A 55,793-nucleotide genomic window follows, 5' to 3' on the forward strand; every position below is an offset into this window, starting at 1 on the left:
CAAACCCCCCCCCCCCCCCTCCCTTTTTTATAGAAGAAGAATAGAATTCAAATACCTAATGAAGAAGACACAGTGTATGTGTATCTCTCCAATAATATATGGAAATGTAAGAGAGAAGTGGTCAAAGAGGTAGTCAAAAGAGCCCACGTGACTAGGGGGTACAGTCTTCCATGGATCTGCCGTCTCCGATCACGAGGTGGCCAGTAGTGTCTCAAACCCAATACTACATCTAAACTTCTGTCGTTTCCCTGCTCTTCTCTCTCCTCTATCCCTGCGCCCTCCCAACGTAACTGGAATTGCGCCAACTCACGCCGCCGGCGAGCTAAAACACGCCATTCTTTCCGATCAGTGCATGAAATGGATACACGTACCGCCATGCACGAAATGAAGATGAGACAATATATTTTCAACGTTAGAATGAGGAGAGCTAGTAGTAGTAGTAGTATGGCGGGCATGGGGGTAGACGACGGTAGTGGTTTAAGGCAGTCCAATCCATCACGAGCTGAGAGTACGATAGATATGAAATGAAATTGATGGATAGATGACATGCTACGCTAACACCCAGTCTCAGTCTCAGGCTTACCCTCAATCAGTGGCCGTACTTACCCCTTGTTTTAGTTTCACGTGAACTCTAAACCAAAAATTTTGCCTCATTATTCTCCACTCTTCTTCATCATCATCACCTCCCTACCTTCACACTCTTCCCAATTTGATGTCGGTCCAATTAAGAGGTAAAATGTTTGTCAGTTTGAATTTTTTAAAGAGAAGGGAGTACTATTGGTTCTGTTACAATATAGTATCTGAGAGTGGAAGTCACCTTATTCTAGATAACGCTGTAATTGAGTGTCACTAGACCACAAGATTAATAATTATATATATATAGGGTATAGTTCAAGTGTGAACGCGTCTTAACGTGTGAACAGTGCAGCCTCACTACTATGTATACAGATATACACTACTCAGTGTTAGAAAATGCACCACACAAATATGCAGTAGATACACATCACCAAAAAACACACCACTAAGTATGGAAGTATACACTACACAATGTTTGGAAATGCACAATTAGGGGCAGGGGAGTTATGGTGCATTATTTTGGGTGTGTGGTGTATTTTTTGGTGTTTTTGTGTATTTTCATGTGGTGCGTTTTTTAACATTGAGTGGTGCATTTTATAACATTGAGTGTAGGGATGTCAATTGTACTCATACCCGACGGAGAACCCGATTCCCCGCCTCTACGGGACGGGGATGGGGACAAAAATAAGGGATCGGGGATGGGGATGGGGGCAATTTTGAATTCCCCTCCGGGGACGGGGGGGCGGGGATGGAGAGTACTCTCCCCGCCCCCCTGTCCCCGAAATATGTATGTATATATGTATGTACGTATGTATGTATGTATGTATAGCCACACAACACACACACATATGTATTACTTTGTATATAATATATATAATTTTAGAAGCTTTCTTGTCATTGTATGTTATGCTTATGAAATGCATATTTAGGTAACATGTTTAATTGTAAAATATTGAATACTACTTTAAGTTGGAGATGAATATATATGCGATATTTATTTAAATATTTTTACTATTTAATTTTAATTTTTTTATAACTTATAAACGGGGTGGGGATTCCCCGTCTCCGAATAATCCCCGTGGGGATGGGGATGAGGGGATTTTTCCCTTCCCCAGCGGGGATGGGGACGGGGAATGGGAAAGAAAGTCGGGGGCGGGGATTGGGGTATGTCCCCCGCCCCCACCCCGCCCCGTTGACATCCCTAATTGAGTGGTGTGAACCGCACTGTTCACACGTTAAGACGCGTCCACACTTGAGCAGATTTATATATATATATACAAATATTTGAAGGACAACGATAAATAATACCGTACATATATATTTTTAATTTCTTGTGCCAAAACATAGTGTTATTAGCAAATATTTAATTATGAGGTTAATGAGCAAATTGGTTTTGCTTAATTCACATTAAATATGAGATTTAGCAAATTGGTTTTTAATACATATAGTGGGAAATAGGAATGAGATATTCAAATTTAAAGTTATTGGCATTTGAAGTGCATCTTTAAGTTGTATAGTATTTGGAATAATGTAGGGTTTAAATTAAAATGTTGATTAAGTGGGAATTCAAAGAGGGTTGGTTTTACTTAGTGGACAAGTAAAAAGGTTGTACAATCATTAATTAAATAAGATAATATAAGCAGACAAGATGTAGATCAAGAGGGTATGGGTCATTGGAAAGAAGAAAAGAGGCAATCAAAAGGGAAAGCTAAGAAGAATGGAATCATCAAAATCGGATACTCTGCAATCATCAAAGCAGCATTTGGTTGTTGTGGCCTTATAGAGCCCTATCTTTGACCCATATGGTAACTTGGAATGCAAAAGTGAACAAAGTTATTCCTCCCTCCACATTGTTTAAGCATTTCCTCCTTGTTATAAAATAAAATATTTTGTCCCGAAATAGGTGGCTGAGAGCAGGTAAAGCATGATTCTCGTATCAAAAAAGTCATGAATTCAATTTTTACTAGCATCCTATTAGTTGAGACTGTTGTACAAGATCTTCACAGTACAATTTACTTCTCATGTTTGATCTATAGGCTATTACACATGGATGGAGTTTTTAATTGACCAAATGTGTTGCAAATGGGGTCTCTGGCCTCGGCAACCATGGTTACCGACAAATTTAGATCGTTGAATTATTTGAAGTTATGATTGATTGTCAAAGGTGTCTCGTAACTTTTTGACGTTTATTATAACACGTGTCGGCACTTATGTGGGAGAGTTTCATCAGTCTTCGTCAATGGTGAGTGTTATTTTCAACGTACACGTATGTCGATGATTTTGAAAATTAAATTTATCATCATTCAAAAATTGACGTTTAAATCTTATTAGAATTTTTCAAATTTTAAGAGTGAATGACACATAACAAAAAATAGTAATTAAAATTTTAATAGTGTAAATTAATACTATATCTTATACGGTTATTCCACGCATTACAAATCAAAATTTACTCGCATTAACACTATACTAATTCACATTATAAACTTGTAACTACTTACAAATCAAAGCTAACCCACATTGAAATGGGTTAGAGTGGAATAAATAATCCTTAGCTTAATCCAAATCTTGTCCATTAGCACATTGGATATCTAAAAACATAATAAATGTGAATGGAGGTTATAACTCCCATTTATGTCCGTTTTTTCCGTTAAAATTTTTTGTACATTATGTTATAAAAGTTGTACTACATAATATTTTGGACAAATATACCCCTACCGTTATAACTTCCGTTATCTTTTTCACCATTGTTACTATGCACATGCATCCACCATATATTTTCTTATCTTCTTCTTCAATAATAATAATAATAATATATACTCATTAAATATTAGAGTTGTAGGTTAGTTATTTTTTTTAAATATAAATATCTAATTATACATAATTTATTATTATTATTATTATTATTATTATTATTTACTATATTAAAATTTAAATAAATTTAAAATTTAATCCAAAATACTAATATTGGGCACATATTTTTTTGCGCATCGCGCATAAGAAAAACTAGTAATATAGATAAACGGTGTAAAATGTTGTGTGAGATGAGCAAAGACAAATTATACCATGGATCAAAGTTTATATTGCATTGTATTCTGGTCCAAAAACAAGTTTTAGACTCTGTATCTGTAGTTTACGCATTCTGTACTTATAGTTGACAGTTTCTGTACATGTAGCTATCAAATTATTTATTTACATGTACAGAAAAGATTAATTATTGTAAGTACAAAATGTGTTAACTAAATGCACAAAATTTTTGTATCAAAATTTACAATGTAATATGAATCTTCGTACATTATATAACAATTGATGAACAAAGGAGCAAAAACACTACCTCTGAAATATCAATGGATTCGATTAAAAGATTGAAACACAAAAAGAACATACCCACAGAGAGAGAATTAGATCGCCTTGAGATTGGTGTCACCATCAGTTGGACAAACGGGACGACCAAACCCTCCGCTTTCCAAAAGATGCTCTCTATCAACAATATTTGATTATGAATCTTACCTAGCTTCAGTTTACCCAAACCTCCCCTACCCACCCCACCTAAATTAGTTTAGTTAATAAATTGACACAATAATATAATATAGGTACAATATATAAGATTAAACACAATCATTAAAATTAACCAATTAAAATTTTGAATACGAATATGGATATGATATTTGAACAGATTATTGACATGATAAATAGACAAGATAACATGTTTAAATGAGATTTTCTGAAAAATTCTTTGAAAAAGTTACACTTTAATCCCATAAAATAGAATAAATATTCAACTCATAACATACCATGATATTCATAAAAGTATAAATTAACATCCAAAAATCATAGTTAACACGTTAATCTTTACAAGTAGTTAAATTGATTTCTAACAAGTACAACAAGTTGACCCTTAAGACACAAAAGTTAACGAGTTTTAATGTGTCAAATATTAAATGATATGGAATATATTAAAGCTAAATATGAACGCTCTTTTATTCTTATCATGTATGTTATTATACACTATATATATAAGACTCTAAACCTACACATCACCAGTAAAGAGATTGTAGTATTGATTATTGAACATGTTCAATTCAATTATATAGATTTAGATTTTTAATTACTTACAATGAAACACATCTTTGAATTGTAATAACGGGCTGTTGGTGTATTAATTAGATGGTCCGTTAAACAACACGTACGAGAAAGGCCAAGTGAAGAAGATATTTGGGAGTCAACTCAAACAAGTTTTAAGTTCAACTCTCCGTGAAAGTTATCTAATAGTCGTTCTTCTTAGTTTGAAATCTTCTTATTATCTTTTATCAATTAAGGTGACAATGTAAATTAATAGCTGTGATTATTTTTTCCTTTTGTAAATAAAAGAAATTTGGAGTGGCCTAATGAATTGAAATTGTACCTAAGCAATAAATGAAGAGCTGTAATGGATTTGTTTTATTATAAAGTAGAAGAGTCTGGGATTTGATTAATCATGGAAACAAGGCTTGACCTACTTACCCCCACTGCACTGCACGTACGCAAAAAATTAATTAATCACAGCCTTTTAGAGACAAGAACATTTGCACTACTCCCGGCCATCATCTTCCTCCTATTCACGCTTGTCCTCGTACTACTAATATCATATCATTTCAATGATGATGTTAATGCGGCTCCTTGGATTTGGTGGGACCCTTAGCTCCCACTTGTTGACCAGTTTAATTTCCAAACATTACTATACAGTATACACTCTCATTTGCTTCATCATATCATTCATGCTAACTATCAATAATGACTAATATAATCTTATATATAGTACGTAAATTTGATTGTCATTAATTATAACACTGTGAAACGTATTTTAGAATATTTTTAAAACTAGCCAGCATGAGCAACTTAGTTGATCACAAGAGTAAAATTTTGAAACAATGACTCAGAATCGAGTCTCACTAACAACACCGTAGGAGCAACTTCACGTGAGGAGTTGGGGATTCAACGTTTTTGGAACAACAACAATGTTTTTAAAACTAAAACTAGTATAAAAATCTAGCTAGTCATTAAATTTTATCAACGTATTGTGTTTATATATTTCTGTTTCTGCATATTTAGTGAAAGATATATGATAAAATATTGAGAATGGGGTTAGCCTAACCTAGAGTAAGGAAGAAGACCATGGTCAATAATAACTTTGGGCTGGTGAAAGGCCACACACGCTGTTTCATATTTGGACAAAAATCAGCTGGTAAGAGTGAAAGTTGGCAAATTATGGTTCACTCATAGTGCCATGTGCAGTGTAACATAATAAAAAGTATATTTCTAATAGAGTAAACGTACATTATTTGTTACGGAAGGTACATTATACAAAATAACATACTTTTAATACTTAAGTATTTTTTTTGAATAAAATATACATTTTTAATATACTAAAGTATATATTATTTGTGTATTAAATGTACATTATTTGACAATATAGTCTATGGACCATGATTGGTGAAAGTTGAAGTGCCTATTAAATATTATATTCTCTCACTTTTAAAGGTGAATCATATCATCATTTAATTTAATCACCTTTTCAATTCAACATTTGTCACCCTCTCATATCATATAAAAATTATTCTTTTAATTAATAAAAATAATAAACATAAAAACATAAAACTACATAAAATTATTTTTTTTTAAATTAAAAAAAAATTTAAATATATATTTTAAAATATTTAAATATATTTTTAAAATTAAATAATAATTTATTTTGAATTTATACCATACAAATAATAATACATTTACGTATACTATTAAAAGAAAAGTGGGCCACATGATAAGGCTAACCCCATCTATGTAAGTTTCTCAAGTGAGGTGAAAAAATATCATTTAATTTTTTTGATTGATGATATGAATTGCAAGCTTGCAACCGTACAAAAGGTTGTCGCATGCATAAGCCTTTTGTGCTTTTTTTAAAAAAAATAATTTTATTTTTGTTTGTTGGCTGTTTTTTTTTTTTTAATGTGATGTGAAAGTGAAACTACATTTGAAAGTGAGAGAATATTGTATAGATGTATAGAAAATAGTGAATGAATTGCAAAGTTGATGATATGGATCGGAAGTAGAGTTTGCTTTTAAAACTGAGAGAGTATTGTAGTGGTAAAGATTTTTTTAGAGGTATATGTCACATATATATGATTGAAATCCTACCCATATCAAGGGTGGGTATAGCCTTATTACCTAACAAGGGTGAAATCCCACCAAAGAATAGATGATACCCGTGAATATATGTCTGTGTATGTATATAATGTTATTGTATGTAATGGTAGTAAGAACATCCTTATCAATTGAGTTATTTCACGGATTTTTAGGAGTTATTGTAAGTGTGATTAGGAAAGAGAAAATTGGATGAGAGGAAAAAATAAATAAAATAAATATAATTTTAAAAAAAAATAAATAAATAAAGTAGTGTGACCAATCATTAAATTTCTTTTTTCTTGGAAATCTTAAATAACCTCATTCTTGCAAGGAGCACCCCAATCTTCTCTCTCTTATCTTCTCTCCCCTCCATGTGGCTTTCATTCCCTAAAATACTGTGAAATAACCACTGATGTGGTTGCTCTAACGTCAAGTACGTGGATTTATTGAGGCCAACCTAACATTGTAGTTGGCTAGGATAACCCACTGGTTTGATCTAATGGACCTAGTTTATTAAAATTTTAAATTAATATATTTTTAAGTTTTTTATTTTTTTTTTAAAAATATTGTATACTTTTAAAATTTTCAAATTGTACTATGTTATTTGTATATTTATAAAATTAAAATTTATACGTTTAAAACTAAAAAATTACAATTTTAAAAATTAAAAGTTAAAAAAGTAGAACTAGACTAATCAGTAATCAGGATTACATGGATGGATTACCTATTAAGAGTCCACAACCACATTTTACAACTAGCATATATAGATCATGTTCCACCTACATTGTCATATATGTCTATTACGGTGTTTTCAACGGATATAATCATTAATAAATATAATGTTAATGATTGTACATGAATCCACGTGCCTTGCATGGAAATGAGTTAAGCAAGTAGGCAAACAGCGCATAGAGATTTGAAAAATAAAGGGGAATTTGGGATTAAATTAACACGCTTTGAACTCTACAAATGAACACACAGCAACACAGTCGTCTGGACTTCTATAAAACAATAAAACATTCCTAAAAAGCAACAATAATTCACCAACAACTGCAATGCCACCGGTACTGAATCTTACCTCCTCTATCATCGATGATTCATCGTATATATGTCTCTATAACTTTTTTACTTTTTTTTTTCCTAATTTAAAGGAATCTCCACAATAGAAATCTAAATATGCATTTTGAGTGAAATTAACCTTGTGATCTTAGTCAGTAAACGACTTTGTGATAAAATCTGCCTATCATATCAATTGTAGGATTAAACGTTTACTAGCTAGCTACTATTTGTCTATTTTCTTATACTTAAGTAGTAGTCAGCACCATGGTCCAATTGTATGATTCGAAATTCAGCTCTTCGACCCGTAGTTCAACACAAATATTATTTATAAACAACACTAGATAGACCATGCGTCATATAGATCCGAACGGAAAATGTATTAGACAAGAATCAAACTACTTATAATTTTCAACTAGAATAATCATGCTCCATCTCACTCAACTACCTCTTTTGCGACTATTAATTTTCTTTTTTTGTTTTCTTTAGTACCGGATTTAATTTATTAATTAATTTATTACTGTAGTTTTGAAAACTGATGGATATATATTGTCCCGAGGCGACAATTGGCATTTAGCAGAAGTATTTAATCTGATATATATAAAAAAAAATTGACAGGTGACGATCACAATGAAAATCCTTTGGAACGCAAAATCCCCAGACTGTACGTATACTTGAAGGTGCAGTATATACGTATAGTCTGTTCTTATTACATGTGATTATTTGTAGGGTTTGATCTGTGATTTGTGAAGTGTGAAGCACTGCGAATATTTAAATTGGATCGCTTATAAGTTGTGATTTGTGAAGTGTGAAGCACTGCGAATATTTAAATTGGATCGCTTATAAGTTGTCGTCCTGTGCCCCGTTTCCAATAACCCATTAAACAATACTGAATCCTATCAAAATCTCAACCTTTGCTCTATTCGGGATCGTCTGCTGTAATTTTAATTACTCCCTACATTTTTATCGAAATCAAATCAAATACATATAATAGAGCAGTTGATATATAGTATTGCATCGATTGCATTGCTATTTAGCTTAGGTTGAAATTTTAGGTGTTTAATGTGAATATTTAGTTTCTAAGATATTATCCGTCAGATCGTGATTAATTCCATTGTTGATGATAGAATTAAATTAATCCGGTGACTTGAATTAACAACACTCGATAATTAAAGGAATAATAAGTAAGCTGATAAAGACAAAGCAATAAGGTGGAAAAGACAGGAATATTGTATTAATCAATGTGTAATGGAATTACATACAAAGAGATTGTGATATCCTAACATAGACAAACTATCCAATTTGTATGCCAAGGAAGCCCCTTAACTGCCCCGAGCGGCACCACGCAAATAGGGCAGGCAATTACAGTTGACCAAGTCGCACAGCGGAGGTCATGGTCTTGGGGCGTTGTGCACCGTACCCAAGGCCTAGACCGAGGCCACGACCTTGGCTTTTTTGCCTTTTCTAAAATAAAGTTTTATCGGAATGACCAAAAGTATATAAAAATATAATAGTTTGGGCATAGGGGTGTTAAATGATAAAAATTAAACAATGATTTGTCACTAAATTTGGAATTGTCACAAGCTACAACAATGGACCTCCGCAAGCATTAACTCATTGGTAAATTAATTAAAAAAAATAATTAAAAAGATAAAAATGCCCTTGCCTAAAATAACTTTTTACTGAAAATATAAGATTTTTTTTTTATTTTACGGTTTCGGTACCGGTTGTTGGGCTGGAGAATGTTTAGAAGAAGAAAAAAAATCAAAAAAAAAGTCCAAGTCATCATAGATTACCTATAACTTGTAGTTAACCTGTAAAAATTGCTAGATGAAAAAAAACTAATGGTTTGTGTATCGAAATAGACCTTATGAAAGTTCAAGATACGGCATGAATAATCCAATATAGTTCATGGTGCGGGATGACACTTTAGCCAAAAAAAATTTATAAAAAAAAACACACACACACAAAATCAAGTACTATACTCATTTATACTAATTTCAAAAATATGAACTTCAAAATAAGACACATATTCCAATCAAACATTGCAAACATTTATTTTATTGACAATTATAATCAACCTCTCATATATTATCTTTCATTCATATACTTTGAATTACCGATTTAAATAAACAAATTCAATATTTAATTACATATGCATGAACGTCTCCTACATAATTTTGTATTGATATACTTGAAATAGTTATTTAATAATAAACATTGGGCATTATCTCATTCGCGCAATGGGCGTGAACAACTAGTAATAATATACGAGCCAAAGTTTGGGCCTAGGTCCAGGCCTAAGTCGTGTCTGGACCGGTTAGGGAAATGGGTTGTGCATGAACCTGGTTTTGATCCGATTTTGGATTGGGTCACAGTATTTTTTTTTAATATGAGCTGGATTAGCCCTGTACAAGTTGATCCTGGTCCAAGCTAAGCCCAACCTAGATCCGGTGAAACTCAAGCCCATTTTTTTTGATTGATTCTGGACTAGATCGGTCCTAAAGCGGCCCAGGACCACCTCTAACTTTTACCCTTTTCAAAAAGTATTTAAAAAACACACAATAATTTTTGTTTTTGTTGTTTTTTTTTTTTTATAAAGTTTTTTTTTTGTTGTTTAAAAAAAAAACACAATAATTAAGGAAGTAAAATTGATAGACCCATTCAAATTCAATTGATTAGGCCCAGTCAATTGCCAGATTTTACAAAGTCCATATAGTAAGGATTTTCTGCCCACGTAAGCCCAATATTGGGAGGTTTTTAAGGAAAACCCGGCCCAAGTAAGAAATAAGAAATCTTCGGAATGACAAAAGATATGGGACAAATTATTATGAGTAAAAATAATGTACATTATGGGTTAGAATAATGTATATTACGTTTTAGAATAATATATAATACGTGTTAGGATAATGTATATTATATGTTAAAATAACTAAACATCTGGGGAAATATAATGTACATTATGTTTTAAAATAATGTACATTATGAGTTATTGTTGCAGCTGAGCACATGAAAAAATAAAATTAAGCAAAACGACGTTGTTTTGAGACCGCGATCAACGCAATAACCGTTGAGGATACGTGCAATGATGGATGTTTTATGTTTAATTTGCATGTGGATTACAATTATACATGCAATTTGAGTACTACTGACTCTATTACAATGTAGTATCTGTTTATAACTACTAAACCGGGTGCCACTAGACCACAAGATCTTCTATGTGGGAACTCATCTTATTTAATTGACTTGAATGATGTGATTCATAACTCCTTACACGGATGGAGCTACAGTGGGGGCAGCTCCCCCACTCACCCCACCCCTACTCCATATGTAGCGTTATATGTATACATGTATATATATAGTACATGTTTTAGATATAAATATATAAAAATAAATATAAAAAACAATGGGTTAGCTAGACAATGTGACAGATTCATGTATCTCTTTGTGAAAAGTTGTGAGTTTGACTCTCAAAAGTAACATAGTTTCTTAATTGTGCAAGTTGACTCCACTGAACCTCAAACCCACTCCCATCATCCATATGAGAGTGTTAATAGGGACACCGGATGCCACTAAACCACAAGGTCTTTGACAGAGGTTAGGTTGATTAGTTGGTAGATGTGTGTTTGTGGCTTTGTGCTAAGAAATATTAGAAGTTTAATTCCCTTTATTACTTCAATAATATTTATGATTATATTTCTAAAGTGTTTTTTTAACTATCTCTTTTATTTTAATATTTCGTGCCCACTAAAAGAAATTTTTGGCTCCGTCCCGAACTCATGATTATAAATCATTAATGAGTTGGAGATGATTTGTTCTACTAATGTGTGACTGATTGATAACATGATGATTGATATGCCATTATTAGACAAATGTAAAAATTAAGTGAATTAGTGAATGGTTTGATGCGTAACTTGACAATGAACAATGTTGTCTGCACACATCTTAAAAGCCTCTAAAAAGGAGTTGTGCTTTTTTTTGAGCCTTGGAGCCTGGTCTCAATTCCAAGGGAGTTGAACAAAGTAGCAGATGAGTTAGCTAGAATGTCCAAGAATTATTCCAGAGGCATTCACATCTTGCCTGAACCACCCGAACACCTATGTACTTGGCTAGAAAATGATAGGAGTGGCTGTCCATTGTGGCGTTTTGTGTATAACTCCAATTAGATTTCGTTCTACCATGCGGGTTTCCCCTTCCTAAATAAATAAATAAAAATCAAAAGTTTAACTTAATTATCATTTTGATTATCAAACTAAGTCATGATATTTATTATATAACTATAATTAACAAATTGTATTTTCTTGTGACAAAAGGTGGAATCGCTCATTCCAAGTACCTTCACACCCCAGTCTGACAATTTATGATTGGATAGATTATAGTAACTCAACTGACCAACATAAGCTAAACTTTTGCCTACTATACACAAGGAGCTTCTTTATTTTGAGAAGTTGCTCTCACACTATCATTGGTAAAGACTGAGCCTTAGTTTTTGTGACAAATTTCACCTCTACAACCAATTGAGTTATCCAAACAAATTGTATTTCTTCATTCTCAAATTACAGAAAATTATGAATAATTGAGAGGAGGACCTCTAATTTTTCATGAATAACACCTGTATGAGATCATCTCACGGTCTCAATTCGTGAGACGGATGAAATATTTGATTAATATGTCAAATTTTTAATTAATGGGTCTGATCTTTGACATTACTAATTAAAGATTCAATACGTCTCACGAATTGAAACTTGTGTGACGGTCTTACGCAAGTTTTTTAGATCTTCCATGTTGATGTAATTACTTGGCACTTGTGCAGTAATTAAAATAAATTAGTGCTAAGATAGTTAGTTGTACTAACAATGGCGCGGGCAAAAGCCAAGAGTGTAGCAACAGAAAACGTCCCTGCTTCCTGTTCTTAGACCGACGTCGTTTCGTTGAGGACACCTTTGCCAGTTTGGCAACTTTTTCGTCTGAGAAAGCTCAGCGATCGACAGGGGAGAGAGCAACAATGGTGCATAGCGCTTACGACTCATTCGTGCTTCTCAATGATTGCCCCACGAAGATCGACGCCGTCGCATCGTACGGCTCAAACTTACTCATCGTCTGCTCGGATGGATCGCTCCGCGTGTACGTACCCGAATCCACCGGCCCCGACCGGTCGACCTCAGAGCTTCGCAAGGAACGCTACGTCCTGGAACGGACTGTGAAAGGATTCTCCAAGAAGGCTATGCTGGCAATGGAGGTGATCGGGTCGCGGGAGCTGCTTGTATCGCTCTCCGAGTCCATCGCGTTCCATCGGTTGCCCAATTTGGAGACCCTGGCCGTGATTACGAAGGCAAAAGGGGCGAATGTGTACTCGTGGGACGATAGGAGAGGGTATCTTTGCTTCGCGAGGCAAAAGAGAGTTTGTATTTTCAGACATGACGGTAAAATTGATGCTTCCCGTGAAATTTTAGTGTTTTCATTAACATAAGAAAGTAGCATTTGTCTTTGTAATGTTGAAAATTGCATACTTCAGATATCCTTGAATTCTATAAACAGAAGCTCCCCGAAATTGAAGTCTTATTTCTTCGTTTTATAACGTATTTAGGAGGAAGGGGTTTCGTAGAGGTTAAAGAATTTGGAGTACCAGATACGGTTAAGTCAATGGCTTGGTGCGGTGATAATATTTGCTTGGGAATTAGAAGAGAATACATGATATTGAATACCACAAATGGGGCAATGTCTGAGGTGTTTCCTTCAGGGAGGAGTGCCCCCCCTCTTGTGGTGTCACTTCCATCTGGAGAACTTCTTTTGGGGAAGGTAATTCTTGTTGTTATTACTTCATTTGATACCCCGCCATTTGTGTAGTGATGTGTTGCTTTATTAGTTCTCTGCACATCTATATAAGTATTATAAGTATTACTCTCTAACTTGGAGAGAAATATAAGAAGAGGAAGTACAACAAATGCTTATCCATTAAGATGCTGATTGGTGGAATGATAGGGATGGGGATTATTCTTGTATAAACTGAGATTATATTCCTAACAAATTAGCCTTGCGTGAGAGGCTGTGCTTTTATAGTATTCTATTGCTTAATGTGGTTCTGGTTGTATAATTAATACTTTAACTCAAATTTCAAGCTATATTTAAGTAACATCTTAGTGCCAAATTTCTATGCATGTTTAACATTTTTTGTTTTTACATGTAGATGTAACTGTTACTGCTTTCTTTCTGTAGGATAATATTGGAGTATTTGTTGACCAAAACGGTAAGCTACTTCAGGAAGGCAGGATTTGTTGGTCTGAAGCTCCTGCTGTTGTTGTTATTCAAAAGCCATATGCAATAGGTCTTCAACCAAGACATGTTGAGGTAGCTTGACTTTTAGCCTAGCAAGCACATGCTTTTCTCATTTTAAGTATGGCTAGTAAGTGGAATGCATGCACTTATGCACTTTGATATCTATGTGGATCACAGATACGTTCTCTTCGTGCTCCTTACCCATTGATACAGACAGCTGTCCTCCGAAATGTTCGTCGTCTTGTTCAAAGCAACAATGCTGTAATTGTTGCTCTAGAGAACTCTATTTTTGGACTCTTTCCTGTTCCTTTAGGTGCACAGGTATTTCTCAATCTCTAAATCATTGACATTTGACATGAACTTAACAACTGTTTCTCTCGGTGCAAAGGTGTAAATAATAATGCCTTCATATTCACTTGAGGTTGTATTACATTGCAACTTGTATTTGTGGCTTGGAGTGAGAAACTTCATATCAGGTGGAACTGATTGTAATTAGCCTTGAAAATTGCATTCTGGGAATGTTTCTACTCTTCACTTTTCTTTATTTGGAGGAATATTTTACTAAAATGCACCACAAGGTTAAATATTTAGTAGTCCAACTTTTCTTTGGTAGAGTAACTTTAGCTGGTTATAGTTTCTGTACAACACTTGTGAATCTGATTTCATATTGATGTGAAGACTTCCTCTATCTTTGCTAAATTATGTTCTTTTCTGTTGTTAAATAGAAGGTTCTGAAAATTTTTGTTGCTTTTAGCACATTGAATGTTGTGGTTGAACATGTAAAAGTAGATGTCAAGTATTACTTGAAAAACATGTTATAGGACAGGAAATTTCTAACTAACAGATCCTGGAGGTTGTATGCAATATTGAAGTTGTGAACTGCTTCCTCTTAGAGAGACTAATGAGGCTTTGGAAATCCAGTAATTTTATATTTCATGTGCAGATTGTACAACTAACTGCATCTGGCAACTTTGAGGAGGCCTTGGCTTTGTGCAAATTGCTTCCACCAGAAGATTCCAGCCTTAGAGCTGCAAAGGAACAGTCAATTCATATAAGGTAATTTGCCCTCTTCTTCACTTCTAATTTCCATCCTTCTGCCAGTTTTATTTTTAATTTTCTAGTTTTAACTTTTGGCATTATGCTTATTGACACTTTAGTTTAAGGCTTCAGAACATACAAAAAATCTACATTTCAAATGCTTTTTCAAATTGAAGTAATTTGTACTTTTGTACTCTATTGTACCTGTTTTGTTTTGCTTTCAATTTAAGATGAGTGATAGTAAGCGATCTTCATTACAGATATGCACACTATTTATTTGAAAATGGGAGCTATGAGGAGGCCATGGAACATTTTCTGGCATCTCAAGTAGAAATTACTTATGTTCTTTCTTTATACCCATCCATCATTTTTCCCAAATCTGCAGTAATTCCTGAACCAGAGAAATTTGTGGATATTACTGGGGATTATCCAAACCTTTCCAGAGGTTCCTCTGGCTTGTCGGATGATATGGAATCAAATACTCATGTATTGGAGTCTGTTGAGACAGATATTGAATCCAAAAAAACGAGCCACAATACTTTGATGGCTCTTATTAAGTTTCTGCAGAAAAAAAGATATGGTATTATTGAAAAAGCTACTGCCGAGGGAACTGAAGAGGTTGTTTCAGATGCTGTAGGAGATAGTTTTGTTTCGTATGGGACTAGTCGGTCCAAGAAAACAATCAAGGTAGCTTTTAATTTTATCCTCTTGGGAATTTTGTAATCAACAGTTATTGATATAGTGAATGTATTTGACTCTATATAATGCATGTGTATTACAGCCAAATGAATTTGGTTAAATTTACTATACATTTGTCTCATGAAGGGGTTAATGGCACAGGAACATATTTGCTAACATTTGCCAAAAGATTTAATGGTTTTTTTCCCTCTAGGTTCTAAATACTATAGTTTATTATTATTTTTTTTCCAGATGATTTTGTGCTTATTACATATAGATGCTTATTTTATAGAGTTGGAGCTTATCTGTCATCTGAATCTTATTTAAAAAAGGGAGAATAGGTGTGTATATTTATCAATTTCAGCACCTCTAATGTACTCACCAAGGTTCAGTAGTTTGCCTAATATTTCACATATAATACTAAATTTGGTCTTTTGCTTTAGGGTCTTATTCTAATATCTTTATTGGCTTGTATATTGATATAATGATTGTTAGATTTGACCAATTCCCTTATTGTTTTTTATGTATGTTAATTATAGTATCATTCTTAGTGAGTTATCAATGTATCTAGAAAAGTAATTGATAGTTTACAACAATTAATATATTTTAGTTTTAGTTTGCATCTGTTTGAAATTCTTATACAGTTCCATCTCTTAGGGCCGTACAAATACTCCTATCGGCTCAGTTGCTCGGGATATGGCAGCTATACTGGACACTGCACTTCTACAAGCACTGATTTTAACTGGACAGGCTTCAGCTGCTCTGGATTTGCTGAGAGGTGTCAACTATTGTGATGTAAAGATCTGTGAGGAATTCCTGCTGAAAAGGAGTCAGTATTTCTGTTTGATAGAACTTTACAAAACCAGTGGAATGCATCGTGAAGCACTCAAACTTCTTCATCAATTGGTGGAAGAGTCAACGTCAGACCAAGCACCTGCTGAGCTGTCACAGAAATTCAAGCCTGAGTTGATCATTGAATACCTAAAAGTATGCGTCTCTTTGTGATTGAGATTTTATTTGCTTACTTAAATTTTTTGTTTTCAAATATGGACTCATTTTTAGGTTTTATGAAGCTGCTGGATTGTAGACTCATTAACTTGATGTGTGTTTTTTTTAAAAAAATAATTTTTAATGACTTCATTTTACACTCTTGAGGGATGGAAAAGAGGATTATCCTAGAAGGTGCACAGGATTTCAAGATTATGACGTCTGCTTTATCTGCCTGCGCATCTACTTATTTTTATAAGTGCTTACTTGATCTCCTTGATGTATATGGATTTTCCGTACATGCAAAAATTTAATCTGATTAATCTTTTGGCAGCCTCTGTGTGAGACTGATCCCATGCTTGTTTTGGAGTTCTCAATGGTCGTCCTCGAAAGTTGTCCGATGCAAACTATTGAGCTGTTCTTATCTGGGAACATTCCGGCAGACCTGGTCAATTCATACTTAAAGCAGAATGCTCCTAATTTGCAGGCTACATATTTGGAACTGATGCTTGCAATGAATGAAAATAGCATTTCCGGAAATCTTCAGAATGAAATGGTAAAGAATATTGTTGTTTCTTGTGTCCTTGCTTACTGTTCTTTCCTTTGATTTTTATAGAACCCTCAAGTTAGGTTAGAAACTTGGAATTCTCTCCCTATCCCCATGTGGCCATGTCTAATCCAATATGAAGTGGATGGAGGACAAGAGCAAAAGACTATAAATGGTGTGCAGCATGCATTTATGTTGTTGGGTTAGAAGGTACATGTGAATTTGGAGTTATTGCAAACCATTTCACATAAGCTATTGCTGTTGTTCCAAAATTGGTTTGAAATAACAATTACTAAGAAATGATTTAATAAATAATTACACAATTTCCTAACAATACAATTCTTATCCACCACCCTTTACATATCTCCCCTCCTTCCTTTTAAAAACTTCCCTATCCACTGAAAAATGTATCCTGGCATAAAAGGATTCTTTTGCTGTGAAAAGTCTTTTTTGGAGAATTTGATGATAAAATCTGCTTGAATGAGATGCTTTGAATATGTGAGTGGGCATTTTCCTTTATAACTAACTATCTAAAATATGTGCTAATTAACCCATTACAGGTGCAAATATATCTTTCAGAAGTGCTTGATTGGTATAATGAACTTAATTCTCAGAAGAACTGGGATGAGAAAACTTATTCCCCAACAAGAAAAAAGCTACTGTCTGCTCTGGAGAGTGTCTCTGGGTACAATCCAGATATTTTATTGAAGCGACTTCCTCCAGATGCATTGTATGAGGAACATGCTATGATGTTGGGAAAAATGAATCAACATGAGCTTGCCCTATCCATTTATGTACACAAGGTATTTTTTCAAGTTGATGTGTAGGCTCTCTTTGGAGGAACATAAGGTCCATTAAAGACTAATGACTCTGGATCTTCTTTATTGATAAGTAGTTTAGTATTGCTCACCCCTTTATTATCTAAATGTTTGATCATTCTTCTTGAGAAGTTTATATGCTTTAGTTGTTGAGTAGTGCATCTACTGATCTGCCAAGGACTTCTGATTATTTTCTAAATTTGTTACTGTTATTTGCTCCTTTGATTCATCATTTCCCATGTGTACATTGACATGGGAAAAGGGCTCAAATATTCTTGTTACCCCTACTTTTGTCAGTGTTTAGATGTGGTATGCACTTAAGCCCTCAGTTTCTCACTGTAATTCTTGTTTTGTCTATCATCTATTCTAATTTTTTATACTCTAGCCATGATTGAGTCTTTCTTTAAACATTGCCAGCTTCATGTTCCTGATCTTGCTCTCTCCTATTGTGATCGAGTATATGAGTCTGGAGTTCAGCAACATTCAGTAAAATCTCACGGCAATATATACCTCACACTACTGCAAATCTATTTGAACCCTCGGAAGACTACAAAGAACTATGAAAATAGAATCAATAATCTGGTATCATTACAGAGCCCTGGAATGCCTAGGCTTGGCCCAGGACCTACAACTAAACTCATCAGGGGAAACCGCTCTAAGAAAATTGCAGAAATTGAAGGTGCTGAGGACATTCGGATCAGTCCAAGTGGCACAGATAGTAATAAGAGTGATGGTGATGTGGATGATACTGGTGAGGAAGGAGTTTCTACTATTATGCTTGATCAGGTCCTTGATCTGTTGGGACGAAGGTGGGACCGAATCAATGGAGCTCAGGCCTTGAAACTCTTACCACGGGAGACCAAATTGGAGGTACTAACCATTTTTGTTGGACATGCTCTTATTATTACTGTTATTATTTTTTTAAATGTGAATATGACATCACGTAGAAGCAGTTATTATATGAAATTACCAATTCTGATAGAGTAACATTTTTTGTTTGTTTGTTTGTTTGTTTTTTTTTGTTTTTTTTTTGTTTTTTTGTTTTTTTTTAAAATTATATTTTTCCTGTTTTGAAACAACAATAGATGCCAGCATAACAATGCAAGGAAAGATCTGCACACATTTAAAAATTGGAAACAGAAAAATCAAGCCACAATGAAATCCAAATATCCAATAGGAAAAGCATAACTTTTTTTCTTTTAAGTTCTCTAAAAGTCAAATGAAATTATTAGTAACACTTCCTGTAGCATTTGGGTTAATCAACAATAGACAAACTAGTTAGACATTGGCTGGATCTCCATTTAATAAACTGATTATAATCAATTCATCTTAAATGTTCACAATCTGAGATAGACTTCCCAGGGAAACTGTAAAAAATAAACTCTCTTCAACTTTAACCAAATTTTCTTGTTTAACATGCTAGTCCTAATGCCTTTTGACATTGTATCCTATCTTGAATTTCTTTTGGCATTGTTCCAGAACTTGCTTCCGTTTCTTGGACCTCTTCTGAGAAAATCAAGTGAAGCACATCGAAACTTTTCAGTGATCAGGAGTTTGAGGGAGAGTGAAAACCTACAGGTATTGTTTCATATTTGGAATTATCATTATGGACTTGCTTTGCTTGATGCATAGTATGATGCTCTGTCCAGCTCTGTCTTTTCGGTGTCATTAATAGCTGTCTTTACACTTAGCCAACTCAAAAAAACCTCTTCTCAGGGTTCTGGGGTAAATTCCATCTGGCAGTGCGACAAACATTCCCTCCAATATTGATCTTCTAAACAATGCTTTAGTTCTTAGTTAGTATCCATTTTACTATGAGCAGGTGAAAGATAAGCTCTATGCCCAGAGGAAAGCAGTAGTGAAGATCACCGGTGATAGCATGTGCTCTCTTTGCAACAAGAAGATAGGGACGAGTGTTTTTGCTGTGTATCCAAATGGCAAGACAATCGTACACTTCGTTTGCTTTAAAGATTCGCAGAACATGAAAGCTGTTACAAGGGGCTCTCAGTCGCGCAAGAGATGAGTGCAAAATAGCAACCTTGTATGCTTTGTCTGGTTTAGAGATTTGCAGAACATGAAAGATGTTACAAGGGACAATCTCAGTCGTGCCAGAGATGAGTGCAAAATAGCAACCTTGTTCTCATCATTCTCATGTATTACAGTTGCCATAAGTTTTGTGCAATTTAATGTGTGGTGGTGTGTTGTAAGATTATCTGCAAATGCGATTTTAAATTATTTGCGGTTTTGAAAGGTTGAACCCTAATCCCGAGGGTTTCCTATCATCCTATCATCCCATCTCTAAGGTTTTGTGGTGGAGATAAATCTCAGAATATGCTTCATTAGAGACTCAGAGCTTGTTATACTAGTGTGGTTGGGCAATAATACATTAATACCCTTTGTAATGCGCACATTTTTCTGTACCAAGAGAATTAATTCCATTTGTGATTATGGTTATAATTCAAACTCATTTAATTTTCAATTTTGACGTTCACTTATCTTCTTGATTTTGTTTTTGAAAATAAAAACAACTACCATTAATTAGGAAGATAAAAGTAATGAATACAAGGAATAGAATTCTAAATTCTAAATGGTCGGATAGGTGGAGTATTATAATGTAGAAATAAATGAAAATTATTATAAAAAGGATTTTAATTTTGATATAATTTTCAATCTAAAAGAAAATACATTAAAATATTTGATTTATTGTTATACTTTTTGGGAAAAGGATCAATTCTCTTGGATAATGCAATTGAATCTTATCAATTCTCTCCCAAGTCAATGGATAATGCAATTGAATCTTTTAAGTAAAAAAAAAAAAATGCTCTATTCAAATTCGCTAAATGGGCAAAAACATTTGATTGGGTTCTAATGCAACCTTCATGTTAATACTTAAATGGTGACATGTGTCTTTTTGCTTTTTGTTTTTTCTTTTCTTTTGTTGTTTTTAAAAATATTTTTAATACAATCACTGGCGAGATCTCTCCTTTCATGGATAATTTTGGTTATTCAAAAAAAGACGATCATGACCATTTGAGACAACCATAGTTGTCCAACTGAACAATCTAAAAGGAGATGAAGCCTCCATTTGAAACGAATGCAACAGCCATGGTCTCGTTTCAAATGTTTCAGATATGAACCTCATCTTTGAGTTCCATAATTAGATAACAGTCATGATTGTTCTAGACGGTCATAGACACCTTTTTTAGACAATTGCGGTTGTCATTTGATAGCAGGTAACTGTATTAAAAATAAATTTAAAATTTTAAAAATAAAATGTTCAAAAAAAAAAAACAAAATTTCAAAAAAAAAAAAAAAACACACACACACACACGGGCCAATCATATAGCTTTAACATGCTAAACATGTTGCATTAGAATTGAACATTTTCGCCAATTTAAAAAGTTTGAGTTTAGCTTTTTGTCTTTTAAGAGCTCAATTACACAAAAGCCTTTTTGTTTAATCCTAGTAGGCAATGATGCTGAGTTGTAGTGAATGCGAAGACAGGTAAGGTTGACATCCGGCGACTCTCACTGTCCATCGTCTATCTAACGAAAATGATAAAGGCGGTGATGGTGATTAGCACCACCGGCAAGCCTCGCTTTTCCAAATTCTACGAATCTCAGGTTCACTCCCAACTCCTTCGCTTTCTCTCTCTCTTTTTTCTTGATCGATTTGTAAATATCAGCTATCTAATTTTTTTTTTCTTACATCCATATGATGACTGATTCTAGTCTCCGGAAAAGCAGCAAGAGTTCATTCGTCATGTCTATGCAGGTTTGTCAATTCCTTACTTCTCAGCGTCTCTCGATTTTTTTTTAGTTGTTTTATTTGTTTATTTGTTTTACAGTGCTGAGCAACCGGCCTGGAGATGTAAGCAACTTTGTACAGGGAATTGGATCAGTCTTCGGTTCGGTAATTCATTGTTCATTACCTCCTCAGTTCTAAGTAGTTTTTTTGATTTGTTTATGTTCGCTGTGCTATTTTAATTTTAATAGATGTGTTAATCTTCAAATTGGCTTTGATTCCTACTGCATTTTGGTCTAATTCGTACTGTAATTTGGATTTCAGGATACACAGCTTGTATACAAACACTATGCTACCTTATACTTTGTATTACTATTTGATAATTCTGAGAATGAACTTGCTATGCTTGATCTAATACAAGGTAATAGCTTCATCATTGTCATATTCTCGTACTTTAAGCCTGCCTTCAGAAAACAATGTCAATGATTGGTTATAACTGTTCTTGTAGCATTGAATTTGAAGTTTTATCAGTTTATTTGCTTATTGATTGTATATCTTCTTATGGTACTTTATTGGAAGTTATCTCAGCAGAGAGCTAGGAGGTTGTTTTTGGGGTGGGGAGGTTAATGATAAGGATTTTGCACATTTGCTAGCATTTTCCTTTTGGTGCGAATGACCATACTATTGGCTTTACTTAAAGGAATGTGTTATTATTGCACAAAGAAATTTGACTGCCTGAAAATTTCTGGAAAAAGGGAGCATGTTAGCTTCTGACTCCACATTTGTCTTTGGGTTCTGAAATTCAATTTACTCTGTAAAATTTAGTGCAGCTACTTGATATGGTATTCTACTATTTGCTTGAGCTTGGACTAAACAGATGAATGAGGATTAAGAAGATTATTCTTACTTTATCATGCTTTTCAAACTATTTTCCTTCATCATTGACATGAATTACTTCTCTCCTTTATTTTAAATGCTATGGATTTGATCACTTGTTATCTTCAATGTTAAACTTCAGTTCTTGTGGAGACATTGGACAGATGCTTCAAAAATGTTTGTGAGCTTGACATCATATTTAATTATAGCAAGGTTAAGTATTTTCAGTATGTTTTTTATTTCCTAATTTTTAAACTTCATGCCTTCATCCTACTTACATTGGTTCAGACATTGGATATGAAATAATTTTCTTTGTTCCACCTGGAGTAATGTTAGTCAAATTGCTTTATTTGAGGTGATGCCAAAAAGAATCCGTTGTGTTGAGAGTTCTAATCTCTGAATTATCTAGTAACTAGGCTAAAAGTCTTACTACTGTATTAAGAAATGATAATCACTTGTGATACAAATAATTATGTATGGCAAATTGGATATCATTTCTTCCAGCAGACCATTCAAAGCTGCTTAGCCAATCAAATGCTGGGTTCGGAATGTAAAGTAGCAGTACCTGAAAATTCGACTAAGTATTATCATTGCTGACTAATGTGATCCTTTATGTAGTTAAAGGTTCTGCTATTCCTTTTTGTGTGGATAATGCCGTACGATCTGTTATTAGATTTTTGCAAAATACATCCAACAATTTGTGATGCATATAATGTCATTTCATAGAATTGTAATTTCATAGAACTTGTGCATTTGCTGAATTGCACAAATGACGTTAAGATTTTGTGTAATACTGTAATAAGAGTCACAATCACAGAAGTTATCGGTGTTACTATCATAAACAAGCGTTTTGGGAAATGTTGTAAAGTTCGACAGCGGCATGGGACTTTGAAACAATCAAACAATCTGTGTTTCAAGATCCGGTGGAATCAACAACTGACAATTTCACATGATTTCAGTTGAATATAATTTTGTCTGTACACGTTACAAAAATTAAAAGACAGAGGTCTAGGCTAAGTATCTTGTAGTCTAATAGCATCATTGTTATCATTTTAAACCAAAGGTGAGTCTTAGACTCGTAGATAGATACTATGTATATAGGGTGAGCATGTTATTTTAAATTCGGAGTACTTTATGGAGTAATTATTTGGCTAGTTTTTTTTTTTTTTTTTTTTTTTTAATATTTTAATTCAAGATTTTCAATTTTGCTAGACTATATTTTGAAATTGAAATTTGAACTCCATGAACCTACCTTCAGCCTTTAGGCCCATGAAGATATATATTGAGTCTACATAGCTTCAAAGTTCACACTGAAGTGTGTCTTTTATGCACAAAGAGCCCAACTTCAAACTAAATTGATAGAGCTCATCTTGATAATATATTGTTTAAGAAGGAATTTTTTATTGTTATTTTTATGAGCTTTGTGGTTTGTGATAGGAGTGTGAATGAGCAGAGTGTCTCGCGAACTGCTCGGTCAAAGCTCGGCTCGAGCTCGAGCGGCTCGTTTAACAATCGAGCTGAGCTCGAACTCTAATATCGTAGGTTCGTGGCTCGACGAGCAGCTCGCGAGCCATATATATAATAAAATATTATTATTATTATTATTATTATTATTATTATTATTATATATAATAATGGTGGCACCCGGTGTCCCGTTTAACACTCCCACATGGATGATGGGAGTGGGTTCGAGCCTCAGTGGAGGCAACTGTTGACTCTTTGTGCTTCAGTTGGTTGAGAAAGTAGCAATGAACAGATACTACATTATAACAGAGTTAGTAGTACTCAAAAAAAAATATTATTATTATTATATATATAATAAAATATTATATATATATATATATATATATATATATATATATATATATATATATATATATATATATACNGAGTTAGTAGTACTCAAAAAAAAATATTATTATTATTATATATATAATAAAATATTATATATATATATATATATATATATATATATATATATATATATATATATATATATATGTACTCAAAAAAATTATTATTATTATATATATATATAATAAAATATTTTATAGGTCTTGTGTGCGGTCATGTGGCCTGTTCTACACCATTAGATTATTTAATCCAACGCATCAGGTTGATCCAAAATAAAAAAGAGCGCTGAACATTATTAACACGAAAGAGAGGTATACTTGTCAGTTTACTACGATTCAAGACCCCATTGAACTCACCACGACATGCTCGTTCACGATTCCAAGGCGCTCTATTAACCGCGAAGCTTTCCAAGCAAGACACTCCAACAGAGGAACGAGAATGGAGTAATTCGCAATAGTCTGTGCATTATCAACATTAATCTGGTTCATATTTGAGATAATATTGGTATAATTCGCAATAGTTTGTGTATTTGGTGTGTGGTGGTTAAGTGGTGTGTTTTAATCTGAGAACTGGTGCATTTTATAACGTATAATGGTGTGTTTTAATTTTGTTGGTGCATTTGAATTGAGTGGTGTATTTCGGTATGGTGGGAAATGGTGTGTTTTAATTTGTTCAGTGGTGCATTTTATAACGTAGAATGGTGTGTTTTAATACACATGGTGGTGAATTTTACGGGTATTTGCATTTCGTGTGTGGTGGTTAAGTGGTGTGTTTTAATCTGAGAACTGGTGCATTTTATAACGTATAATGGTGTGTTTTAATTTTGTTGGTGCATTTGAATTGAGTGGTGTATTTCGGTATGGTGGGAAATGGTGTGTTTTAATTTGTTCAGTGGTGCATTTTATAACGTAGAATGGTGTGTTTTAATACACATGGTGGTGAATTTTACGGGTATTTGCATTTCGTGTGTGGTGGTTAAGTGGTGTGTTTTAATCTGAGAACTGGTGTATTTTATAACGTATAATGGTGTGTTTTGATTTTGTTGGTGCATTTGAATTGAGTAGTGTATTTCGGTATGGTGGAGAATGGTGTGTTTTAATTTGTTCAGTGGTGCATTTTATAACGTAGAATGGTGTGTTTTAATAATACGTTTGTTGGTGCATTCTGTATCCTAACATTACCTTCCCCACTTACAATTACCATAAATCCCCAACTTAAGTTACGCGAATTAAACTTCCTAAATCCTAATATATCACAACCACCGTCTAATCAACACAATCGAATGGCGCACGCTTGGCCACACGACCGCACCTAACAACACAGCCACATTTGATTAATATTCTATATATATAATATTAAAATTTATAAAATCAAAATTTGAAATACTAAAAATTTAAAATCAAACAAATTAAATTCGAGCTCAAAATTGAACTCGAGCTTGAACAAATTGCTTGCGAGCAGCTCGAAAATTACCGAGCTCGAGCTCAAGCATCAGTTCTCAGGCTCGATCAAGCTCGAGCCACCCAAGACTCGAGCTCGGCTCGTTTACACCCCTAGTTTGTGATTGTCAAAAACTCAGCTGCTCTAATCGGGTTTGATCAAGATTGGATTATTCTCGAGCTATAAGATGTGGTGCAGTATGTAAAAATAATGACAATAACAACAGGAGAAAACAATTCATTAAATATGCTATGTATACAGGTTGTAGACAAGAGGTCCCATGGTCTAGTGGTCAGGACATTGGACTCTGAATCCAGTAACCCGAGTTCAAATCTCGGTGGGACCTTTCTTTTTAATATTTTCGGTTTTCAACCTCTGTTGCCTACGGCCATTTGTTGATCGAGCAAATATTTCTTGTTTTCAGAATTTGATTAGTTTGGATCGATTTTGAACGAGTGCAATCTCAGGGGTAGAAAGAGTTTTAATACAGAGTACAAATCTCAGGGGTTTTCAGAATTTGATTAGTTTGGATCGATTTTGAACGAGTGCAATCTCAGGGGTAGAAAGAGTTTTAATACAGAGTACAAATCTCAGGGGTAGAAAGAGTTTTAATACAGAGTACATTATTATTAGGGAAAATGACACTTTTTCCTCCTATGTTATGTGCATATAGCACTTTTCTCCCCTGTATTATTAAAGTGGCAGTTTTTCCCCCTGAAATGTTAAATTGACATTGTTGCTCTTAAAAATAATTATTTCATTCATTTTTCTTCTCCAACAAATTATTACTTAGATGTAAGGATGATCATGATTCGGTTCGAACCTAACCAAACACTGTAGCAATCATACCGAAATAATATGGACGATTCTGGTTACGATTCAGAACCGAAAAAATAAAATTAAATAATTGTTGAACCGTAAACCGGAACTTAACCACAATCATATATAGTGAAAATGACCAAACACTTATTTTGATAAATCGGTACGGTTCGGTTCCAATTTCGATTTTGAACCGCCAATCAAAATTTATTTATTTATTATTTATTTTTATAATGTTATTACTTATTTAAAAATAGTCTAAATTCAAAAATTATTTTATTTTATTTTTTTCGGTGCTGAATCGTAACCGTAACCGTCTATACTATTTAAGTTCAATTGCTACAGTGTTCGATTAGGTTCATATCGAACCGTGATCTTCCATACATATTAGTAATAATTGGTTGGAGAATAAAAATAAATGAAATAGTTATTTTTAAGGGCAAAAATGTCAATTTAACATTACAGGGGATAAAACTACCACTTTTAAAATAACTGAGGAGAAAAAATTACCACTTTAATAACACAGGGGGAAAAGTGCTATATGCACATAACATAGGGAGAAAAAGTGTTATTTTCCCTTATTATTAATAGTTGTATTGTAATTTTGTTGGTCGAGCAACTCTTTCTTGTTGCTTTGGAGTTTGGATTGATTTTGAATCAGTGCAATATGCAATCTCAGGGGTACAAAGAATTTTAATACGGAGTAAATTATTAGTATTAGTTGTATTGTAATTTTAGTGATTGTCAATCATTTTTATGTAATAATATCAAGAAAAATTATAAATATTCATGATATTCCTCTATTGTCTAAAGAGAGAATATATTGTTGACTATGGTACACTTTATATTGTGGATCTTGTCCAAAATAATATCATTTAACTTTTATTTAAAAAGTTTAATTCTAACATTGTTCTAAGTTCATAATGTGTAAACGATAGATAAATTAACTTAAAAGTTAAGAGCATGTTTGGTTGGATGAAAAGTTTCTAAGGAAAAAATGGAATTTTTCTTTGTTTGATTCATGGAAAACTTTTTCCATAATGTTTTTCTTAGTTTTGAGGAAAAAATTTCCTTGGGTGAGAGTGGTATTTTGTTTTCCATGGAGGTGAGGGTGGTATTTTGTTTTTCATTGAAATTGGAAAGAAAGTATCAGATGGTTGGACTGGCACATTTATTATTCCTTACAACTGGCACATTTATTATTCCTATTATTCCTTACAATTGCGACGCCAACCAAACGGAATCAATATTCCCAGTAATTTTTTCAATTAAATTTCAATTCCATTTTCCATCAAATATTTTCCGCAAACCAAAAGCTAGTGTTTGACATATAATCATAACTATTATATAGTTTTAAGAGATATTTGGTTAAAAATTAATAATTTTTTATTATAAACTTAGTGTATTAATTTTATAAACCTGATTATGTACTTTTAGTACAACGTTGCCACAAAAGACATTATTTAAGTTACAAAATAGCATCGTTCTAAATAAAATCAACCTTGCACGATAGATCTTGGAACAATATAACGATTATAAATATTGATATCAACATGAAATCATGCTTGCTTTTTCATATTTCACCATAGCACAAATAAAACTGTCATTCAACTGTGGTTTCTAACAAATTGTAGGTGCTTGTTTCAATGTAAATAATTACAAATTAATTAGAAAACCATTGACAAGGGAAAAAAATAGAATTCTAGTCATTCTTTAAAAAAACAAAAAAACAAAACAAAAAAAAAACATCTATTGTTCTGTGAGAGAATATAACTTGCAGTTCAATATTGATGAACATGAAAATTTTCATATTTCACCCCCATAGCACAAACCAATCTACCATTCAATTGTGATTTTCTCAATCCCCTAAAATAACATATTCATTTCTATAATTTTGATCATCGATCATTTGTAGAAAATAACTGTCATTCATCAGTCATCAATTTTACAATTTTCTTTTCTTCGATTGACCGGCAGAGTTGAAAAAGCGCACCAGAGATTCTACCATAAGGGAAATATCACATCCAAGCATCCAACCATCTTCTGAAAGTCATAATGTATCATTCTTGCGGTTGAAAATAGCTTTACCAATTGCCATAAGAACATTATTTATTTATATATTTACTTTCGAATAGGATATATATATATATATATATATATATATATATATATATATATATATATATATATATATATATATAGAGAGAGAGAGAGAGAGAGAGAGAGAGAGAGGGGCTTGCGTTCAAGTGAAAAGTGAGAAGGTGCAAACTACTACAGAATGCATACAATTTAATATTTCAGGCACACAATCATCTTGGAGTAGAGTAGATTGTGTGCATTCGTGTAGATTCTCACATTCTCAACTAAGGGGTGGCTCTCATTTGAAAGCAATGTATATATATTGTCTGTTCATGGATATTATGCCCACAACTGAGAGATATCCATCCACGAGGCCACAACCAAAATGTTGGTTTTCCTTGTCAAGATAATGTGCAATCAAACAGTTTGAAATAAATACAACTTCTAAGTTGTTTCAATGTGCTTATGTTTATATCATATTGTCATAGAATGTAGAGGGAGAACACCAAATTCAAGAGCACGGAAACTGTAATACTTCCTTCCAAAGCAAACATATTGCATGACAATATCTAGAAGGGAATCAGAGTGCTATAATCTCATCAATGGAATGAAGGTTTTTGATCCCTCCAGCACATACAGTGTTTCAGCAGAGAAATTGAACGAGAAAGGTGCAAAGAAATGAAACCTGGGAGCTCATTTCGATTTTTTCCCCTGCTTCTTCTTGATCACTTCATCAATGTACATTATTCCTTTCCCTTTGTACACTTCAGGGGGCTTACAGCTTCTAATTGCTGCAGCAAACTGATGCGTTCGTTGCTTGTCGATCCCAGTGCAGCAGATCACATTGGGTTTGAAGCAGAATACGCGAACTGCAGGAGGAACAGTCAGCTCAACCTCATGACTGTAACCCAGTTTGAGGTACAATAAACGGCCCTCAAATTCTGCTCGTGCTTTGAAACCAACTCCAACAATCTTGAGAAAGCGAAAGAATTTAGCTTCCATTGCTACTGCATTCATCAATCATTCTAAGACTTCAAAATCATAATCCGCTACTTCAAACAGCAGCTAAACACCACACCAAGATTGCAACCTTTGCTTTGTAATAACTAAGAGAAAAAGTCCAATTAAACATTTCTAGATTAAAAAAATAAGAAATCGACGATCTTAGAAACGTTAAACACATCTTACAGGCATTTCATCGAACACATATCCGGCACCTCAATTGTACTAGAGAGATATTAAACATTCTTTGGTAACAGAGAGAAATTACAAGTGCAGACATAATTCTTCGTTAAGGATATGAAAAACATAAGAAATGTTTGGCAGAAATTAGCTCAAATGAAGAAGCAAAAATCATACCTTATGATACCGCCCGCTGTTGTTCTGAGTGAACAAGAGGAATGCTGTTGTGGTTAGGGATGGCAGCAAGACGGGCCAGGGGCGGGGAGTGGGATCCAGTCCCTGTCCCCGAATTGAAACCCCATTCCCCGTCCCCGTTTTTAATGAAAACATAGTTAAAATACATAAATAGATTAACCTGGTATTAACATTTGCAATTCCTAGAATGCATAATTAATAGAATAGAACAAGGTTTAGGGGTCGTTTGCTAACTTGGAAAAATGGAGAAGGAAGAATAGAAAATGGAAAACTTGTTTACTAAAACCAATTCTCCAAATCAATTCTCCATCTCCTTTCTTCCATTTCTATACAATTTTGGAGAGAACCAAAATTGAATTCTCCATTCTTCCAAATGGAAAACACACGGGTGAACAGTGCAATTCATGCCCAGAGGTCCCGGGATCGAATCTTGCTGGGAGCAGCTTTCTTCAGCAAATTCCTTTTGTCTCTTGTCTCTTGTCTCTTGCGCTATTCTTACCCCAAGGTCCCAGGTTCGAATCCTGGTGGGAGGAATTCCTTGTGTCTCTTCACTTTTGCGCTAATTCCTTTTTCTTTTTTCCTTTTTATTCCTGGTGGGAGCCGCCACCAGTTTTTGTGTTATTAAATCTCAATTTCTATTGTACTGAGGCTTCAGATTTTTCATTCTTATTATTACTACTATTATTATTAATGTTATTATTATTATTATTAAATTTCTATTATTATAATTATTATTATTGTTATTGTTATTATTATTATTAAATTCTTATTATTGTTGTTATTATTATTATTACAATTAAAATTCTTATTATTGACCACTCATAGTCCTTCGATTTTCAAATTGTTACCATCCCTAGTCCAAAGTTAATCACTCATGATCCTTCAACTATCAATTATTATTATTATTATTATTATTATTATTATTATTATTATTATTATTATTATGAAATTCTTATTATTGACCACCTAAGGTCCTTCGACTTTCAAATTGTTATCATCCGTAGTCCAAAGTTAATCACACATGATCCTTCAACTATCAATTATTATTATTATTATTACTAGTGTTTTACCCGTGCGATGCACGGACAAAATTTATGTTACTATAAATTTAAATAGAAAATTTGAAAAATATAAATATTTTAAAATGTACAATATAATAATATATTTGTAATTCCATATATTTGGTTAAGTATCTATTTTCATAGCATATAAAATTTAAATTTAAATTTTGTATAATTAATATAGTCTCTAATTAATCATGTACACATTTAGATAAATTTATAGAAAAAACTTACATAATTAATTTCATTTATTCCTAAGTGTATTTCATATATATTATGATTCCAACAATATGAATAATAACTAAGAAAATTATATTTAAAAAAGATGCAAATTTTAATTTTTGTATTAGTAAAAAAATTTGAACGACCCAGGTTTAATTGTAATTATACAATTATTATTATTATTATTATCCTTTTCCTTTTTTCCTTTTTTCATCCTTTTTATACACATTTTGTTGTTGTTGTTGTTATTATTATTATTATTATTATTGTATTTAATAAAATAAAAAAAATTAGAGAAATGAAAAACTGGAAAAATGGAGAAATGGAAAACTGAAAGGATGGAGAAGGAAAACTAGAAAAATGGAGAAATGAAAAACTCAAAATAGAAAAACAGAGAAATGAAGTAAACGACTACCACATTGTTGGCTTCACCGACTGTTTATAATGTCCATCATCATCATAATTCCTAAACAGAGAATGTCTCAACCTTCTACTGTCACTCCTCACTAATATTAAAGATCCTCAAGCTAAACCAAAATTTGAAATCAAACAGACATCCCACCAAGCATCAACCTGGTATTAACATTCCTAATTCATTAAACTACAATGATAGTCCCCTCTTTGAAGTTTGACAAATACAACATTCCTATATTCAAGCGATAAAGAATCAACCACAGAGGTTAGGTACTTAAGTATAACCACTTTAACCATCACAATTGGTTTCAGTATTTATCATTTATGGGAAATCAATTAATCTGGAAATTCTTCAAAACAAATATATTAAACAGAAGGAAAAAAAAAATACCCGCGAAGCAAGTTGGGATGGCGACGGCGAGCATGGAAGGCTGGGACCGCTGACGGCGACGGGGAGGAGGCTGGGAGTCTGGGACGGCGACAATGCGACAGAGAGGCAGAGAGGGGCGACAGGGCGTGAGGCGTGAAGTAACAGTAATGAACAGACAGAGATGAACTTAGGGTTTTCATCTTTATGTTTTTTTAAAAAAAATTATTTTATAATTTTATATATAAATATAATACATATATAATATAATATTATTCGGAGAATTGGAACGGGGATTGGGTTCGGGTTCGGGGCGGGAATGCCCTCTCAGTCCCCATTCCCGGCAGGAATGAAGAAATTCACCCCGCTTTCGTTCCCGTTCTCCAAAAAAATTTATCGAACTCGTCCTGTCAGGGCAAAAATTGATTTTCCGTGTCAAGATTGGGTTGAATTACCATCCTTAGTTGTGGTTTATTGGAAGTACAATTATACAATGGGCATTGGGTGGGCAATTTACATCATGGACTAAGGTCAAGTACATTGTAGACCATGGTCCAATATACAGAATATGACTTTATAATGTACATAATTCATGTTTATAATACACAAAATTATATAGTTGAGACATAAACGCAATATTTTAAAATAAATATATACAGAACATGTGTATTATGTTATGAATTTATGTGTCTATGTGTCTTCATCTATATAATTCTATACATTATGAATTTCAATTTCATAATGTGTATGTCTATTATGTTAAGTATTTATGTGTTTTCAGTTATATAATTATGTGCATTATAAATATGAATTTTGTACATTATGAAGTCAAATTATGTATATTGAACTAGGGTCCACAATATAATGATTGGCGTTGGGTGCGCTTGGTTCATAAGCTATATGGGTTGCAATTTAAAAAGGCCCAATTCAATTAGAGTCAATTGTTATAAATGGATCATGATCAATCGTTATACCCTGCACCACGGTGCACATAGCAATGTGCACCACGTACGTAAAACGACGTTGTTTTGGTGTTAGTGGACGCGGACGCGAATGACTCCAGGGAATTCATTATCTATAATACACATAATCATTATCTATAATACACAGAATGTTTGCCCAAAATACACAGAATATTGACACACAATACACAGAACTCATCCTCCTAACATTCGAATGCACAAATACCTCACAACCTGTGTTAATAACATGAATACACAGAATATTGACACAAAATACACAGAACTCATCCTCCTAAACATTCGAATGCACAAACACATCACAACATGTGTTACTAACATGAATACACATAACGGTTGCCTAGAATACACAGAACGGTTGCCTAGAATACACAGAATGATTGCCTGGAATACACAGAATATTAACATAAATACAAAGACCGGTCGAAACGGGAAACGTGATTTCTAAAAAAACGGATGATTAGTTTACAATGCTCAAAACGACGTCGTTTAGATACGTGATGCACATTGCTATGTGCACCGTGGTGCACGGTATAATTTGCCGATCATGATTCACCTTGAATTGTGAACTCTAATTCAAAAAAACATTCAGATTATATGTCTTCAATTAATATATTATGAGTTTTCAAAAAAAAAATTAATATATTATGTATATTTACCATTTAGTTAATAAATTATGTTAATACAGTTAACATATTATGTATTTATAGTTAATAAATTAGAGTTCATTCTATTGTTAGTTAATGATTTATAGGTATAAATTCACTTTTAGTCATTTTTTATTCAAAATATCATCTTTGGTCATAGTATTATTGTGGCATGATCAATTTTGGTACTCCATTAACAAAACAATTTAATATCGTAAAATATATGAACATTTAGGTCATCAATTATGATTTTTTAAAATAAAAAAATATAGCGGGTCAACTCATTTTGTATTTAAAAAAATCAAAATATCATTGAATTTAATGAAATTTAACGATTTTGTTGATAGAATCATGGAGGACAAAAATAGTCATGCCACAATAATATTATGACAAAATAGAGATGTTCTGAAAAGGGAGGTGAGGGGGGAGACGACGACGTAAGAGATGGGTCATCGAGATTAGGGAAGTAGGAGAGAAAGGACAGTAAGAAAGAAAGGGTGGGGAAAAGTGGAAAAATATAAAAAAGAAGCTGCGGGGAAAGGACTTATATACTGTAGTAGTTTGTAGTGTGTAGTAAATATATAAGAGGTGGGGTGTAGCACTATGGGGGTTACAATATGGAACCACATGACCATTGCCTCAGATCATAACTAATGGATACTAGTTGGTACGACCTAGCAAGCAGTTGCACGTGATATTCAGACTCGACAATCAACATTTGATACGTGATCAATCAGTCCTGACTCCCTAATTATTTTTTTCATAAATTACAATTTATTACTTATTATCACCCATAAATCCCCATTATTGCCCCTTATTACATATCTCTTCTACTATAAAAGGGAAAGTCAAGAACAAGAAAGGGACGACTCCATCTCTTTCGAGAAAACAACAATACAATATGTACAAAATTATCGAAAGATAGTCAATTTTTGGATCAACACCGTCTAAAAAGACCCGTGATTTTTACATTTCGATTTCTAAGTTAAAATTAATGTGTCTACTATTGTCTCTATTTGTTTTTTTTTTTTAAAGTTCTATTTCTCATCTGATCGGTTATATTAGCCCGTCGAGTGACTACCCCCGAGTCACAAAACCAACGTCGTCACTCCCACTGGCCACCCGCATCTCCGATCATTAAGTATGTGAAACATTATAACACCCTCATTTCCATAACCAAAATTTTCTTACAATTTTTTTTTCTCAATTTAAAATTCACTAATGTCATTGCGGAAGCATTAACTAACCAAAAGGAAATGAGCGTTACCGCTACAGTCACATATTTCTCTTATACCAAACGCTAAGACTAAAATTACCACACTAACAAATACCCAAATCCAATCTTAATACAACAAGGAAATATAACTTTACAACCAAATAATCTGTGCGCTATTCTTACACCACAAAAATAGAGTGTACAAACATGATTATTGTATTTGAAAATTAATCAAACTCTCATTATATAAGAGTGCGAGGAGACTTGAACTTTGAGTAGAATAAGATTCAATCTATAACAGTAATCTATATTATATATAAAAGTAATGATAACATCAGAAAACATAATCGATCTAACCAATTTATTAATTGCACTATGTAGTATTCAATATTATAATTTATATCGATCCAAATATTCTTAAAATATTACAACAAAATTCATTCCGTGCAAGGCGTAGGAGAAAATACTAATATCGTCAAATAACAAAATGTATAAACTAGATTGTATTGAAATGTGTATCACAAGGCTATTTGTAGATATATTTATTATAAGGTGATAGAGAAAAGTAAGTAGCTAGATGGGGGCAATGGAGCCCGGATTCTTGGTTGAGGCGTAGGCGAAAGAGAGATGCGACGTGAAAGAAATGTCACTTCACTTTTAAGGCTGACGCTTTAATTTCGTTATTCATGGCTTTCGATGCATTAACGTATGATGCATCATCATCTATCTTAAATTCTCTGTGGTTTTCACCAGGCTGCCTGCTTTTGTGCGTACCATCTTCACTGTGTTTTTAGTAGGCTTTCAATGCATTAACGTATGCATACTTCTCTGTTTTCACTCCTCCAACACCACTTCCTGTAAGCCTAGTCTACTACGCTTTCCCTTTTCCGCTCTATATCTAACCCAAATCCCCATTACTATGCCCCTTCTCTCCTTCTCATTTTTCGTTTCTCGATGTCCTCAAAAGATGAGATTCTCTTGTTCCAAGATCTTTGAACTTTTGAAGATAAGTGAAACTCTTTCGTCCCAAGGTCTCCGAGTGATCGTCTTCTCATTAACTGAGAGTACCAATGTTTGGTGGTCACATTATTGTTAATAATCTACTACGCACAACATGGTTGAAAAAGCTCCTTGAGTGCTCGAGGAGTGCCTAGCCCCTAGGACGTCTAGGTGGAGATTAAGCGGTGCTGAGGTGTATTATTTTATTTTTTATTTTTAAAATTTTTTAAAAGTATTTTCAATTTCATAAAGACTAATAATTATAAAGTATATAATACTTTAATAGTTAATACTAAAATATTAAATATTAACCAAAAAAAATCTAGAGTTTGTACAGTTTAAGATTATTTCGCACAAAATAATGTTGTTTTGAGTGAAATAGCCCATTAAAAAAACAGTAGTTAATTGGTCGACTAGGCGGCCTAGTTGGTGCCTAGGAGGTCTAGTCGGCGCCTAGGAAGCCTAGGCGGTTAGCGCCTAAGCAGCCCAGGCGGTGCGGTGCTTAGTCGACCTAGGTGGAGCTTAGACAGTCGCCTAGCCGGCCAGCGGCCTAGACCACCATTTAATGTGATACACTAGGCAGTCGACCGGCAGCTAGCGCCGCGAGGATTAATCGGCGCCTAGGCAAGATTTTTGCAACACTAATACACAAACCAACTGAACTATTATCGTTCTATATTTAACCCAAATCCCTAGGACGACGTGTTTAGTGTCCACAAGAAGCGATCAATAAGACTCAATCTTGTGTACTTATCCACAATCTACCACCTACTTAATCATTTTTTCATTTCTCGTTGCCCACAAAAGGTGAAACCGCCTCACCTTAAGGCGGCAAGTTCTTGGTGCTCACAAAGAGTCCACTAAAACTTGATCTAATATTCTTGACTATGATCTACCACTCAAAAATCAATTGAAATCTTCTAGTTCTCGTGTTACCTAGTTGACGAATAAAGATTGAGATCTGCCATTTACAAATTAACACACAAAAATTAGGATTTAGTGTCCATGTGATTGTGGGATATGAGAAAGGCCTAAATTTATTTATTGGCCATAAATTACAAAACCCATAGTTGGCACAGTGCACAGGCCAAATCAGACTGGGATTCAGATACCAGATCCAGCACAGAGTACACTGAATACTGAATAGTTCATTAAACCAAAAATCCGTGCAACCAAAGCGATTAATACACAAAATTGACAATTTCAACTTTTTAACATTAAACCCACAATGGACAGCTAGTTTGCAGGGAGAAAGGGACATCCATCCATTAATGCATTCCTATTTTCAAGTGTGCACCAGTACAGAGAAAAAGCTCATTTCTGGTATCAGTACTGGAGTGGGATGACTGAATAGGAAATGGGAAATTGCAAATCCAAAAAGGAAAGATTACAGTCTACAGAAGCAAGTCAGTAGAAATAAATATTATTAAAAAAAAAAAAAAAAAAAAAAAAAAAGAAGAAGCTTGGGTCTTTGTCATAGCCACAGCTGACAGCCCATTGCAGACAGAACCTGAGAGAAAATGACATCTTTTCCCATTCATATTTTTACCAGCCCTGCAAGCAACAAACCTTAATAGAACACCCATGTTTAAACACAATTATAAAGTTGAAACATAGTTAATAGGTAGAGTTTAATGCAAATCAATATCCATAGTAAAAACTAAAACCATATATACACAGTTACACTTGGTTCCCTGTCTTTCAACTTTCAAGAATCAAGACCTTCCCAACCCTGCCCTGAAGAAAAAAGAGGGCAGTAAGAAACTATTCCTACCAAATCTACTGAGCAAATACCACAAAACAAAAAAACAAAACCACAGAGATATAAACATGGGACCTTGATCAATCTTGATAAGTCAAGCTGCAAAGTTAATAACATCTTGGGTTGGTCTAAACTCTAAAGAGATCAAAAATATCAATGTATACTAATCTTTTTGGTCATACTGATTACAGGGAACATCAAATTAAATGACCAAGGTGGGGCTTCAGAGCTTCATGGATGGCTTTCAAAACACAATAATTGGCAAATTCATGGAAGATTTGTGGGTAAATTCTGTGATTGTTGCTTTCTTCATTCAATCAATGCCATGAAGAAACAGTGAGGAGAGGTTCATCGTTCCAGGCCAAGGAGAGAAACCCAGGTGGAGATTCAATCAGCCCATATGAAGCACTGTAACTGTAGTTCCAGAGAAGAATTTTTGCTTGGCTCATTGCGTAATGGCTGAGTGGTAGCGGCTCAAAACCTGCGCTTTCCATCAGGATTTTCCACTGTTCTTTATCTTCAGTGCACTCTCTTTTGGTCTCCTGTTCCGCCGGGCCCACCATCACGGCGATTCTCCGCCCAAGCAACAGCCTCTCCACCTGCAGCCTCTCCGGCGAGTCTCGAGGCATATTCGGATCCAGAGACTCGAAAACTAAGGAGTAGTAATTGAGCGCATTCGTGAACCTCTCCAGGAACCCGACCCGATTCAGGCTCAATTCGTATTCCCCCAACGTTACAACGCTGGGATTCAGCGATTTCGCGAGCTTCAGTGCGGCCTCCACGGTGGCCGTCGTCTCGTCCAATAAATTGTATAGCTGAAGCATGAAATTGACGGCGAGAGCATCATCCGGGTCGACCCGTAAACTGGACTCGTTTAGCTCCGGAATAGGGGTCAGAACCGGATCGAACTCGAAATTCAGATCCAAAACCTTGGCGAAGTCGCGCAAACGGTTCCCGGTTGCTAAAAGCGAGGCCGTCGGAGATTTTCCGAGCACCGGAGCGGGAATGCCGGAAATCCGAATGTATTTGGGTTTTCCGGCGGGTCGGGTTGCCAGGGCCTGTAAAAGAGCCGCCCATTGAATGCCCTGCACGATACCAAAATCAACGATGTGAATCCTCGAAGCTTTCTCGGTAGCTTCTAGAATCGCTTGGTTAGCTGTCAAGTGAGCGAACTTTGAATACGGGCAAGCGTCGTAGAAAGCTTTGTAAGACAGCGCGAACTCTTCTAAGCTCGCTTCTACGCCCATCGGAAACGGAATCGTCGCCGGTTGCCGAGAAAGCCGACTGTAGAGCGCTTCGGAGAAATAGTACGCAACTCGCTCCGTCGGATCTCCGTCCTGGGAAACCGAATCCCTCAGTCGAACCAGCGATTTCGTAGCATTGTCCGGCTCCGACTCCGCCAATCTAGCGCAGTCTACTAACGCTTTAAGTAACGGTTTTGACGATAAATTGTCCGGCGAACTGAAGGAGGTGCCCGCTGCTGCTGCTGCTACGACGTCGTTTCGGTGAGTCGGGCTTGTTTGCTGTGCCGGCGGCGAAGTTGAAGTAGGGGCCCACTCCGACGTTTGAGGTTGTAGAGGGCAAGTATTAATATTATTATTCTTCTGAGCTTCAGAGAAAATGAGATTCGAAGGCGCCGACGAGGCAATACTGAGTCGACTCGGGCCAGCAAACGGATCCGAACCGTAGAGACCGAACTCCGAGCTAGTCTGCCACGCGTCACATCCGGAGTGAAGATTGGAACTCCCCGTGGAATCCCCACCGCCTATCAAACTCTCCATCCACTCATCTGAGTCAAACTCGCCGCCCGCCCCGCCACCGAAATCAGCAAACGGAAACACCCCTCCGCCGTGCTGCTCCAAGCTCGGAAACTGAAACCCCGCCTCCGCACCATCCCCGCCCCCGCCGCCGACCTGAAACGGGTCCGCAAACGCCGCCCCGCCGAGCCCATATCCCAAACTGGGACCACCACTCAACCCCGGATGAGGCGTCTGCCATGGATTCAAGCAAAAAGAGTTCACACCCAGAATCTGTTGCTGCTGCTGCTGTTGTTGCTGCTGTTGTTCTTGCTGCTGCTTCTGCTTGATGACCTGCTGAGCAATCGCCATTAGATTTCCACTGTCCGTACACATATATGCCATTCTACTTCCAGCCAAATCCTTGCTGGGTCTTTGAATGCCAACTTACATTAAGCTTAAAGGCAGCAGAAATTGAAAGAGAGAGAGAGAGAGAGAGAGAGAGAGAGAGAGAGAGAGAGAGAGAGGGGGGGGAGAGTGAGAGTGAGAGTTTTGGTCTGATTTTATGAACCAAAAAAGCTCAGATGTAGGAGGAGAGGAAGACCAGGGTTGATTAAAGTCACTTGCATCGTCACACACTATTTATTATTGCTGAAGCATTATTATTTCTATTTTTATATTTTGGACCTTCTCATTATCTATCTCATCACAATTAATTAAATAAACGAAACTATTTGCAGATATTTGTTAAGGTAACAATTTTTATTTTTGTTTTTCAGGATCAGCACTTCAGCATACACTCCCAATAGGAAAAAGAAAGTTGATTGCAATGATGAAAGAAGAGGGGCATAAGAAATTAAGAACACAACAGGGATTTCAATGGAATTAGTCACACCAAGTTGATCATTTGACCTAAATTTTATAGCATATACTCAAATTATGGTTTATGGTATATGGTCATGTGCAGAAATGGGAGTGGCAAAAATTTTGGAAACAAATCCAAAGCTTAACACAAAAGATTTCAGGTTTTGATCTTTAAAATACACCTACTTTAAAATCTATTAGAGAGTGCTTTGTTACTTTATGATCTTACATGACATTAAAAAAAAATAGTCTTGATGTATGAGATTTGAGATTTAAGAAATTATTTAAAAAAAAAAAAAAAAAAAAAAACCTTCTTCCTATATCACTATAAAAATCTTAAATTTCTAACCACAAAAAAGTGAAGAGCAATTTCAAACTTTTTTTTTTTTAAACTTTTTTGGGAAATGACATTTGTTTTTACCTTTTGTAACTTAAAAAACCATTTGTTGTTATTTTCGACCACCAACAACGATTATCGAAAAATTTAAATAATTTGGTTGCTACATTGCTCTCTTATTAGTCTAAAATTTCAACTATTAAGGTGAAAAGTTATATGTTCTATCATGATAAGTAACTTTCTGACCAACTATTGACTAGATGTTACAATTTCGAATTATTTTTTGACAACCCCGACAATACTCTTGAAAGGTTTAAAAACTATACATTTTCATACACTTTTTAGGTTAGAAAAATTAGATGAGAGTTGATAAGTCTCTAACTGGGTAACTGTGTGTTAGGAATATAGCGGAATAATGCGGAAGCGAATAATCGAAAATTGAGAATTATAGAAGTTAAATAATAGGGACAATATATAAATAACAAATGAATTAATTAAATGGGAAAATATAATAATATATATATTAATCTCTTTAAAAGAGAAAACAAAAGAATATATATATATTATATATGATCACACGTGAGAAAGCAAAGAAGAATTGGAGGAAGAATGAATTCAATATTGATGTACATTGATTACAAAGGAAATGAAAGCTTTTTCAAGGTCAATTTTAATAACCATTTGTCCCACAGCTCCCGTCTTTTTTTTCATAGAGTGTAGTGTCTCTTGGAAAATCACAATGTTATCAGTTATCTGTCTTTCCGGGACAAAGCTGCTCTGCTCAGGGCCAATCACTTGACGAACAATCTCCTTAATTCTATTGGTTAGGACCTTAGTTATTACCTTGTAGGCTACATTGCAGAGACTGATCGGATGAAACTGTGAAGGTTTTACAGGATTTTTGACCTTCGGAATGAGTGCAACAAGTGTATCATTAAGACCTTCTGGGAGAATACCATTTTTCATAAAGTCCTTTGAGAGATTGATAAGCGACTTGCCCACTGTATTACAAGATTTTTGATAGAATCCTGCATGAAAACCGTCTGGTCCCGGGGCTTTGAAGGGAGTCATGTCGAAGAGTGCATTCTTGACCTCATCATTCGTACAATCCTTGTAAATATCTCTCCAAACTTCATTACTAACTCTGGGGAAGAGGTTTGGAAGACTATTGTTTGTCAATGGCCTTTTATCTTCAGAGAACAGTTTAACAAAATATTTTCTTATCATATTCTTCATTTGATCCTGGTCAGTGATCTGCATACCCTCCTCATTGGTCAGGCTGGTACATTTGCATTTCATTAGGGAGACTCTCATGGATGTTGGTTTTGATCACAGTTGGATTCAAATGTTTATGCAATGCATTGAATCTTCTAAACTAGCTGTTATTTGGAACGGAGAACAACTTGAGTGGATTAAACCCGAAAGGGGAATTAGACAGGGAGATTCAATATCCCCATACATCTTTGTTCTGTGCATGGAAAGATTAAGTCATATCATAAAGGAAAATGCTAGAAAAGGAGCTTGGCGGGGAATTAAATTATCCAGGTATGGTCCCACTCTCACCCATCTTTTTTTTTGCTGATGATTTGGTGTTGTTTGCAGAAGCTACAGTTGAACAGGTCAAGGTGGTAAAATCCTGTCTTGATCAGTTTTGTAAGGCCTCGGGTCAAAAGGTCAATCTTCAGAAATCTCAGGTGTTCTTCTCAAACAAAGTTGAGAAGGAGAAAGCTCAGACTATCACCCATGAAATTGGCATAAGAGCTACTGACAACTTTGGAATGTACTTGGGAGTTCTTGCAATCCACAAACGAGTAAACAAGGATTTGTTATCTCAAATCATGAATAGAATAAATGATAGATTGGAAGGATGGAAGGCAAAAATGCTATCCTTTGCTGGTAGACGAGTGCTGGTACAAAGTGTCCTCTCCTCTATACCTTTTTACACCATGCAATCCATGTGGCTCCCGGAAGGGGTTTGCGATGAAATTGAAAAGAAAATTAGATCATTTCTATGGAATGGGGGCAAGAATGAAAACCATTTACATCTTATTAACTGGAAGACTATCACTAAGAGCACTGACAGAGGAGGGCTCGGCATCAAACGAATGAGGGATATGAACAAGGCTTTTATGGCCAAATTAGGTTGGAGACTCATTAAAGAAAAAGAAACACTTTGGGCTTCTATTGTCTCTAAAAAATATAATCACAAGGATGAAGACATAAAGGAGTGGAAGGAAAAACAGGGCTGCTCTAACCTTTGGAAGGGCATCGTCCGTAGTAAGGACTTGATCTATGAAGGCCTGGATATAAGACAAAATGTGAGAAAAGTTCAAACAAATGGTAATTTCTTGGTGGCTAGAGCCTATAAGGCTGCATCGGAGGAAGGGAATACCAATTTAGACAAAGATTGGACTACTATCTGGAAGCTCAAAATTCCCAGTAGAGTCTGTGTTTTCCTCTGGCTCTTAAAACATCGGAAAATTATGACAAATGATGAAAGATTTCGCAGGGGATTCACCATGGATAACACGTGTCACGTTTGTAGGGGAGGGATTGAAGATAGAGAACACGTTTTTAGAACCTGCAAAGTTGCAAAAGAAATCTGGGAAAGAATGATTCCTAAAGAAGAAAGACAAAGGCAAGAGAGCATGTCCTTCGACACTTGGTTTTCGGCCAATATTAACGACAAAGCAGGTGACAAAATGGATACTAACTGGAGGAATACTTTCGCCATCACTATTTGGTGGCTTTGGAAGTGGCGGAATGATATGATCTTTCAAGGAAAAGCCTGGACTATCCAAATGAAAATGGAATGGATCGAAAAACAAAGGCAAGAAATTAAAAGAGTTTTCACCAGAGCCAATATTCCGGGAGGAACCCATGGCCGAAATTGCTCCAAAAATCTGAAGTGGCAGCCCAAAACGAATGCTCAGTACATATTAAACATTGATGGTAGCTTCAAACACAGCGACAACTTAGCTGGAGGTGGCGGAGTCCTAAGAGATAGGAATGGAAACTGGATTGCTGGTTGCGCTCAGAGGTTTCGTGCTACAACAGCCTTGGAAGCCGAATGGAAGGCCTTGACAATGGGAGTGCAGTGGGCCAAAAGCAAGGGATACAGGGATTGTGAAATCCAAACTGATTGCGAGAGGATTGCCAACTCCATAAACGACAACTCCTGGACCAGAAATGGACAAGATCATGCTTTTGACTTTCTTAGGAAGAAGATCATGGAACAGGGGGTTGACAGAGTTGTCCATGTTTATCGTGAGCAGAACCAAGTGGCGGATAGGCTGGCGAAAATCGTGCTTTTTGGAAAGGCCGATTGGATTGAGTTTGATGAACCTCCTCCGTGTTGCTGTAACGCGATTGATCTTGACCAAATTGGTGGTTGTATGCAGCGCTTTGTCTTCTTAAAATCCTAGCTGCTGCAGTGGTATGTTTTTGGGTTCCCCCCCCCCCCCCCCCCCCCCNCCCCCCCCCCCCCCCTCTCGTTCAAAAAAAAAGGAAATGAAAGCTATTTATAATGAAATAAAAGCATAAGATACGGCAATTGCAAGAATGAGAGTGGAAGACAGAGAACGTGCAGGTGAGGCCATTGCATGCGTTGCGACATGGATGAATGGGAGAGATGAACTGCATGAATTTTAGCCACACAAATATTATTTCCTTACAATCTCCACCTTGGATCAAATTCACTGTAGAAATTAACAACTGGAATAATCGACTAAACTCAAGCACTGTTTGAATTTAGCAATTGTAAGAGGCTAAGCAACCAACCACTTGGACGAGTTGGCACAGGAAACAGCCTCAGAATAACAGGATGGATCGCCATCAAACTCCTGTGCAACTAAAAGTGCATAAGCAATCAAGTGGGTTTCATTATCACTAGTAGCATACCTAGCAGGTTTTTTAATTGTCCTCCTAGGACGGTCTTGAGCGATAGAATACTCTCGTTGTTGCTCGACGAGAGGCGCAGTACTAGTAGATGCATCATTTTTAGTATTACCATAGGCCTGAACTCAAACTCCACCTTCTCACCAGTATTCTGCGTATCACTTGTACTGGGAATAACACGATCTTTTCCAGAAGAAAGTAGTGCATTTTCATCAAAAGTGATATCTCGACTTAGAATGATCTTGTGAGAATCAAGAGACCATAGACGATACCCTTTTGACTCAGAAGCATAACCAAGGAAAATGCATTTGACAGCTCTCGGGTTTAATTTACCCGTACTGGAATGAGCATAAGCAGGACATCCAAAAACTCTTAACATAGAGTAGTCAACAAGATTACCTGACCAAACTTCCTCTGGAATTTTGAAACCGAGGGATGAATGTGGAGACCTATTTACCAAATAGGATGCAGTAGAAACGGCCTCGGCCCAAAAGTCATACCGTTTCCATAACCCAGCATTAGAGAGCATACAACGAGCTCTCTCTAACAGAGTCCTGTTCATACGTTTGGCAACACCATTCTGCTGGGGTTTTCCAGGCAAGGTCTTGTGCCTGGCAATTCCTTGTGTTGAACAGAACTTAGTGAAATCTGACTCACAGAACTCCAAGTCATTGTCTGTCCTGAGCTTCTTGACCTTTTTCCCTGTCTGAGTCTCAACTAGAATTTTCCACTTTTTGAAAATAAAAAATGCCTGATTTTTATGTTTCAGGAAATAGACCCAGACTTTACGAGAAAAGTCATCAATAATAGACATAAAATATCTACAGCCTCCCATAGACTGAAATTTAGTCGGTCCCCATAAATCAGAATGTATATATTCCAATACATCTTTGGTACGGTGTGTAGCAATAGAGAAACTAACCCTCTTTTGTTTCCCAAAAACACAATGCTCACAAAATTGTAATTTACCCGTACCTGAACCGAGGAGGCCTTTCTTGCTCATGATATGCATGTCTTTCTCACTCATATGCCCCAGACGCATATGCCATAGTTGAGTGAGATCTGCATCAGACACCGATGAGGATACCGCAACTGAACCTGTCACAGTACTGCCATGCAACACGTACAAGCTTCCAGAATGAGAAGCTTTCATAAGAATAAGAGAGCCTTTAACAACTTTCAGAACTCCACCTTCAGCTATGTACTTGCACCCCAGAGATTCCAAGGCGCCCAATGAAATCAGATTGCGTTTCAAATCAGGAATATACCGAACATTGGTAAGAGTCCTGATAACGTTATCATGAGTTTTAATCTGCACACTTCCAATTCCACTAACCTTGCATTGGGTATCATTACCCATCAAGACAACTCCACCATCAACTGGTTTTAGAGAGACGAACCAGTCTTTGTGAGGACACATGTGGAATGTACAACCAGAGTCCAGAATCCAGTCAGTGTCGCTCCATTTGTCACCGAAGCTAACAGATAACATAACATCGCCTTCTGAATCACTCTCAACAACACTAGCTTTAGCAGACTTCTTCTCTCTCTCTTGCTTGTTCTTTAGTTTGAAGCATTCAGTCACATCATGACCATGCTTCTTGCAGTACTTACAGGAATTGTTGGACTTACGTCCTTTGGACTTGGATCTAGATTTTTTATTGCTACTCTCTGTTTCAACTGAACGACCCCTAACAATCAAGCCTTCACCTTTGTCCTCAGACTTAGTTTCTAAGTCAAATTTTTCTTTGGACAATAGGTTCGACTTAACACTGTCGAAAGTTAGGACATCAAGCAATAGGTTCGACTTAACACTGTCGAAAGTTAGGACATCAAGACTATTACCATACAGCATACTGTCGAAAGTTAGGACATCAAGACTATTACCATACAGCATAATTTCTTTGAAATGCTTGTATGAACTATTACCATACAGCATAATTTCTTTGAAATGCTTGTATGATGTAGGGAGATACAGCATAATTTCTTTGAAATGCTTGTATGATGTAGGGAGAGAAACCATAATTTCTTTGAAATGCTTGTATGATGTAGGGAGAGAAACAAGCAACAAAATAGCACGATCCTCATCGTCAATTACGACATCAATATTTTCCAAGTCCAATAAAATAGAATTGAATTCATCCAAAATATTTTCCAAGTCCAATAAAATAGAATTGAATTCATCCAAATGAGACTGAATTGAAGTACAAATAGAATTGAATTCATCCAAATGAGACTGAATTGAAGTACCTTTAGAATTGAATTCATCCAAATGAGACTGAATTGAAGTACCTTCCGAATTGAATTCATCCAAATGAGACTGAATTGAAGTACCTTCCACCATACGGATTGTGTACAGCCGCTCCTTCAGGCGCAGCGTGGTCGCTAGAGATTTGTCCATGTAGAGCGAATCCAGCTCGGACCATAAACCTGACGCAGTCGTCTCACCTATCACCTCACGTAGAACCGATTTAGACAGGCACAACTGAATGGTTGAACGTGCCTTGTCATCCAAATCTTCCCAAGCTTCATCTGTCATTGTAGCCGGTTTCTTCTTCTTCCCAGCTAGCGCTTTTTTCAAACCGTTCTGGGTTAGAACGGCTTCCATCTGAACCTTCCAGATAGAAAAGCTAATTTTCCCGTCGAACTTCTCGATATCGAACTTGGTAACAGTCGACATCTTTGAAATCTCAATTAAACTGCTCTGATACCACTTGTTAGGAATATAGCGGAATAATGTGGAAGCGAATAATCGAAAATTGAGAATTATAGAAGTTAAATAATAGGGACAATATATAAATAACAAATGAATTAATTAAATGGGAAAATATAATAATATATATATTAATCTCTTTAAAAGAGAAAACAAAAGAATATATATATATATATATTATATATGATCACACGTGAGAAAGCAAAGAAGAATTGGAGGAAGAATGAATTCAATATTGATGTACATTGATTACAAAGGAAATGAAAGCTATTTATAATGAAATAAAAGCATAAGATACGGCAATTGCAAGAATGAGAGTGGAAGACGGAGAACGTGCAGGTGAGGCCATTGCATGCGTTGCGACATGGATGAATGGGAGAGATGCATGAACTGCATGAATTTTAGCCACACAAATATTATTTCCTTACACTGTGTATGACACATATTAATATATTATAATAGTGTCGATAAAGATCGTCAAAACTCGTCTCTTAAATTTCTTTTTACAATAGCATTATAATTGACCTTCTTTTCCATATGTACCCGTCCAAATCGATTTCCCTAACCTTAGACAAAGGGTCTATTAGGAAAGCATGAAAATGACTTCTGAAAAATGAGTCATTTTTCAAAAAACAATTTTCTTCCCCGTGTTTAGCTGCACAACAGAAAACTGTCTTTGTGTATTTGGTTCATTTTCTAGAAAATGAGTATAATTTTATAATTAAACATTTTAAATACTTTATTTATAATATAAAAATATTTATAATAATATTAAAAAATAATATTATTTATATTAAAAAAAAACTGGTTTCCGATATAAACCAAACGTATGGTTTCCACCGGAAACCGTGTTCTAAGTGTGGCAAAAAATGACTTCTGCCAAAATTTGGCAGAAGTCATTTTTGCCAAAATCACTAGATTTTTCCCAATCAACATAAAATGTTTTCCGTTGATTGATTTTCTAATTGCATCCAAGCATTGGAACCCTAAAAAATGATTTCCAGAAATCATTTTTCGAGTTTCCAAACAGAGCCTAAGGTATAATGTAGTCTGTCCAATCACCACCAGTAATGTATGAGTGCACATTAGCGAGAATTGAAGTCAATTATATTATAACTCTATCTCATAGTCACATAAGAATTATTCTCTTTAATTTGTATATTCATTGTATTATTCCTTGTTTGACTAGGACTCTTTATATCCCTAAAAATTGTTCTTTCATGTATATTGTATAATTCAAGTATTCAATAATAATTCATTCTTCTAGATTTATCATTCTCCTCTAATTTGTTGTTTTCATNATAGAATTGAATTCATCCAAATGAGACTGAATTGAAGTACCTTCCACCATACGGATTGTGTACAGCCGCTCCTTCAGGCGCAGCGTGGTCGCTAGAGATTTGTCCATGTAGAGCGAATCCAGCTCGGACCATAAACCTGACGCAGTCGTCTCACCTATCACCTCACGTAGAACCGATTTAGACAGGCACAACTGAATGGTTGAACGTGCCTTGTCATCCAAATCTTCCCAAGCTTCATCTGTCATTGTAGCCGGTTTCTTCTTCTTCCCAGCTAGCGCTTTTTTCAAACCGTTCTGGGTTAGAACGGCTTCCATCTGAACCTTCCAGATAGAAAAGCTAATTTTCCCGTCGAACTTCTCGATATCGAACTTGGTAACAGTCGACATCTTTGAAATCTCAATTAAACTGCTCTGATACCACTTGTTAGGAATATAGCGGAATAATGTGGAAGCGAATAATCGAAAATTGAGAATTATAGAAGTTAAATAATAGGGACAATATATAAATAACAAATGAATTAATTAAATGGGAAAATATAATAATATATATATTAATCTCTTTAAAAGAGAAAACAAAAGAATATATATATATATATATTATATATGATCACACGTGAGAAAGCAAAGAAGAATTGGAGGAAGAATGAATTCAATATTGATGTACATTGATTACAAAGGAAATGAAAGCTATTTATAATGAAATAAAAGCATAAGATACGGCAATTGCAAGAATGAGAGTGGAAGACGGAGAACGTGCAGGTGAGGCCATTGCATGCGTTGCGACATGGATGAATGGGAGAGATGCATGAACTGCATGAATTTTAGCCACACAAATATTATTTCCTTACACTGTGTATGACACATATTAATATATTATAATAGTGTCGATAAAGATCGTCAAAACTCGTCTCTTAAATTTCTTTTTACAATAGCATTATAATTGACCTTCTTTTCCATATGTACCCGTCCAAATCGATTTCCCTAACCTTAGACAAAGGGTCTATTAGGAAAGCATGAAAATGACTTCTGAAAAATGAGTCATTTTTCAAAAAACAATTTTCTTCCCCGTGTTTAGCTGCACAACAGAAAACTGTCTTTGTGTATTTGGTTCATTTTCTAGAAAATGAGTATAATTTTATAATTAAACATTTTAAATACTTTATTTATAATATAAAAATATTTATAATAATATTAAAAAATAATATTATTTATATTAAAAAAAAACTGGTTTCCGATATAAACCAAACGTATGGTTTCCACCGGAAACCGTGTTCTAAGTGTGGCAAAAAATGACTTCTGCCAAAATTTGGCAGAAGTCATTTTTGCCAAAATCACTAGATTTTTCCCAATCAACATAAAATGTTTTCCGTTGATTGATTTTCTAATTGCATCCAAGCATTGGAACCCTAAAAAATGATTTCCAGAAATCATTTTTCGAGTTTCCAAACAGAGCCTAAGGTATAATGTAGTCTGTCCAATCACCACCAGTAATGTATGAGTGCACATTAGCGAGAATTGAAGTCAATTATATTATAACTCTATCTCATAGTCACATAAGAATTATTCTCTTTAATTTGTATATTCATTGTATTATTCCTTGTTTGACTAGGACTCTTTATATCCCTAAAAATTGTTCTTTCATGTATATTGTATAATTCAAGTATTCAATAATAATTCATTCTTCTAGATTTATCATTCTCCTCTAATTTGTTGTTTTCATATGGTATCAGTAGACCTAAAAGATCCATGGCTATTAATCCAACCGCCACTGCTACCGCCGATGACATTGCGCCGCCACTACCATCTTCGATATATCCTCCACATTTCCACAATCCATAATACCCTACAAACAATCCATCACTTTGTATCCATAAAACTTACATCCTCAAATTATTTATTCTAGAAGATCAATCTCGTTCGTTTTCTTTGCGGGCAAGATCTCAGTGGTTACATAGATGGCATATTCTTGTGCCCAGCTTCTTTTATTAAGGTTTTGGATGGATCTTTTGTGGTACATCAAGATGCATCTATTTTGTACATGCTCATCTAATCTCTATCCAATGAGGTTATGTACATTGCAGTGGGTCATACCAAGTCTCGGGCTCTGTGGTTAGCTATTGAAGCTACCTTTGGGTCATCCACTCGGTCACATTACGTTCTTCGGGTCTCCTCAGTCAGTTGCAATCTTTACACCAGGATGCCTCCACTGCCGAGTGAGTATATTGGCAAAACCAAGGTTTTAATTAGACTACTTACTTGAGCTAGCTGACTAATTGGATTAGATGAACATGATCTCTATTTGTTCAAGGGCCTCCGACCTAAGTATTGCACGATGGTTTCATCATTGACTACCAAGAAACCTGTCACCATTGAACAACTCAATGATTACCTCATTGCACATTAGTTTATTTATGTCGATGCTGTCTCTTTAATTTAGATGCTCCTCCAACCCAGCCGTCAGTACTTGTTGCACAACGAGGACCAACCACTGCCTCTCCGCAACAACAAAATTTACTCAACATCGTGGTTGTGGATGTGGCAATAAAGGAGGTCGAGGTCGTGGACGCGACCGGGATTATGTTCCGAAGTGTCAGATCTGTAGCAATCTTGTTCATACTACTCTATAGTGTTACTAGAGATACTCAGTTGGTATAAAAAAAATCTAATTTCCTGGTCTTGTCTTAAGCAAAAGACAGTTGCAAGATCTTCAACAAAAACGGATACAAGGCCATAGCTGATGTCTTAGCAGAAGCCACATGGTTAGTTGCTTTGATTAAAGAGTTTGGTGCTACCTATATGTGTGTAAATCTTGTATTTCATGCACGAACCAGACATGTTGAAATTGACTATTATTTTGTTAATGACAAAGCGTCATCAAAAGAAATACAAGTGAACTTCATTTCCGCAAAAGACCAGCTAGCAAACATCTTTATCAAACCACTAACCACAACAAGATTCACTGATCTAAGGAACGAGATCAATATTGTTCTCAATCTCTAGAGAAATTCAAGCTTGATGGTGTGTATTATGACTCTATCTCCTAGTCACATTAGAATTCTTCTCTTTATATATTTATTGCACTATTTTCAGACTCTTTAAATCACTATAAATAGTCTATTTATATATATATATTGTATAATTCAAGTATTCAATAACAATTCATTCTTTTAGAATTATTATTTTTCTCAAATTTATTTTTCTCCTCAATTAACTGTATACAAATTAGGAGAATCTTTAATGGTCTTAGCATATGCTTAAAACAAGAAATATTTTCTTTTTAAAGTTGTCGAACCTTTTTCTTCCATTGCTATAAAAACCTCACTGCAATATCGATTTGGCAGAGATGTTTAGATGTACAGCATGCTCTTTAATGCAACTTTCGACCTTTTACAACAATTAACGTGGTTCGTAGAATTGAAACCATTTTTTGTTTAGATAAATTCGCAATTACTAAAAGTTATGCATTAGGTAAAATCCACTTTGTGATTTTAACCGATGTAAATCAAACTAGACGGTTCATAATTGACTAACTCAAACAAAATAAAGTATAGATTAACAGATACTACAATGTAATAGGGTCAATTGTATTCAAAAAAAAAAAAAAGTCAATAAACTGTACTTATTATTGAAAGTTAAATTTGAAACATTTTACAACAATTAAAGTGGTTGGTAGAATTGAAAGGATTGCCGCCAAGGGGTGTTGCTTAACAAAAGTTAACAGTGAACTGCCTGTTCAGAAGTTGGCTTGAAGACAACAACATTTGTGGACGAGCATTATTATTAGTATTCCACCTTGCCATGTGTCCTGTTTTTAGCTCAAGATTATGTTTTGGAATGCATCTGTGCATGGAGTGTTATAAAGTTTTGATGAAAGATGGACTGTTTGCATCTTTGCATGCCCCAATCAACTATCACAACTTGCACTATTGTTAGTAGACACTGGTGATGAAGATCAGAGTTTGTATTGATTTTTTCTTTTTGAAAGTTTATATAGATCCGTTACATGTATTCATTACTAACTTTTAATTTAGTCATTAGTATAAGATCTTCTAGTTTTAAAAAGAATAAATTTCACTTTTGATCTACGGACTATTATACATGAATCACATTTGGTCATCGACTATTAAAATTTTCTAATTAGATGCATGTCAATATAATTTGTATCACATTTAATCCTGTCGTTCAATTTTTCATCCAACTATTGCCCGAAGTGCTCATTCCGGAATAAGTAAATGCATCCATGACTCTTTCTGAAAGAAACAAATGCAATGCTCCTCCCGGAATGAGCACTTCTGGCATTAATAGTCAATGACCAAATGTAATTCATGTATAATCAGTGTTGCAAAAATCCTGCATATGCGTCGATTAATCCCCGCATAGGCGCTAGGCGCCGGTCGACCGCCTAGCATATCACCATACCTTAAATGGTGGTCTAGGCGGCTGGTCAGCTAGGCAACCGCCTAGGCTTCCTAAGCCTCGACTAGACCTCCTAGGCACCGACTAAGCCGCCTAGTCGGCCGATTAATTATTGTTCTTTATATATATATAAAAATTAAATTGATTATTTCAGTCAAGACAACATCTTTTTGAGCGAAACAACCCTAAATTGTACAAACTGTAGATATTTTTTAGGTTAATATTTAATATTTTAGTATTAACTATTAAAGTATTATATAGTTTATAATTATTAGTCTTTAAAAATTAAAAATACTTTAAACAAATTTTTAAAAAGAAAAATAATAAAAACTACACGGCACTGTTTAATCTCCCCTTAGGCGTCCTAGGCGCAAGGCGCTCCCTAAATGCTTGAGGAGCGCCTAGCGATTTTTTCAATCATGTGTATAATAGTCAAAAGTGAATAAATTGTGCATAGATATTACTTGAGGTCATTATTAATGCCATTTAAATCATTACTTGTTATAATCATATCATCAACACAATGAATAAAGAGGTTTTGACCTCGATTAGGATAGCTATGGAAAAGTGCATGTCATTAGAACAACATACATACAGAACTGCCCTGTTCAACTCTCAAATTATTGAACTTCTCAACCACCCAAGCGTGAAGAACGATAACTTGTTTGTGTAACCATGGAGAGGTAGAAAATGACAACTTCGAACTTGAAATCTTTAGCTAGTTAAATTGAAAGAAATTCACGCTATCTCATTCACATCTCAAGGACTCACGTTTATTAATTGTATTGAAAAAAAAAATAGGTGGCTCACTTTTTTATTTTGAATTAATCAAAACATATTAGGAAAAAGTGTCAAATAGGCCACTGAACTTATCGCTTTTGTGCAATTGGGCCATTGAACTTAAAAAGTGTGCAATTTAACCATCAAACAAGCAAAATTTGTGCAATTGGACCATTTTTACAAAAAAATTTAATTNCAAGATTATGTTTTGGAATGCATCTGTGCATGGAGTGTTATAAAGTTTTGATGAAAGATGGACTGTTTGCATCTTTGCATGCCCCAATCAACTATCACAACTTGCACTATTGTTAGTAGACACTGGTGATGAAGATCAGAGTTTGTATTGATTTTTTCTTTTTGAAAGTTTATATAGATCCGTTACATGTATTCATTACTAACTTTTAATTTAGTCATTAGTATAAGATCTTCTAGTTTTAAAAAGAATAAATTTCACTTTTGATCTACGGACTATTATACATGAATCACATTTGGTCATCGACTATTAAAATTTTCTAATTAGATGCATGTCAATATAATTTGTATCACATTTAATCCTGTCGTTCAATTTTTCATCCAACTATTGCCCGAAGTGCTCATTCCGGAATAAGTAAATGCATCCATGACTCTTTCTGAAAGAAACAAATGCAATGCTCCTCCCGGAATGAGCACTTCTGGCATTAATAGTCAATGACCAAATGTAATTCATGTATAATCAGTGTTGCAAAAATCCTGCATATGCGTCGATTAATCCCCGCATAGGCGCTAGGCGCCGGTCGACCGCCTAGCATATCACCATACCTTAAATGGTGGTCTAGGCGGCTGGTCAGCTAGGCAACCGCCTAGGCTTCCTAAGCCTCGACTAGACCTCCTAGGCACCGACTAAGCCGCCTAGTCGGCCGATTAATTATTGTTCTTTATATATATATAAAAATTAAATTGATTATTTCAGTCAAGACAACATCTTTTTGAGCGAAACAACCCTAAATTGTACAAACTGTAGATATTTTTTAGGTTAATATTTAATATTTTAGTATTAACTATTAAAGTATTATATAGTTTATAATTATTAGTCTTTAAAAATTAAAAATACTTTAAACAAATTTTTAAAAAGAAAAATAATAAAAACTACACGGCACTGTTTAATCTCCCCTTAGGCGTCCTAGGCGCAAGGCGCTCCCTAAATGCTTGAGGAGCGCCTAGCGATTTTTTCAATCATGTGTATAATAGTCAAAAGTGAATAAATTGTGCATAGATATTACTTGAGGTCATTATTAATGCCATTTAAATCATTACTTGTTATAATCATATCATCAACACAATGAATAAAGAGGTTTTGACCTCGATTAGGATAGCTATGGAAAAGTGCATGTCATTAGAACAACATACATACAGAACTGCCCTGTTCAACTCTCAAATTATTGAACTTCTCAACCACCCAAGCGTGAAGAACGATAACTTGTTTGTGTAACCATGGAGAGGTAGAAAATGACAACTTCGAACTTGAAATCTTTAGCTAGTTAAATTGAAAGAAATTCACGCTATCTCATTCACATCTCAAGGACTCACGTTTATTAATTGTATTGAAAAAAAAAATAGGTGGCTCACTTTTTTATTTTGAATTAATCAAAACATATTAGGAAAAAGTGTCAAATAGGCCACTGAACTTATCGCTTTTGTGCAATTGGGCCATTGAACTTAAAAAGTGTGCAATTTAACCATCAAACAAGCAAAATTTGTGCAATTGGACCATTTTTACAAAAA

At 34.9% G+C, this 55,793-nt stretch overlaps 4 protein-coding genes and 1 non-coding gene across 8 annotated transcripts; 3 read left to right on the plus strand and 2 right to left on the minus strand.

Annotated features, from left to right (window-relative positions):
- Positions 1–12,793: 12,793 nt before the first annotated feature.
- LOC116012808 (vacuolar sorting protein 39) lies at positions 12,794–20,611 on the plus strand. 2 transcript variants are annotated; one of them, XM_031252478.1, is made up of 12 exons: positions 12,794–13,211; positions 13,376–13,587; positions 14,005–14,136; positions 14,242–14,385; positions 15,008–15,120; positions 15,363–15,789; positions 16,438–16,767; positions 17,102–17,323; positions 17,875–18,117; positions 18,550–19,002; positions 19,612–19,710; positions 19,955–20,611. In XM_031252478.1, the coding sequence occupies exons 1-12, from the start codon at positions 12,794–12,796 to the stop codon at positions 20,153–20,155; spliced, it is 2,994 nt and encodes a 997-aa protein (XP_031108338.1). In that variant the 3' UTR covers positions 20,156–20,611. The 2 variants fall into 2 exon arrangements, with proteins under 2 accessions (XP_031108338.1, XP_031108339.1); XM_031252479.1 differs by having other exon boundaries at positions 19,849–19,977.
- A 938-nt stretch (positions 20,612–21,549) lies between these two features.
- LOC116012439 (AP-3 complex subunit sigma-like) lies at positions 21,550–23,590 on the plus strand. Its single transcript, XM_031251971.1, has 5 exons — positions 21,550–21,755; positions 21,864–21,906; positions 21,980–22,044; positions 22,201–22,297; positions 22,895–23,590. Exons 1-5 carry the CDS (start codon positions 21,687–21,689, stop codon positions 23,056–23,058), a joined length of 438 nt encoding a protein of 145 aa, XP_031107831.1. The 5' UTR covers positions 21,550–21,686; the 3' UTR covers positions 23,059–23,590.
- A 2,730-nt stretch (positions 23,591–26,320) lies between these two features.
- Positions 26,321–26,392, plus strand: TRNAQ-CUG. Its single transcript has one exon. It is a non-coding gene; the product is annotated as a tRNA-Gln (tRNA).
- A 2,241-nt stretch (positions 26,393–28,633) lies between these two features.
- On the minus strand, positions 28,634–32,552 carry LOC116014005 (60S ribosomal protein L6, mitochondrial-like). 3 transcript variants are annotated; one of them, XM_031253986.1, is made up of 3 exons: positions 32,410–32,552; positions 29,630–29,951; positions 28,634–28,908 (listed from the first exon to the last, which is right to left on the minus strand). In XM_031253986.1, exons 1-2 carry the CDS (start codon positions 32,441–32,443, stop codon positions 29,638–29,640), a joined length of 348 nt encoding a protein of 115 aa, XP_031109846.1. In that variant the 5' UTR covers positions 32,444–32,552; the 3' UTR covers positions 28,634–28,908; positions 29,630–29,637. The 3 variants fall into 3 exon arrangements, with proteins under 3 accessions (XP_031109846.1, XP_031109845.1, XP_031109847.1); XM_031253985.1 differs by lacking the exon at positions 28,634–28,908 and having other exon boundaries at positions 29,310–29,951; XM_031253987.1 differs by lacking the exon at positions 28,634–28,908 and having other exon boundaries at positions 29,310–30,050; positions 32,410–32,520.
- A 5,305-nt stretch (positions 32,553–37,857) lies between these two features.
- Positions 37,858–40,311, minus strand: LOC116014276 (SCARECROW-LIKE protein 7). Its single transcript, XM_031254300.1, has one exon. It carries the CDS (start codon positions 40,128–40,130, stop codon positions 38,307–38,309), a length of 1,824 nt encoding a protein of 607 aa, XP_031110160.1. The 5' UTR covers positions 40,131–40,311; the 3' UTR covers positions 37,858–38,306.
- Positions 40,312–55,793: the final 15,482 nt, after the last annotated feature.

The sequence above is a fragment of the Ipomoea triloba genome, chromosome 3 (assembly GCF_003576645.1).
Source record: "Ipomoea triloba cultivar NCNSP0323 chromosome 3, ASM357664v1".
NCBI lineage: Eukaryota > Viridiplantae > Streptophyta > Magnoliopsida > Solanales > Convolvulaceae > Ipomoea > Ipomoea triloba.

Excerpts from the sequence above, each read along its gene's own strand:
- LOC116012808 (XM_031252478.1), top strand. The coding sequence starts at position 12,794 with ATGGTGCATAGCGCTTACGACTCATTCGTGCTTCTCAATGATTGCCCC. Across the intron at positions 13,212-13,375 it reads TTGTATTTTCAGACATGACG|GAGGAAGGGGTTTCGTAGAG; the intron begins GTAAAATTGATG and ends TAACGTATTTAG. Across the intron at positions 17,324-17,874 it reads GAAATCTTCAGAATGAAATG|GTGCAAATATATCTTTCAGA; the intron begins GTAAAGAATATT and ends AACCCATTACAG.
- LOC116014276 (XM_031254300.1), bottom strand. The coding sequence starts at position 40,130 with ATGGCATATATGTGTACGGACAGTGGAAATCTAATGGCGATTGCTCAG.
- LOC116014005 (XM_031253986.1), bottom strand. The coding sequence starts at position 32,443 with ATGCTCGCCGTCGCCATCCCAACTTGCTTCGCGG. Across the intron at positions 29,952-32,409 it reads CATCCCAACTTGCTTCGCGG|TAGCAATGGAAGCTAAATTC; the intron begins GTATTTTTTTTT and ends TGATGAATGCAG.
- LOC116012439 (XM_031251971.1), top strand. The coding sequence starts at position 21,687 with ATGATAAAGGCGGTGATGGTGATTAGCACCACCGGCAAGCCTCGCTTT. Across the intron at positions 21,756-21,863 it reads CCAAATTCTACGAATCTCAG|TCTCCGGAAAAGCAGCAAGA; the intron begins GTTCACTCCCAA and ends GACTGATTCTAG. Across the intron at positions 22,298-22,894 it reads TATGCTTGATCTAATACAAG|TTCTTGTGGAGACATTGGAC; the intron begins GTAATAGCTTCA and ends GTTAAACTTCAG.